This window comes from Xenopus laevis, chromosome 2L (assembly GCF_017654675.1).
Source record: "Xenopus laevis strain J_2021 chromosome 2L, Xenopus_laevis_v10.1, whole genome shotgun sequence".
Classification (NCBI taxonomy): Eukaryota; Metazoa; Chordata; class Amphibia; order Anura; family Pipidae; genus Xenopus; species Xenopus laevis.
The window spans coordinates 62,150,068-62,222,156 of record NC_054373.1 but is presented as its reverse complement, the minus strand read 5'-3'; the positions used below and the strand labels follow the sequence as shown (position 1 = coordinate 62,222,156).

At 38.3% G+C, this 72,089-nt stretch overlaps 2 protein-coding genes across 5 annotated transcripts; both read left to right on the top strand.

The window, feature by feature from the left end:
• The first annotated feature begins 5,786 nt into the window (after positions 1–5,786).
• LOC108707480 (cell wall protein DAN4) lies at positions 5,787–14,013 on the top strand. The gene is made up of 4 exons (XM_018245482.2): positions 5,787–5,896; positions 8,203–8,281; positions 9,034–9,723; positions 11,081–14,013. Exons 2-4 carry the CDS (start codon positions 8,212–8,214, stop codon positions 12,316–12,318), a joined length of 1,998 nt encoding a protein of 665 aa, XP_018100971.1. The 5' UTR covers positions 5,787–5,896; positions 8,203–8,211; the 3' UTR covers positions 12,319–14,013.
• A 27,567-nt stretch (positions 14,014–41,580) lies between these two features.
• dan4l.L (cell wall protein DAN4-like L homeolog) lies at positions 41,581–57,607 on the top strand. Of its 4 annotated transcripts, none has more exons than XM_041581942.1 (6): positions 41,581–41,677; positions 46,375–47,082; positions 48,229–50,968; positions 51,215–53,344; positions 54,597–54,714; positions 56,596–57,607. In XM_041581942.1, exons 1-6 carry the CDS (start codon positions 41,602–41,604, stop codon positions 56,608–56,610), a joined length of 5,787 nt encoding a protein of 1,928 aa, XP_041437876.1. In that variant the 5' UTR covers positions 41,581–41,601; the 3' UTR covers positions 56,611–57,607. The 4 variants fall into 4 exon arrangements, with proteins under 4 accessions (XP_041437876.1, XP_041437878.1, XP_041437877.1 ...); XM_041581944.1 differs by having other exon boundaries at positions 48,229–51,785; positions 52,755–53,344; XM_041581943.1 differs by having other exon boundaries at positions 48,229–52,271; positions 52,755–53,344.
• The last annotated feature ends 14,482 nt before the right edge of the window (positions 57,608–72,089 follow it).

Here is a 72,089-nt window from a genome sequence, read left to right as displayed (position 1 = left end):
TGTTTGCAAAAATTTATGACATGCAAACATTTGTTGGCACCTTTTTTATTGTCTCACAGATGAATTAAGAATAAAAATGTTCCTATGTGTTGCAAAAGATCTCCAGATTGCCACGGTAAAGGACAAAACTACATTCTCATTCTTTGATGATGCTGATTTATCCTCTACTATTGATACTGCTGAACATTCTGTTCATGTGCAAATTTTCTATTCTCGTGGTATCAGTAATCAAGCTGCACCCCAGCTTTCTCCCTATTTCTCATTTCCTGGTTTAACTTAGTGTGGCAAGGCTTCATGGTTTGCTACTCTGCCTGTGCAGTTCTCCCTGTACACATTTTTTTAGGGGGCCTTATCTCTTTAATTGGCCCTGAATATCACTTTTATGCAGATGACATCCAGACTTTCTGACCCAGATCTCAAACTGCCTCCTAGCAATCTCCTCCTGGATGAATCAGCACCTTCTCGAACTGAACATACTGTAGCTCATCACTGATGACTAATGCCATGACTAATAATTGTGTTGATTCACCACACTGTTTGGGGTAATCTTTTTTTTTTCTACTGGAGTCCAGTGTCAGATTGGGGTCTCAGGGCCCACCGGGCTACCGCCTCTTAGCCCCCCCCAGACTCCCCACCCTAGATACAAAGCCCCCTCTGGTCCCCCCGTGTGCTACTTTCTTCCTCTAGCAGCCATGCTGGGGGCCAGGGATGGAGGTCTGAAGCCGGGGCAAAGACTTCTTGCAGGGAACGAGTCTGGGCTGCTGGGGCCCACCGGGTTTTTCCCAGGAGTCCCACCTCTCTTGCCTACAATCAGTTTTAAACTCCACTGCTAGAATTCTTCTGCTCTCTCCCAAGAGGGAGCCTGTTGATCTCCTAGTAATACTGTATATTTATCGTGGTTGTCTGCTAAGCAAAGGATAGCAGACAATAACCTTCTGGTAACATTCAAAGTTCTTAACTTCTCTGATCCTCACTACACCTCCTCATTTGCATTGCTATACATTCTTGGAACCATCGTCTTTAGAATCATTGACTATAGCAGTGATCCCCAACCAGTGGCTGTGAGCAACATGTTGCTCACCAATCTGTTGGATGTTGCTCCTGGTGGCCTAAAAGCAGGTGTTTATTTTTTAATTCCTGGCTTGATGGCAAGTTTTAGTTACATAAAAACCAGGTATACTGCCAAGAAGAGCCTCCTGTAGGCTACCAGTGCACATACTGTAGGGGCTATCAAATAGCCAATAACAGCCCTTATTTGGTTCCTCCACACGATCTTTTTGCATGGTTGTGTTGCTCCCCAACTCTTTTTACATTTGAATGGGGCTCATTTGGAAAGAAGGTTGGGAACCTCCCATCTACAGCATCTACACCCACTGCTATCTCCCTCTTAATCCTTTCTATAGGTATGCACTGAATCCAAGTGCCTGGCCGAACCAAATCCGAATTGAAAAAAAGACGTGACTTTTGTCACACAAACAAGAAAGTCAAAATTTTTTTTAATGGATGCAGTTCTCTTTCCCCCTTGTTTCCCTAATTTACATATGCAAATTAGAGTTTGGATTCGGTTCAGTATTCGACAGAATCTTTCACAAAGGATTCAGGATTCAACCGAATCCTAAAATAGTGGGTTCAGTGCATCCATACCTTTCTATCTTGCTGCTCCTTACTCTCCTCGATTGCGCATCAATAATAGGGAACACTTTCTCAACCTCTTAAAAAAGAAACTCCAATTTTTTGGAGCTCTAGTACTGCCCCAGTCTTACATAAGGATCATGCCAGATTTTGAAATGATGCACCTCTAGGCTTGCCATCTCCTCCAGCCCCATCAAAGTTCATGCATATGCATAATACACTTATTTATTTATACACACACCTGGAGCACTGAGGAATGGGCACAGGAGATTCACAAAAGTGTCAAAATCTCAGGCACATCCAATCCACAGTGTTCCATGAGTTGGTAGGAGCAAAGAAATATAGATGGCACTACTTGGTACTTGCAACCCTAGACCAGGGCTTTTATAGCCTTCTTGCAAATCCTAGCATGCATAAGGGCCAATAGCCACACCTGTGTGCAATAATTTTCTATGATTTCACCTTGCTCATGATCTTATATATATATATATATATATATATATATATATATATATATATATATATATATATATATATATATAAAATTATATATATATAATTATAATTTACTGAACTCGCCTTCTGATTGCTTTTAAAGAGGCAAGAGAATGCAAGTCTGGTCAGTACTGACTGGAAAGAAGATCATGAGCAAGGTGAACTATATATATATATTTAATTAGATCCTGCTAACAAAAAAGTCAAAACATAGAATGAAGAGAAGAGTTTGTATATTGTTAATCTATCATCATTGCAAGGACCAAACCTGGGGCTTGAAGTTCTTTGTTTGCCCTTTTTATCTCAAGAAATAACAAAGGAACTATACTGGCCCTTTAACAATTATGTTTACATTTAGTTACATTTAATTACTTGGCAAGCCCAACTTCTCTCATGTAAGAAAAATACAGCTATTGGAATGATGACTTTTTAAATGGATGTTTATATATTTTGTTTATTATCTAAAAATACATAGCATTTTTCTTGAGTAAACAGGGCCACTTCTGCCATGAGGCAAGGCGAGAAGTTAGCAGTCAGTCACCAAAGGTGGCAAAAAGCTGCCTATGGTACTTTAGGGGCTATATTTCAGTTTTTTTTAAACAGAAAATTGACTCTTCTAGTATAGATAGTGCAAAAGTAGTGATGGGTGAATAAATTCGCCAGGTGCGAATTTCCGGTGCGCGTCAGAATAGTCATGCACATAAACATTGTCGCGCATCAAAATTATTCAGACGCCCATTGACTTTAACGCATTTGCCATATATAGGTGCGCGCCTCTCAGAGGCATCAAAATTGACACGTGTCAAAATTATTTGGACTCCCATCAAAATTTGCGAATTTTCGGCCAATCGAAATGGGACAAATTTGCCCATCACTATGCAAAAGCAATGCAGACCTCCTTGATCCACTCCAATGCTAAAGTTGTAATTGAAAGAGTGTGCGTGAGAGGGAGTGGTATTAAATTTGCTGCCTCAGGGGGCAGTAGCTTCAGAAATGGTCCTGTGTGTAAATACCTTGGAAACTACACCTAAGAGATCTTATATTTTTTCCTATGTGTGATGGGTAGTAAAATAAAGATGTTGTTTGTGGAAGGAACTCAAAAAGAACTTTGCTGAGACTGGGGAAATCAAATGTGTCAGACACATTTGTTTTTATTTTGTAGCTAAATAAACTTTTTAATCTTAGACATGATGCACATTTCTTTATCTTGTGAATAAACCCACAAGGCTGTGGCTTTGTAAAACTCTAAGTTATACCTGTGAGCATTTGAATGTCAGAAGAGTCAACAATTTCACCAATCTAGCCCAGCAAGGGTGGAATGCTGATTGTATAATTAATAAATAACTTGTGAGGCATGACACCTTTATTTGCTCCAGGGAGGCTGTTGATATGAAAGAAAAATGCAAAGGCGTCAGAGATCCAGTACATGTCTAGTAGTGATGACCCAAAAGCTTAGCAGCACAAAAAACTTAAACTATAAATTTAACAAAACATGCAGCTATCCCAGTCTTGAAAGATCTTTAAAAACCCTGTGGATACACACAGTGAATTTTAAAAGTCTTTGTTTCTAACACCTGTGACTTAACTGGGTCACATCTAAATTGTTATGTGTCTCCTACATATTAGTTCTTATTAAGGCAAAGCAATATGTAGTTCAGGCAAAAGACATACTGGAGAGTATTGTGGGAATGTAATCATTCATTGATATGTATGAAAATAATTGGCATGGTCTTCTTAAAAATAATTGTAAGGAGCATTTGTTTTACAGGTGGAAAATTTTGGCCTTGCAAGTCACCTATCAGAGCTTTATGCTTGAGCTAGCCTACAGGCGCTAACAGTGGACCTACCTGTAACTTCAGTTGTAACCTCACAGCTCATGATCATAGGGAGAAGGTTTGATTCAAACAAATGGCACACATACACAGCTACAACTGTTTTAACTAAAATTGTATGTGCTTATAATAAGGTCTGCTTCATCAATATATATATATATATATATATATATATATATTTATATATATATATATATATATATATACACACATACTGTATGTGCCTCCTTCCCACTTAGGCACACATAAGTTAACTATGCAAGGGCTGATCTACTAATAGCATAAAGAAGCAGATCAGACTGTACATGAGAAAGAGTTGCAATGAGAAGCAGCATTGACATTTTTATTTTGGACAAATCAGCTTTGATCTGATAGGATTGCACAATGGTCTATTCAAACTGCTCCCCAGAGGACAAAACGTGCACAGACTTTAGTAAATCAGGCTCTGAATATAATAAAAGCACTATGATGGAATTTTATCAAAGTTTAATCTAAATTGATCGTACCTTTATGATAGGTAATAAATCCTTCTCTACATGTTTAATCATCCAGGTGTTAATATACCGTTCATGTACAAGATCAAATTTGGAAATCATCTGAGCCACTTAGTAGGATTAACTGTGTTCTGTTGTCTTTCTAAAACTGAAAGTCTAAAGACACTGTGGGGCCCATTTACTTAGCTCGAGTAAAGGAATAGAAGAAAAAATACTTCGAAATTCGAATGGTCGAATATGGCTACTTCGACCATCGAATTGGCTACTTCGACCTTCGACTGCTACTACGACTTTGAATCGAACGATTCAAACTAAAAATCGTTCGACTATTCGACCATTCGATAGTCAAAGTACTGTCTCTTTAAAAAATTCTTCGACCCCCTAGTTCGCCACCTAAAACCTACCGAGGCCAATGTTAGCCTATGGCTAACCATAGGCTTCCTAACAATTTTCTGATCAAAGGAATATCCTCGTTAGATTCAAGTGATTTAATTGTTTGATCGAACGATTATTCCTTCGATCGTTTGATCGTAGGAATAGCGCTAAATCCTTCGACTTCAAAGTCGAAGGATTTCAATTCGGCAGTCGAATATCGAGGGTTAATTAATTAACCCTCGATATTCGACCCTAGGTAAATCTGCCCCTGTATGTAGGATTTCAGCTACAGTTCTAATAATTTGTTTGGAATAGGTCATCAGGTCATAGTCACTTGGTTAAGAAAGGCGAGTGGCTGGCCTAAAGTGAGATGGTGACATACAGTTGAGGCAAAACTTAATAACTTGCAACAAACATGGAGCACAGTCAGGAAATTGGCCAAAGACATAGAGTAGAAATCCTTTGTTGCTGCCTTACACACCAGTGGGCATAATAAGCAATGATTTGGGTTTCCATATGGTAACCTGTTCACCAAAATTATCCAATCGCAATTTATATAGAAGTATATGGACACTTCATTGAGCAAGGTCAAAACAAATCAGAGATCCACTAAAATGTCCTCCTTCCCACAGCTGCAGTCTGTCAAATTTAAGATTAGATTTTGTCAGCCTTCTATAAGTAATCCGTTTTTCAGAAAATGTTTTTTCTGTACATGCTTTCAGTGATTTCACATTACAATTAATCTGCTTAGTTTTATTTATGTACGTCAGAAAATACAGAGAAATGTAGTACTTGTACTTGTAGTTGCTGTGCTGCTGATGTGCCTGATGTGATATGACTGAGATGCTGCTCTAAATTCATAGCATGCATTTCACATCCCTGGAGGCATTCAATCCACAGACTACCAGTTACGCTGGTTCAGAAATCTTAGGTGTGGCCACCAACTTTTGACTTTACACTCTTATTATTAAAGTTCAGTTGTGTACAGTGTGGTCCAGCAGCTGCAGTTGTCTCTCAAGCACTTCAACAGATGTGAGGAGTATACTTAATATACGCATCAAAACGAAGGTAAGCTACAGGGGTTGATAGTGTCCCAAACAAAAATTATTTTTGTGATAAGAAATTTTGAAACCTATATACAAATATAAAGTTAACTGAATTATTATCTACAATAACTAATATTATCTAAAATAATATCTAATAATAATAATACAGCTTAATATCTATATTGATATCTATATTGAGGTATCATGATAATGTTCAGGGGTGTTTTTAAAAACATTTGCAACTTTGTGTTCTACAGAATAGTTCATTCATATAAGAGGAAATTGTTTTTGTATTTTTTTTGGAAAATGTTTTCTAGGACAAAGATGCATAAATAATTATTGCGGTCGAATGAGAATATTTCAGATTGAAATATAATCTATTATTTAAAGCAATGCTTTGCCAAATTTCATCTCCATGGTAAAAATACTGAGAAATATACATAAATACATTTTAACAGCCCTTTCAGATAACAGGCATTAGTATCATTTCATTATTAATTTGCATCAAATATTACATCCATTTTAGCAGAAATAGGAAAGCATTTATATATGTTAGTTGCAGTATCGAAATAAGATGAAAAAAAATGTTCCGCTCAGAAAAATCAGAAACCATTTCTCTTATTACACTGTCCCAGTGTCACGCTACATTTCAGAGAAAGTGCTGTCTCTCTGCAAATGATTTGTCTAGAAAAATGTTGTGGTGACAGTTTCTGATGATTTGTTGCTATGACTTGTCACAGTCACAAAATTGAGCCAGCCCATCAAATACCAGTTCAATACACTCAGTGGAGAAGAACAGTTTGCCACTTGGAGAAGAATATCAACCAGGCAACCATTGACTGGTTTAACTAAATAATAATGAATAATAAATATTAGGGGAAATGAAAAAATGATTGGAGAAAAGAAAAAAAGATTCTATCATTAGGGAGACGTTGTTGAGTAATGTAAAAAGTGGAAAATATTTCTGCAGCAAAGGGAGAAAGCTCTATACTACCCTATATACAGTTAACTGTAGATTTTAATGAATGATTTACCCCCTGCTAAAATTTATAATGATATTAAAAGACACTTGAGAGTTGTGACCATTTAAAAGAACGGGCTGCAGGCCTGTAATTCATAATATCTTTATAAATATATTATAAATTACAGGCTAGAATAATACAGGCTATGATAAATTACAGGCCTGCGGCCTCTTGCTTTTATATGGTCATGTATATTAAGAGTTGATCCCTAAACTCTAAACTTACAGCGGTACAGAGCATGTGCTATAAATCAGCAGAAAAGAGGATGGAGAGCTACTTAATAGCTTTTCAATAGCACAAATTTTCAGGACTAAAGGCTGTGATGGCCTTAGGTTTATACAGAATCTATCTTGCTCCCAGGGAATGGCACTCACAGGAACAACATTTTGTGCAAACAGTTGCATCTATTTATGTATTTATTGCTGGCAGTACCTTCAATACTGTATGGATGCGGTAGATGTCAGCATGCTTCTGTCTTCAGCATCATGAATGATGCCAGGGAGACAACAGACACAAAGAAAGTATTAAATAGCTCTTTATACCCTGTGCCCCTGTATCCATGGTAAATGGGACCTAATCTAATGTGTTTGGATTCTAGATAATATCAGACAAACCACTCTGAAGACTTAACAATACAATATGTGTCATTCACCAGATTTATTTTTGCAACTTTTTACCCAAAACACAACATACACTGCACCCATACCAAACATACATAAAATGTATGCCACATACCAAATAGAAGCAAATGGATACATCTGCAAGTGATAGGCAGCATGCAGGCAGGACATGCAGATGCTTATATACACTTGCATTGCTTGCAACACACTAACTGAGCCCTGAACTTACTTTCTCGTCAAGGCTAGTGTTAGTTTTATGTGGCAGGCTGCAGTGCTTGCAGCACCTCGTACCTTATGCAAAAACTAGATGCAACTATGAAATTGCCACACAGCGCTAGTAAAGAAGACAAGCAAGGAGTCCATAGTGTATGGCTTTTCGATAGACACCTTTCTGCTGCAATTTTAGCATATTGTAGGTAAATGAGGCCTCTGATTTTTCCTAGATAATTTTTTTCCTCATTTGAACACATCTCAGTGCTTACTGCTAAAGATGTTTTTAAGATGTCATATGTATCATAGTATTTTTTTTATACATATTTGTTTTTAGAAATAACCTCATTCTGGAAGATACACACTCACCTTTAGGGAAAGCCCTTATGACAATATCCAAATGTTCTACAAGAGCTGTTCTGGTTTTACCAACAATATTTCATAACAAAACACCCTATGGCTTTATTTTTTTACAGGCTATTGAAATGGATAACATAAAGTTTATGCTTGGAGTCTTTTTTCTGGTCAATTGTTGGAATCAGGGCCTAACACAAAGTGAGTATACAGTATGGCGGTACATCACAGGTCTTGTATATAGCAGAAAGAGCATATGCTATTTTTCTCACTGACATTTTTTTCCAATTCCTTGGTTCTTCAGAGTAGGAGATGGCACAGTCACAGAGAACCCCCTGTAATATAAATTCCACCTAAATCTGAGACACCAGCACCAGAGAAGTCATTATCTTTATGTAATGTAACCCTTGTGATTACAGATATTTGGGATAAAGTTAGGGTAAAAGCAAAACAACACTCTAGTGGTGTAACTACAAAGTTAACAGACCCCACTGCCAAGGTGAGACCCAGGTCTGCTTCTCTGTAGGGAATCCACAGATGACCTACGCATGAAATTGCAGGTCACCCGTGATGTTTTTCGTGTTGCAGGTTTTAGGCCTATAGCAACCAAGGTTGCAGGCCAATAGCAACCAATCAGCATAAACTGGTTTAAAAGGTGACATTTTATGGGTTGCTATAGGATACTGCACACGGGCAAATGTTGTGCCTTTATTACACAGGGGGGCTTGTATCTGATCTACTTTATTTTATGTTAGGGCAATGGCATACAGGGCAATTTTCAACTTTTTGTTGCCCATGATAATTAGCAGTGTGGATGAAATGCTCATATTTTCCCCTCCTGACTCATTTACTTCTATGGCATTTGTCTACAAATGGTGCAATCCTGTTGTAAAGTTTTTTTCCTGGCTTGAAGTTTGGTGCCTGTTGTAAATAATGGGTTTTCCTTTCCCCAGATGTTAAACTGTGCACTGACTGCCACTCAAATGCCATTTGTGATACTAAAACAAACTACTTCACATGCAGCTGCAAGACTGGCTTCATAGGAAATGGCGTTAACTGCACAGAAAAAGTGTATTGTAGTAGCCTTTCATGTTGCCCTTCTGGATACAGGTGGAACACAGTTTCAACGGGCTGTGATGACATTAACGAATGTCTGGACCCATTTAATATGTGTTATCCAGCTACCTGTACAAACAAGATAGGATGCTATCTATGCGGTAGTACTGTTGGGAAGACTTGTGGTGAAATGTACTGCCCATATGACCAGGACTGTCTTAATATTAATGGAAATCCGACTTGTGTTGATCCATGTAAAAACAGCAAGGAGGTGAATGGAGCAAGCAGGCTATTTACTATCAGTTCCACTGGAAAATTTCCCACTGACCAATTCAACATTGGATGGTTCCGTTTTACACCTGGTTTTAAGATGAGGGAAGGGTGTGTGGGACCTCTTAAATGTGGATCTGCTGAACCCTTCAGTCTATCCAGCCACCCAAAAAAAGAAGATGGGGTGAAGCTGGTGCCTCTTACACTTAACACAGTCACAGGGTGCATAAATGGATCATCTATACCTGTGAAAGCTTGTGATGGGTTCTACGTCTACAAGTATATTGGGACCACAAGGCCAGAAGTCTATTGTTCAGGTGTGTATAAGACATGACAGCAGTTTGTTTATCATTCTTTAGTCTTTTATAGGGCTTTTGTCTTATATTTAAAAAGAGGGTTATGCGTTTGTCTCTTAAGGCACCTAAGTGCTGCAACAAAAATGTACATGTCCCCTTAATGCTATATGAAATTGATAGATTATTATCTGCTTAGGGGAAAGAAAGATAATTACTATGTAATTACAGTATGTAAAGTTCTAGTGTAACTGAGGGATTATAACTATAAACCTGCTGAACATCGTCAGGGGTGAGGCCAGGAGTATCCATGCATCTGTCTAGGCACTAGATAGAAGATATGGGACAGTATTGGTATGGCACGACTCTGTTGCCTTAAAGGGGCAATCCTCTATTTCTAGAAACTTTGCAATTAGTCTTTAATTTTTATTCTTTATCATTTTTGAGTTATTTGCATTCTTCTTCTGCCTCTTTCCAGCTTTCAAATCAATGTCACTGACCCCAGCAGGCAAAAAAAAAAAAAGATTGCTGAATGAGGCTACAGTTTTATTGTTTGTTGTTACTTTTTATTGTTTAACTTTCTATTCAGTCCCTCTGCTATACTTATTCCAGTTTCTTGTAGAAACCATTGCCTGGTTGCTAGGGAAATAAGACTCTAGCAGCCAGGTAGCTGCTGAAATACCGAACTCGAGAGCTGCTGAACCGAAAGCTAAATAACTGAAAAACCATAAAAAAAATTCAAATGAAGACCAAGTGCAAAGTGTCTCGGAATAGTTAATTTAAATGTGTACAACCCCTTTCAGTATCATTTGGCCTGTATCACTCCTGTATTACAATATAAACATCCCCTGCTATAGAGCTAGGCAAGAGGGTGGCTGTGCAGCTGCACCCTTCTATACCTAAAGGTATATCCACTTCATGTGCTCCATAAGGTCTGCTTTACGGAAGGCTGGTATCTCTTACTGGCAGAAATTACCTTGGAAACACCAGGAATTAAATGGCTGTGAAATTGCTGATGTGGTAAATAACCTAAAAATAGATTCACAATAGAAGCATGAGGTTACTGGTTGTATTTCATTTCTTAAAAAAATGTTAAATGATAACAGATATAATAGACCCGTGTTCCATCAAATATATACAACAGTGAGTTTATTATTCTCTATAGATTTGAGATAAAAAAAAAACTTATGATGTCCATCTTTACTGTTTCTCTTGGAAATTGACTTTATATGCGTTTTATTAGTAGCCAGAAGGTTTTTGTTTGATTTTTATTGATATTCTGTTAATAAATTATAATTAGTGATATATGTGTGTTTTGGGTTTAGGGGGACTAGCAGATATGAAACAAATGATTCAATTGTAGAGTTTTATCTGTTTGCAGACATATCTCCAGCAACAACAACTTCAACGACTACGACAACCACAACAACAACGCCAACTACAACCACAACTACTACACCCACAACATCAACCACTACACCCACAACCACTACAGCAACCACTACAACCACTACAACAACAACTACACCCACAACAACTACACCCACAACAACAACTACACCCACAGCCACTACAACAACAACTACACCCACAACAACTACACCCACAACCGTTACAACAACCACTACACCCACAACAACTACACCCACAACAACTACACCCACAACCACTACAACAACCACTATACCCACAACAACTACACCCACAACAAACACTACACCCACAACAACTATACCCACAACCACTACAACAACCACTATACCCACAACAACTACACCCACAACAACAACTACACCCACAACCACTACAACAACCACTACACCCACAACATCTACACCCACAACCACTACAACAACAAGTAACCCCATGACCACTACAATAACCACTATGCCCATAACCACTACAACTACACCCACAGCCACTGCAACAACCACTATGCCCACTACCACTACACCCACTACAACAACTGCACCCACAACCACTACAACATTCCCTTCACCCACAACAACCACTTTACCCAGTAGCCCAGCCTTACAATCTACAATCACACCAACCACATCAAATACATCAACACCATCACCCACTACTTCATGTGCTAACATATCTTCTCAGCCTATTACCATACCAAAATCATATCCATATCCTGAAGAGAATATAACTGTTACTCATGTCAGCAGCAGAAGTATACTGACCGTCAGAATTGTAACCCAAAAAATTGGAGACATAGATACCAAAAGTCTAGAGATAAACGAAACAACCATTGTGAATATAGAAGTAAAGACCATTACCTCAAATAACATCTACACAAAAGCCACAACTTCTGTCTCTCCTACATCCATTCTTATTAATGTGGCAGGCAGTGCCCCAGAGTCATCAACCAATCGGCCAGACACTATAGTGACCAGCAGTGAAACCACAACACCTAACACAGAGATATTTCAGCCTGATTCTTACTGCAGTCAGCCTGCCCAAACAAAAACAACCACAGAGACTTCCTCAGCTGCTGGAAACCGTTGTTCAAGCATTGTCTCAACAACCACCACTACCACCATAACTACAACGGAGGAAATTATTGTTCTAGGTCCTCGTGGATTCTCTGCAAGTTGTGCTCATTATTAATTCTTGCAACCCTTATTGTCTTTAAAACAGTATGTATTTCTTAATAATACTATTGACCTTTATATACTGTCTTTTATATGTTATTGTATTTCTTTATGACCCTGAACAATCTTATTTTATGCCAGCTGATGTTACCAGAGCAATACGCAATAGAGTATAATGTCCATTAGGGAAAGCATTTCTATAATCATTCAGCACTTTCAGCATTAACATTTGGACTTTTGGAAGTTTGCTTTAATGAGAGATGTTAAAGGTTCATTTACTAAAGTTAAGATTTTCCTTTCATAGTGTATCTATTTCGGCCTATCAGTGTTTGTAATAAATTGGAAGAATGACTGAATTAACTGTACAATGGTAGCATTAGCAATAATTCCCCATCTATCTCCCCTGTAGCATATATGGTTATGTTAATATTCAGCAACAGCAGCATAACTACCTCACTATGGATGCCAGTCCCCCCACTGTGGTGTGTTTTACCTCCATAGCAGAGGAGCTTTCTCTAGGCTGTTCCATTTGCCTGAGCTGAGCTTGTTTAATGTCAGATGCTGTACAAATTTGAATGGCATGGTCTAAAGTGAGATCTGTCTTTGTGAGAAATTTCACTTTCATGTTATATACACCCATAACTAGCTGATCTTTCAGTCAGTGCACCAAAATCACAGGACTGACTCTTTAACTTAAGGTCTGTCGCATATTTATTTATTGTTTCATGTTCTTTCTGCAATCTAGAACTGAACACATCTCTCATACGTGATGTTTTTTCTTGGAACACAGTAGTTCACAAATTTTTTAAGCACTGCATTAAAATTATCCTTCTCTGCCTCTGCAAACTGAAAAGTATTGTATACATCTAAGGCTTCCTGCCCAGCTACTATAAGAAACTGGGATTTTGTGTACATCCTCTTCCTCATGTGCCTTAATTGCTATCTCATATAGCAGAAATCTTTGTTTAAATCTGGCCCAGTTCTGCCCAAATTACCTAGCATGCTCAGTTGGCTCGGGAGACTGCTTCAGGAGTAGTTATGAGCAAATCTGTCCCGTTTAGCTTCACCAATATATTTGCGAAACAGAGAAAACATTTGTGAAATAGCATAAAATTTGCCATTAGTGGTCGGAGGTAAAACATACCTCACCCACCTGTTTTTGGACATACTTGCACACTGACCCCCTGTGCCACTCACAACCCCTGCCCCTTAGTAGTTATGCCTCTGTTCTAGTGATGGGTGAATTTGGGGCAAAACTGCGGCGAAAATGCGCCGGCGTCAAAAAAACGGACGTCGGCGCACAATAGAAATTACTATAAACAATGACATCCAACCATCGGTAAATCATAACCAAGGTTTTTTTCTACATAGTAAAAACACTGTCAGATTCTATGGAAATTGCTATCCTTTTTATGTGCTATAGTTTTCTATCCTTAGTCAGGTGCTATTATTTTATCAATGCTGTAGCATATATTTGTTTTGCAATAAACCTTCTAAACATATCTTGCACAAAATGCATCATATGCTTGCATCTGTCTTGACTGTTACATATTTGACAGATGGGGCAACTGATATTTGATTTTTTATGTTTATTTGTATCTCAAATATGTCTTTGAGCTGGGGCCATTTTAAATTTTATTTTGTCTTGAGGCTGTTCCTGTTTTGTGTTATCATTTTATTGGTTAAATAAAGGATCTCTTTATGCAATGGTCATATTCATTTGTCTATTTACTGTAAGTCTAGAAAGGCTACTGACTTTGGCGGAGGGTGATTTTTTTGTTTGGGGTGGCTACAGGCCACATATGACCTGACTTATAGTGGGCCTAACCCCCCCCCCAAATAAATGAATATAAACCTACTTAAAGTTGTCCTCTGAGCACCTTTGCAATTTACTTCCATTTTTATTTTTTTATTGGCTACTGAAATTGTAGAAGTTTTATACAGTTTAACCTCTTATAGCTGTCTTCATCTCAACAGTGTTCTGTGAAGCTCTCTTTTAGTTTCCATGACTCTAATTGCCAATGCACCTTCTATTTGCATACTTTATTCAGTTAAACCTAGGGCTGCGGACTGTGTTAAGCCAACTGACTGTTATTAGAAGCCACTAAAAATAGCAAAATAATTTCAGATACAAATGCTAAAAGAAGCACTGTGAATTAAATTTTTGGGTCCTTAACAACTACTAACTGAATGGTTAATTGCAGTGTCATTTAGCCATTCACATCACATTTAAAATTCAACTTCCCCTTTAAATCAAAGTTCCAGAAAGCTTATTGTAAGCATCTTAGTTGGATCTTTATTTTGTATTGGGCTTTAAATATGGTCCTTCCTATTCTGCCTTTTTCTAGCCTGCAGGTAAAAATGATGTATGCAATAGGTCACAGACTCCCACAGCCAACCAAGGCAGACTTTGTTTTTTACTTTCTATCTTTCTAGCTTGACTTGTTCATCTTACATTCTGGCAAATGTTTTTTTAGAATACTGCCTTCTGTCCATCAGACCATGCCACCAAAATATTCCAGTGAATTGTTTTGCACTGAGGTTTGCAAAGCAATGTCTTATTTGTGCCCCAAATCAGTGATGGTAAAACCATTAGCTCTAAAGTAACTGGTGACCATATTTACTCTGGCACTGCTTATAAGAATTAAAACTGTTAGGACATACAGTATGACATTTGACACAAACTATAACCCACCCAATTTCTGGCTGCTAGGTCAATACTTCTCCTTTAAATGTAATTGATTATAATTATATATGTAGATATAAAGTTTATGTCTAAAAAATAAGAGGGAAAAGCTTGATCCCTTCCACCAACAGCTAATATGTCACTGCTACCCTTCTTGCACCTTATCCTGGTCCAGCAGTGTGTACAACATAAAATGTTAGACTTGCAAATAATGAAACATATCAGGCAAGAGAATATATCCATCGACAGCACTCCAATTTTCATTAAAGCCGCCTTTATTGTTTGCAAAGTATTGTATAGCAGTATAGCAGTTCTGTTAGTCTATCTCTTACGAGTAAAACGTATAGTAAAAAATCATCAGCAGCAGCAGGATACAAGGATATCTGAAATGAAAGAAAAATTTAAATTGAGAGGGTATCCGGATAGGGTATTAGACAGGATGGAGAGTGAGAATGGACAGTTGAGACAGAATAGTGACAGGAATGTACACCAAAAGACACAGAGAATTCCGTTTGTTAATCAGTTCAACCTCTTAAGTGGTGAAATTTCGAAAATAATAAAAAAAGATTGGAGTCTATCAGCAAATAACCTCCCAGATAAGGATATCTTTAAATCTTTACCAGTCATGTCATACACAAGGGCAGATACAATTGGGGCTAAATTGGTGAAGGCTGATTTGGGGCCCTCTGCAGGATATAAACAAACCTTTTTAAAAACACAAAAAAACTTTCCCATGCTGTGGATGTAACCATTGCAGTAGTGTGTTAAAGGGTGAATGGATATATCATCCATTAAAGGGGACCCCCAATTAAAGGCTTCTATACGTGTGCTTCTACTTATGTAGTGTATAGCTTAAAATGCCCCTGTGGGAAAATCTATGTGGGAAAAACTATACGCTGCATAAGAGATAGACTAACAGAACATAAGTCAGCTATTAGAAATAAACTTAACCAGCCAGTAGCTAAACATTTTAATGAAAATGGCCACACAATTAGTCAATTGCGTTTTCAGATTTTGGACTCAGTATCAAGGAGGAGACGTGGGGGAGATTGTGAGGAATTGTTACGTAAGGAGGCCCACTGGATAAAGAGATCGGGTACTATGTCCCCACATGGTTTAAACCATGAGTATGATCTGAGTCCATTTTTATTTAAATAATATTTTTAAAGATAATATTTTATGTTTTACAGGTTTCATTCAAATCGGTTGCTCTGTCTGCCCCGGAGTGGGCTATTACCTTGAAGGGACAATCCCGTAAGACAGATAAGTCAATCGTTTACACTATATAGACCATGTATGTAAGAAATATAAAGAAAAGGTCTATGATTGATACATTTGTATTGAAACAGGATGTGTTGAATGAAACACTGTTATATGTTTTAATGATACTATGTAATAATATGGGTTGACACTGGGTGGCGGTGTACTTCAGGCTATTTAAGGCCATGTGGTTATTGGATTTTTTATGCTTGATAAAGAGTGGAGTGCCACTCGAAACGTTGCACTATGTTGCTATACTGCTATGCAATGCTTTGCAAACAATAAAGGCGGCTTTAATGAAAATTGGAGTGCTGTCGATGGATATATTCTCATGTGATGTGAAGAAGCCCTTGTGAACAGGCTTAAGGACTTGCACCCATTAAGAAAATTGGGCCTAGTAAGTAAGTGTTTTGATTGGAAGTGTCTGTACATATCAGGCAATGGCAGACAATTTGCAGAAAAGACACGATGGATCAGCTCTGCAGCTATTAGGACGTCAGGAAACTACTTAGCCATAACTACTCTGTCATACAAATATCAGGGTCTTATGTGCAGTGCTTAGGAAAGCATCTTCCTTCACATGACCCGAGATCTGTGATGTCACCCTTCAATGGCTTCTGACCCTTACGTTTCTGACCCTTACGTACCTTCTGGCTCCCACAGTCTGCCCATAGTTTAAGAAAACTGTTATTTATGTGGGAGGGTGGGAGGCAGACAGGCAGAGCCGGATCTACATAGTAGGCACTCCAAGCGAGGCCACAAAAGCCTGGGCCTAGGGTGGTGATATTTTAGGGGCGGCATGCCGCCCAGCCACATCCTTAGTAGCACTAGGGACTTAATGCTCCCCATTGCTCAGAGCCGGGCCAACCCAGCCAGGCGCCCTTGGGTGCGCATGTGCGAAATCGTTCTCTGGTGCGCATAAGCTAAAGTGAGTTAGAGCGCGCATGCGCCAAAGTGCGTGCGCACATGCGCAGAAGCGAATTATTACAAAAAAAATATTTGTGGCAGTCGGGGAGAGACAGGACCGGACAATGGGGTAGGCGTCAGAGCAGGTACGTGCCTGCCCCCCCAGCTTTGCGCCCTAGGCATGTGCCTACTCTGCCTACCCCTAGTTCCGGCCCTGCCAGTGCTTCTGTGCTGGAGAGTGCTGTGGCCTGCGCTACATAGTTACATAGTTAAATTGGGTTGAAAAAAGTCCATCAAGTTCAACCCCTCCAAATGAAAACCCCATTTTTCATTTATACACACACCCCTCCCTACTTTCACATAAATTCTATATACCCATACCTATACTTACTATAGAGCTTAGTATCACAATAGCCTTTGATATTATGTCTGTCCAAAAAATCATCCAAGCCATTCTTAAAGGCATTAACAGAATCAGCCATCACAACATCACCCGGTAGTGCATTCCACAACCTCACTGTCCTGACTGTGAAGAACCCCCTATGTTGCTTCAAATGAAAGTTCTTTTCTTCTAGTCTAAAGGGGTGGCCGCTGGTACGGTGATCCACTTTATGGGTAAAAAGGTCCCCTGCTATTTGTCTATAATGTCCTCTAATGTACTTGTAAAGTGTAGTCATGTCCCCTTGCAAGCGCCTTTTTTCCAGAGAAAACAACCCCAACCTTGACATTCTACCCTCATAATTTAAGTCTTCCATCCCTGTAACCGATTTAGTTGCACGTCTCTGCACTCTCTCCAGCTCATTTATATCCCTCTTAAGGACTGGAGTCCAACATTTCACTGCATACTCCAGATGAGGCCTCACCAGGGACCTATAAAGAGGCATAATTGTGTTTTCATCCCGTGAGTTTATTTGCTTTAGTAGCCACAGAATGACACTGCCCAGAATTAGACAACTTATTATCTACAAAAACCCCTAGATCCTTCTCATTTAAGGAAAATCCCAACACACTGCCATTTAGTATTTAAGTTGCATTTATATTATTTTTGCCAAAGTGCATAACCTTGCATTTATCAACAATGAACCTCATTTTCCAGTTTGCTGCCCAGTTTTCCAACTTAGACAAATCCTGCATGGAACCTATAGTTCTGCACAGTTTAGTATCATCTGCAAAAATGCCCACCTACTTTCAATGCCCACCTCCAGGTCATTAATAAATAAGTTGAAAAGCAAGGGACCTAGTACAGAGCCCTGCGGTACTCCACTAACAACACTGGTCCAATTAGAAAATGTTCCATTTATCACCACTCTTTGTAGTCTTTCTTTTAGCCAGTTCTCTATCCAGGTACAAATACTATGTTCCAGGCCAACATTCCTTAATTTAACCAGTAACTTTTTGTGTGGCACTGTATCAAATGCTTTAGCAAAGTCTAAGTAAATCATATCCACTGCCATCCCAGAATCGAGGTCTTTACCTTTACTTACCTTCTCATAAAAAGAAATTGAGTTAGTCTGGCAAGATCTATTATGCATAAAAACATGCTGGCACAAACTCATAGTATTATGATTTGCTATGAAGTCCAGTATCTTATCCTTTATTAACCCTTTGAAAAGCTTTCCTACCACTGATGTCAGACTAACTGGCCTATAGTTTTGAGGCTGAGAACGGGATCCTTTTTTGAATAGAGGCATCATATTAGCAATTCGCCAGTCTCTTGGCACTATGCCAGATCTCAACGAATCCTGAAAAATTAAGTAAAGAGGTTAGGCAATCACAGAGCTAAGCTCGCTAAGTACCCAGGGATGAATACCATCTGGCCCCGGACCTTTGTTAATCTTAACATAAAGAAAAAAAGGAACACCAAGAGCCCCAATAGTGTAATATGTTTTTACAAGGAGTAATGGTAGAGTAAACAAATTAATACTCACAAACCAGGGTTACCGATAGGCAACCACTGTATAGGCAGGTGGGGAGATTATCCTGACCCCACTCAGAAATAAGACGTTGCTCTCTGTAGAAGAAGAAAAAGGGGATGATACCCCTCCACTCGGGGTGGACTCGATATAATAGTAAGACAAAACAGAGGCGCCAAAAGGATAAAATTAGCTAAAAACACTTAAAAACCCAATGGGTAATTCAGAGGAGGTAGTAGTGGACTTACCTCCTCCAAGCAGACACCAACGAAAGTGGTAATTTTCAGTAATAGTTTATTCACAAAACAGTATTGCAACAGTATTACTGACAGAGGCGCCTGGCGTGTTTATACAAAGACACTGTTGTTTTTGCTCCCGTTCCACATTGCCTGATGAAGCAGGAAATGCCTGCGAAACGCGTTGCAATACTGTTTTGTGAATAAACTATTACTGAAAATTACCACTTTCGTTGGTGTCTGCTTGGAGGAGGTAAGTCCACTACTACCTCCTTTGAATTACCCATTGGGTTTTTAAGTGTTTTTAGCTAATTTTATCCTTTTGGCGCCTCTGTTTTGTCTTACTACTTAATCTTAACATGTTCTAGTGTCTTTTGAATTTCATCATGTGTGAACCATGCATCAGTAGTTGTATTACTAGAATTGGGACTATTAAGAAGGAAACCTTCACTTACGGATTCCTCATTTGTGTAGACAGATGAAAATTTTGAGTTCAGAATATGCGCTTTTATTTTGTTTTCATCAACCAGCTGACCGCCCTCTGATAGTAAGGGTCCCACCCCTTCCTGCTTCATTTTTTTAATATTAACATATTTAAAAAAATAATTTAAAATATTTAAAAAAGATTTTTTTTTACTGCTTGCTGCAATATCCTTTTCTATATCAATTTTAGCATGCCTTATAGCTTCTTTGCATGATTTATTGGCCTCCTTGTACCTTATAAATGATTCGGCTGTCCCAGCTAACTTGAAAGCAAAAGCACGTCTTTTCTTACCCACCTCAACACCAACACTTCTATTGAACCATAAAGGTTTTGCTTTGCAACGACGTTCCTTGCTTACAAGTGAAATATACTGACAAGTATATTTATTATGCAGCATTTTAAAGACTTCCCATTTTTGTTCTGTGTTTAACCCTGTGAAAAGCATTTCCCAGGTAATATGTTGCAGAGATGCCCTTATACAGTCAAAGTTTGCACGTCTGAAATTTTGTGTTTTAGTTACTCCCTTATAGAATTGCTTCTGCAACAGAATCTCAAAGGAGACCATGTTATGGTCACTATTCCCTAAATGCTCACCCACACAAATGTTAGAGAGGAGTTCAGTATTATTAGTTATTACAAGGTCCAAAAGAGAGTTATTCCTAGTAGGTTCTTGAACGAGCTGGAATAAAAAGTTGTCATTTAACATATTTACAAACCTACTATCTTTTTCCAGTCAATGTCTGGATAATTGTAGTCACCCATAGCAACAACTTGACCCAGCTGTGAAGCTGCTTGTATCTGCAGAGCAGCTGAGCTTCATACTCGACACTTATCCGAGGTGGTTTATAGCATACACCAATGATAATTCTTTTTGTAACCTTTTGCCCAGACAAAATATCTACCCAGAGGGATTCTACACCCTCACTAGTGCCAGATATGGTTATTTCTTTAGCGCATGGCTTTAATACAGGCTTAACATACAAACATACTCCTCCACCCTTTTTAATCCCTCTGTCCCTCCTAAAAAAGGTGTAACCATTTAAATTCACAATCCAGTCACATGTTTTATCCCACCAGGTCTCAGTGATACCAATTATATCATAATTTTTAGAGCATGCAATTAATTCTAGGTCTCCCATTTTACCTGACAAACTCCGTGCATCGGAGGTTACTACTTTTACTTTTGAAGTTTGCATTACTTAGTGGAGAATTATATTATAAATAAAATAAATTATATGGAACTCCCTAGCTGGTAAACTGTATGCCCCCCTCATTCCTCCCCCATGACACCTTACTAATCTCACTGCCCCATCTACCCTAGCTTCCCCATAATTCTTTATCTCACCCACCCCCCCTTGCCTAGTTTAAACACTCCTCCAACCTCTTAGCCATTCTTTCTCCTAGCACCGTGGACCCCCTTCCATTGGGGTGCAAACCGTCACGACTGTATAGGTTGTACCCCAACGAAAAATCAACCCAGTGCTCTAGGAACCCAAACCCTTCCTTCCTACACCAAGACTTGAGCCACACATTTAGCTCCCTAAACTCCCGCTGTTTTCCTAAACTTGCACATGGCACAGCAAAATTTCAGAAAAGATTACATTGGAAGACCTTTCCTTGATCTTAGAGCCTAGATCCCTGAAATCACTCTTTAAGGTCTTCCATCTACCATTTATTTTGTCATTAGTACTGATATGCACTAAGACAGCTGGGTCATGCCCAGCCCCACCCAATAATTTGTCTATCCGATAGATAGACCCTGCGGCCACGAGATGACGGGGGCGGAGCAAGAGGAAGCGGTGGTGCAGGGACCATGTGGCCTTGGGGCTCCGCTTTATCAAATCCGGCCCTGGATAAATATAGATACAAGATTCTAGATATTCAGACAGAGGGGTTGTAGATTATTATTAGATAGTTAGATAAATAGATAATAATAGATAGATATTGATAGATAGATGCAACATGCGGATACCATAAAATATAGATGATTGTTAGACAGATAAATAAATAGATAGACCTGTAAAGATAATTATAAACAGATATGAGAATATGCAGATACTGCATACTAGATTAAAATACTTAATATATATATATATATATATATATACATATATATATATATATATATATATATATTTCTTATATGAGAAAAAAATTATATTAAATATATCAGTAGACTTAGAAAAGATATACCCCCATATGTAATATAAGGCACTAATTTACCCAGGAGCAGCAACCCATGGCAACCAATAAGATGCTTGCATTTAAACAGGTGACTGGTAAATTCCACCTGCTGACTGTTTGCTATGGGTTACTGCCCCGGGCAAACTTGGTGCCTTATATTACATATGAGGGTATATCTTTTCTATGTTCACTGATATATTTAATATCAATTTTCTCTCTATATAACAAATATATATATACAACCTCAATAGTGATAGATAAAAAAATACTAGATATATAAGAAATATATGATGGATAGATATATAAATACAAATAGTACTTACATGACATTCATGTAAAAATGTGGCATCTGATAATTAGATTGTGGGAGTCAAAAGTAGGAGGTAATGTGGCACATGCAGTGAGCTACTGCAGATATTGACTATGCCCATGTTTGAATGTCATACCTATCTTTTAAAGTCATTCCAGTAAAGTTTTAGTACATTTTACTAAAGTATTTATTTTTTCTCTGTGCAGAATACCATTAGCTTATGGGAAATTGTACAGTAAAGTCAGTGGCTACTGAATCTAATGAACATTATACACCAATAACTGTTACAAGTACATTATATTCCAAGCACTCTATATACAGTGAGAGACAGTGGCATCCAAAGCACATTAGTAATAGTGAGAGGTAATAGGTATTGGCACCACTGGCAAATTATATACAGTGAGATGAAGAGGTTTCATCAAGGAAATATGCAGTTCTTTTGTAGGCTTAGGAAAAGCCTTATAAATGGATCCTTGGAGTGGATGGAGGAGAGCAGAGCGGGCTCTCCATTAAGTACTCCATTGAGTGTTTGCAGCTGCCCAGCTGTACGCAAGGTCAGACTGGGGGGCCCGGGGCCCACTAGGGCTCTGCCTCAGGGCCCCCCTGCCACGTGTATGTGTGAAAGCGTGCGCATGCACAGTTTGCCGTGACCGGCAGACAGGAAGAGGCACGTGCGCATGCATGAAATCGCGCTTACACGCACTGTTTGTGCTACAAACGGCAAAATGAGGAAGACGCAGGGAAGAGAGGAAGAGGCACATGGTGCGGATCCGGGCCAGCAACGCCCACAAGAACCGCGGGCCCACTGGGTTTTTACCTGGCCCAGTCTGATCCTGGCTATAAGTAGCTGCTTGTGAGCAGCAGTTAAAAGAGATCTTGGATTACACCTCGGTGCTCTCCGGACACCTCCTAGTGTGCGAGGGGGTATATAAAGTTTTTTACTTTGTTGTGAAGTCCCTTGAGTGCAACAGCCTCTTTTTGTAATTTTTGCATATAAGCACCAAGGTTGGTATCCCCTCTGAGGTGTGTGCAGCAGCTACACAGTGCATCCCTAATATATGTGTATAGCACAGCTGTGAAAAGTAGCGTATTAAAACACTGGCCCATTTTAAAGACTGATGACGCACTAACTAAGAAGTTACCTGAGAAGCCCAGATTTATTTTTAGAAGGGGTAGCAATCTGAAGGAAATATTAAGTCCCTCTGACCCTGTGAACAAATACCAAAGATCCAATACCCAACATTTTCTTACACAGCGTCCGGGTGTATATAAATGCATGGGTTGCGTACTGTGTAGTTCCTTAATACAGGGCACATATTTTACCCATCCACACACAGGGAAGCGGTATAAAATCAGGCAACGAATGACCTGCGATACCGCTATGGTGGTCTACATTGTAAAGTGTCCCTGTGGGCTCATTTACTGCGGTAAAACGATCAGACCATTCAAGGAGAGAATGTCGATGCACAGGTCCAGCATTAGAGCAGCACTGGATCCTGAGAAAAGCAAGAGAGAAAAGGGCAATAAACAGGACATTTCACATCAGCCAGTAGCCAAACACTGGGCGGAGGCCAGACACAGTCCAGCAGCATTTAGGTGCATGCCCATAGAGCAGATCCCCAAGAGAGCAAGAGGTGGGGACTATGACAATATGCTCTTAAAAAGGGAGGCATACTGGATTTATGAATTGGGCTGTGTAGCGCCAAGGGGATTAAATGGGCAGCAGTCATTGGGTTGCTTTTTAACGTAGCAGTATATAAATTCCCCCTCTTATCAGTGCCTAGAGATCAGGTTTGAATGAGAGGCCAGAATAAATGAACAAAGGCTTGTTTCTGTTGGAAAGATACATAGTAATTGTTTCCTTCATATAGACATATGTTTCAACTGGCCGAGATAACACTTATCTTAATTTGCAGGTGCTGTATCTGTGTGTTTGCCGTTTCTGGAGTTAAGGAAATAACTTGTAACAATTTTAATTCACTTCAGTGGATCAAAGCACATATTCATTTTTCAGCATTTTGGTGACACCTACTGGCAGTAATGTAAAGGTACACTTAATATTTTATATTCACTTTCTCACTAAGAGGTTTATTGCAAATAATGAGGACGCATTGCAATCAGAAATGAAAGATTTTATTTTTGAGAAATGGTGGCACTTATTAAATATACAACAGTTAGGTGGTAACTACAAGCACATTATGATTTGAAAAGATGTTTTTTGTGTGGCATTTTAATACATGTATAATTGGAGTGTAAATTGAGCAGTTTGATGAGGTCATCATGACATGACTAACGAGGGGGATTATGGGTATAAAAAGCTGATCACTATCACTGTCACTTTATCCTTGATAAAGGCCCGGATGCGGGCCGAAACGTTGGATGCACAGTGTGTATTGAATAAACACGTTTGATTGAAGAAAACGGAGTGCTGGTCCATTCTATGCATGTATAAAGACTTTGACCGAGCACCCGGCCTGGAGAAAAAAGTGGACAGAGTGCAGGTGTTTGTACTATAATATATATATATATATATATATATATATATATATATATATATATATATATATATATATATATATATATATATATATACTTGACTTAGGGGGTATGTAATAAAAGGCACTAAATTTGCCCAGGCTTGTAAAGGAACTGAGAAAGGAACTGAGAACTTTATCCATCCAGCCTTCCACGTATCATGCATTTGGGCATTTAACCATAGGCTTTACACGCCTGTCTGTGGGGTCTGTTAGTTCCTGCCATTTTCTGTTTAAAGGGATTGTTTACCCTTAAATTAAATTTAGTATGATGTAGAGAGTGATAATTGTTTTTCATTGTTTGTGGTTTTAGTTATTTAGCTATTTATTAACCAGCTTTCCAGTTTGCAAACTGGTTGCTAGGGTCCAAATTACCCTATCAACCATGTTATTGATTTGCATAAGAGACTGGAACATGAATATAAAAGGACCTGAATAGAAAGAATATTAATAAAAAGTAGCAATAATAATAATACATTTGTAGACTTACAAAGCATTTGTTTTGTAGTATGTCTTTTGGCAATATAGTGTATGCAAATTAATTAAGTTACATGCTATTAAGCAGTTTGTAATTGCTGTTCAAAGTAATATTTGGCTGTCCCTTCAAATTCTCTTCACAGCTTATCCTGATGGTATGATCACATACCATTGAAACAATTTTACAGTTACCATTAATCCAACGACAATGCCATTTATTTCTGATTATCATTTACAGATCTGTTAATAAAAATGTACAAGGCATTGTGTGATTGAGTCTTGGCTGGAAGAGAGCTTAATTCTATATACAATGGTATATTTAGGACGAGCAGTGCAGAGAATTTTAAAAAAAAGGATGGGCAAATACATTTCTACTGCACAGTTGTTTAGAATTAAATTGTATTTCTTTATGTAAAATTGTATTATTTAATAACCTGTATCTTTAATAACCTGTTTCTGCTCCATCACATAATTAAAGACAGTTAAGGAAGTTGAATGAACTATTCTCCACTGGAATTCATTTAGACTTCATTAACTCTAAGAATAAAAAATGCTTAAAACTACAGTGAATCAGTAAAACTGTTATTTTAATATTAATAAAAATTTGATTGGCCAACTCTTCACTCCATGTGGACTTCCAATAACAAACAGAACTATCATATGAAAAAATGGATAAACTATATACATACTATATGTAGACCTTATACTCCTTTAAATGTTTCTGTATCAGCATACCCTCTAGTTTCCTTAGGAATTAGGATACCACCTACGAATTTGTCTCTAGCTGTCTCTAGCATTGTTTCAGTTTATGTCACACAGCAGTGCTGTCCAACTTCTGTGGTACCGAGGGCCATAATTTTTCTGGCCTACATGGTGGAGAGCTGAGAATGGAAGCCAGTGTTAACCACTACCTGTTTTAAACCAAACCCACTATAAACCACACCCATGTTACTACAAGACCATGTACACATTAATGGTGGTAGCACACTAAAAAACCAAATGGTTGGTGCTCACTGCAGGAATATCACTTGTCACTCATATGTGATAAAAATCATTTATAAGTCATATTAAGACATATACATAAATCCATATGCCTCCTCCTTCCATGTGGATAGCACAGCACTCTCAGTACATGATTAAACACCTTAGGGGCCCCTAAAAACAATTTTCAAATGCTAACAAACCCCCAGAACAAACTCCTACCAGGCTTATGTTCCGCAGGCAGAGTATGGCACACACGTGGAGCATATGGCAGGCAGAGTATGGCACACACAGGGTGCATAGGGCAGGCAGAGTATGGCACATACAGGGAGCATAGAGCAGGAAGAGTATGACACTCACAGGGAGCATAGGACGGGAAGAATATGGCACACACAGAGTGCATAGAGTAGGCAAAGTATGGCACACACAGTGAGCATAGGGAAGGCCAGAACAGAGCAGGAGACAGGGAAACCTAACAGGATCACTCTAAGATCACAACAGTTGATACTGTGCTACATAAAGTGACACATTACTGGTGTCCCTTCACATGAGGTGTCAACAGGGGAACAATGCAGGGTCTGGATCTGAGGTGTGAACAGAACAGGGCTTTAGGGGGGTGAACAATAGAGGTGTTACATGTGTGAACAATGCAGGGGATTGCATATGTGAATAATGCAGGACCTGATGGTCTGAATTTAAGGTGTAAACAATGTTAATCTCAGTACATTTTAAACCTTACACATGGTAAACCGACACAGCAGACAGACTTTCATGTGGGGGCCACACAAGGGGAGGGGGTTGCGGGCCACATGTGGCCAGTTGGACAGCACATACCACACTATGACTTTCGTTTTTTAAATGTCTTTTCTGGTGCTATTTGTGAAGGGCCATTATAGTTTACTAACCCACATTCACCATTAAGCCTTTTATAGGTATGGTCAGTGTTAAATTCTGTTTCTATGAAGTAGATAAATACAAACAGTTAGAATAATGTCAAGCTTGCATGCTAATCTCTTTTTCCATTTATTCTGACATCAAGAAAAGGAATGTACTGAGTTTCATTACTTTAGCAAAATCTGAGACACGTGGTTATGTACAAACATGTCCTGAAAATGTCATCTGTTCAGCCTTTCCCTTTAGCTATACTAAAGAGGCAAGTTTCTATGTCACAGGTAACTGAAAGAAAGAAATAGGTCACACAACACTCCCTGCTTCTGAGATAGTACTGTGTTTATAAAGGCCAAAGGATGTGACTTTGGATGTGGGAATTTTAGAGACCAAGATTTTCATTGTTTGCATCCTTTTTGACTAATTTCAGACCTCAATGACTCCCTTGCAAAGTTTGTGACCAAATGGCTTTTGTGAACATGCACAGTGTATGAAATAAGCTGTTGCAACTGCAAAGCTTTTCTTTGCTACACAATATTTAATGAAACTCCAGAGCAGTTGCTAACGCTAACCTTTGCTTAGCGATAATGATCAACGTAATATTCACCGTGGAATGATTTTGCATTGCAAGCAGCGCTAAACATTTGCAAAAATGCAATTTTAAACATCGCTAGCAAAATGTAATTACATTCCCCCTTGAATGTCACTGTACAATATTATTTAAACGATGTGCAGGTTATAAGCATGGCAAAAATCGCATCCGTTTCCATAGGTGGCACCATCGTCCCATATTAATTTGAAAACTTCATATAAAATACATTTAAGTGTCTTTCCTCCATTCACTCCAGTACTTAGAAGCTCAGTTCTAACAATTTCACATCAGTAGTTAAATATTCAGTTTACAGAGTAAAAACAGAATCAGCAGAACATGCATATTTTGTAAGTGAGGCCCACAACCCATCAACATATTATCCTAAAATGCTTGGGATTGACATAAAGGGGACAGTTTACTAAAATGCGGCTTTTTTTTAGGTCAGGCTTTTTGTTGCCAAAAAACAGAAAATATTTTCAGAAAAAAAACATGACTTTTCCAGGATTTATAATGCAACAAAACTGCAACAATTTTGAATCCAAAAATACTCCAGCTAAAACCTGTCAAAATCATGTAGAAGTCAGTGGCTGATGTCCCCTTTACAACTGCTTCATAGCTTTTGAGGTATTCACATGTTTTTGACTCTAGTTTTTGTGCAACCCTGTGAAAAAATCATAGTTATTGTAGTTAATGACTTTTCTGTGACTAATAACACTAAAATTCAACCTTTGATAAATGGGCCGCCACTGCTCAAGTTCAGAATTACAGGTATGGGAATAGATATCGAGAATGCTCGGGACCTGGGGCATTCTGGATATTGGATCTTTCTGTCTGAATGAATGAAGACTTTGAGAATCTGAACGTAACGGGATACCTATTTAAATCAATTAATGAAGCGTGCCCGGCCTTTACTGTATGCCCCTGATGAAGCCAATGCTTTCGGTGAAACATGTAGGGATGGACAGTGGTGGATTAGTTCCCACTCAGTCCCCACTGATGCAGTTTTTAAAAGTTGTATTTTTAAGGACACGGTCCTGCACTGCTAGCAAGAGGGTTGAGCAATGAGTTTCTCTCGAGTGGTGCACTTTTTATTGTAAATATCAGTAAAAGTTACATTTTATTTAGTGGTTGTATGCCACAGTCTTCAAAGTAGAGATTGGATGGTAAGTAAGAGAAGCATCCAATCATTTGCTACCTTGGTATAAATCACAGAATATGCAAGGCATGATGGGAACTGGAGTCTTGGATTAGGAGAACTGACTTTTAGTACATTGTTCAGAATATATATTTATCAGACAAAAAGTGTGGAGAACAGCAAAAAGAATAATTGTTATAATCAAAATTTTTAAATGTGAGACTATTTCGATTCTTCAAACCTAAATGTATACTTTATTGAACAGTTCTGAAGTCACATTAAATTTCACCCCATACCTGTTCAGAATAACTCTTTTGTTATGTGTAAATACATTTAGAATCATTAACAGCAAATAATGTATACTGGAAACATATTTTTAATTAAATTGTCATTATGGAAAATGTCATTTTATTAGCATATTGTTGTTAATACATGACTTTTGTATAGTGCTGATGCATTTTTACATCACTTTGCAGACAATATACATCATTCACATCAGTCCCTGTCCCAGTGGAGCTTTCAATTCAAGGTCCCTATCGCATTCACAAACACAGTAGGGCTAATTTTATCAGGAGTCAATTGACCTGCTTTTATGTGTTTGTTTGTGTGTGTGTGAGAAGAAGGCAAAGTACTTGGAGGAAACCCATGCCCAAATGGGAAGAAAAATGACTTCACAAAGAGATGTGTTTAATATAACTTTCTGCCCACAAAGATGGGAAAAAGTGCTCAGGAGAACATCTGGAGCCAATTAAAGAAATGTATAATAAAGATTGTAAGATCTACCTTCTTTAAACAAATTTTTCATTACAGTAATATTTTTTGAACAAATGCTATTGTGCAAAATGTATTTGAGTTCATACAGTGTGGGACTGAGGAAGACAGAAAACCTGAGCAAAGGGCTTGCTACCCCAGGGGCCTATTTATAATGCTGTGTAAAATGAACTTATCCAAAAAAAAGTGTAAAAATCAGTGTCAAATGAATGACAAATTTATCAAGGTGTGTTTTATTTTACACAGTGCAAATGCCAGATTTGCCACCATTAGTTTACACCAGTTCAGACCTTTGTAAGTAAGTTTCGTCAGAAGTTGCTCTAAAAAAAGAGGCAGGCTGAAATCAACGTAGTCGGGGACAGGCAGAGATCGCTAGGCAAGCTGTGGTCAGACGTAGTTGGGGGCAGGCAGAGGTCGGTAGGCAGGCCAAAGACAAGAGAAGAATCCGTATGCAAGCCGAAAACAGGAAACAATTTACACAGTTCAGGATCTTCAACAGCAAGGGAAATAACCAAGCACCGTTCACTTCCTTTGGCATAAGGGGATGGGTTTGGCGCCAAACGTCAGGACGCAACGTGATGACGCTGCTTGTCAAATGTAGCGCAACCACGGATGACATGACGTGCAGGTGCACAAACAAACACACGCACGTACACGAAAAAATGCACGCACTGGCAACAAGCGCAGAGGATGTGCATTAGCCTGCACACCCCTGCACCTACGCACAGGCAGAGATGCTACTATGTCAGATGGTGCCTTAAATTGCCCCCCCCTGAGGGACAGCCTCAGGACATCTTTAGCAGGTCTTCCCGGATGATCTTTATGAAAAGCTTTAGTTAACCTCGGTGCATGAATGTTTTCTTCTGGTTCCCATGAATTCTCTTCATTAGGAAACCCCTTCCATTTAACCAGATATTGTAATTTCCTGCTCTGAACTCTGGAATCCAGGATCTTTTCCACTTCAAATTCCATCTCATCCTGATGAGAGAGGGTAGGAGGAGGAAGAGGAATGATCCCGGAAAGGTATTTGGAATGATTCTTGAGTAACGCAGCATGAAACACAGGATGTACCTTCAGATAATCAGGTAGATTCAATTCAAAGGAAACTGGGTTGATTACTCTCTTGATAACAAATGGTACCAAAAATTTCCCAAGCAAATTTCTTGAATGGATGGATTAGAAAGACGTAGATTCGTAGTGGAAAGCCAGACCTTGTCTCCTATTTTAAACTCCGGAACCTTCCCTTTTTTCCGATCTGCAAAATGTTTAAAATTTTGTTGAGCTTTTAAGATGTGTTTTTTCAGATGCCTAGTGTTATTTTTTAGGAATCCAAGGCGCTCTTGAACCAACGGAAGAGCCACCACGGGTAAAAATATCCAGAAACATGATAGGGTGAAATCCAAGGTTGAAAAGAAAGGAGTTTGACCAGTGGAAGAATGTATAGAGTTATTATAGCAAAACTCAGCATATGGAAGAAGTGTAACCCAATTGTCTTGAAGGTATGAAAAGAAGGTACAAATATATTGCTCGAGGGTCTGATTCGTCCTTTCAGTTTGCCCATTAGTCTGTAGATGGTATGCAGAAGACCGGGACAAAGAAATACCAAGGGCTTTGCACAGAACAGTCCAAAATCTTGAGATGAACTAAGTGCCACGATCAGAAATAATTTCTTTAGGCAGTCCATGCAGCCTAACAATTTCTTTAATGAAAATATCTGTGGTAACCGAGACAGATGGTAACCGAGGAAGTGGACTGAAATGCACCATTTTTGTAAGACGTTCTACCACCACAAAAATAGTGTTACAATTGCTGGAAGGAGGAAGTTCCACAATAAAATCCATATAAATGGAGCTCCAAGGTCGCTCAGGCGGAGGCAGGGGGCAGAACAATCCTACTGGTTTATTGCAAGAGACCTTAGATCTTGCACAGGACTCACAGGAGCGAACATAAGAGACACAGATACCATAGATGGTCACCAAAAAAACGTCTTGCCAGCTCTAAAGTCTTACAAATTCCAGTATGTCCCGTTAACTGATGATTGTGAATCAATCTAAAAGCTTCTAATCAGAACTCAGGTGAAACAACCTATCTGTTATTACGAAACATAATATTGTCTGCAAAAAGTTCTTAGAGCAAGGATATTCTTTAATGGATTGAGGATTCCTCTTCAAACTTTCTATAAAGAAGACTAAAGTAAAAGGAAATGCCCGGGCTTAAGAATAGTATCAGTGACCATAGTGACTTTTTCTGCTGGGAACACTCTGGAAAGGGCATCTGCCGTAGTATTCTTGGAACCTGGTTTGTAGGTGATTTGGAACTGAAAACGAGAAAAGAAAAGTGCCCACCTTGCTTGACAAGGATTAAGGCGCTTCGCTGTGCGTAAATACTCCATGTTCTTATGATCCATGAAAATAATAATAGGATGAATTGCTCCTTCCATTACGCCATTCTTTAAAGTCTCCCTTAATGGCTAAAAGTCCACAATCGCCGACATCATAATTCCTTTTTGTAGAACTTAATTTCTTGGAAAAGAATGCTACTGGATGCAACAGATCCTTGGGACCAGCATTTTGAGAAAGAATTGCTCCAATGGCCACTTCTGACAACCTCAAGGATAAAGGGTTTGGCAGAATCTGAGTGCACCAGAATAGGAGCTGATGTAAAAAGTTTCTTTAAATGTTCGATGTTGTGCAACTGAGGACCAAAAAATTTTAATTTTATTACTAGTCAGTAAGAGGCTTAATAATAGCAGAGAAATCCTTGATAAACCTTCTGTAAAAGTTAGCGAATCCCACAAAACATTGTACGTTGTACCTTACTTTCTGCACCCCCAAGTGTAAAGGATTTTCCTAGAAAGCATTAAACATAAAGAGCATCACCTTTCATCTTATTTTTATGATCAAAATCATGCTAAACAAATTATCATAGTTTTAACCAAATTAACCAGAATTTTTAAATTGATCATCTAAATTGATCAATATGCATCGTATGAGAATGTGTATCCTGATTAATCATTGTACACACAGGTCATGCAAAAATGACAAAAAATTACAATATCTATGCGTGTATAAACAGCTTTATACACAAAACTGCAGTATCCCAGTGATAATACAGAACTGTACATATTACAAAAATATGATTACCATCTCTGTGACCCCAGGCTGTATGACACAGTTGGCATGGCTGCACATAACAGGGAGTGGAAAGTAGGAATTTTGACACATATGCAATGCAACATTTAAGATACATTCAAAAAATCCTTTGGTGTGTGGGAAGAAAAACTTGATAAAGTAAGATAAAGTAGTTTCTGGTCATATATCAAGAAGTTTTTAAATGATAAATATAGCTATTGCACCTATTATCCAGAATTTTTGGGATTCTGGGGTTTTCTTGATAAGGGGTCTTTCTGTAATTTTGATCTCCATGCCTTAAGTCTTAAGTACTGTTAAAAAATATTTTAACAATAATTAAACCCAGTAGCATTGTTTTGCCTTCAGTTAGGATTCATTAAATCTTATTTGAGATCAAGTACAAGGGACTGTTTTGTTATTACATAGAGAAGAAAATCATTCCCATAATTCAGAGCCTTTAAGATAAGGTTTCCAGATAACAGGTCCCATACCTGTATTTTTAAAAAATGTCCCATGGACCCTAGGTAACAAAAGATAGCATGTGAATCATTTTCCATCTCAACTTGATATGAAAATTTAGTAAATAACCCCCTTATATTGGGCTCATAGGAGGCTCCACCTCCAGACATCTGCACTCGGGCAAACAATATTGCATTAACTGCAAATTAACCTGCACTTTGGAATATGTTATTTTTTTAGTATGGTGACCTTATAGGCTAGCTTACATTGGAAAAACAATCACCACATTACGTGAAGGAATCTACAAACCTTAAGTCTACTATCTGCAAGGCCCTTGACACAGTAAGCTCTAATTTACCCATTCCTAAACACTTTTTGTCTGAAAGACACAGCCTGCCACAATTTAGGTATATGGCCGTTGACCATGTATCTCCCTCCACGAGGGAGGAATGTTACATTTTATAATCGCACTGTAAAAAATAATACAGCTCAGTGATACCATAGGAATCCTGTGTATTTTTATAGCAGACTTCGGTTACCAACTTGCCATGCCTATGTTCCCACATTACTGGTCTAGATAGTCTTCTGCTCATTGATACCACAACTAGTGATGATATGGTTTAAATCACCATACTGCTTATGTCATTTCCTGGTTAACTTTTTAAGAAGTGAATACCATAAAATCTCCTTGCATTCTAGCACAATGTATTCACCAACTGTAGGCCCTTAAACTACTGGTAAGCCTGAAAGCAGCTTGAAATTTGGGGTGACAATTTATTTGCTTTTCTAGATGTAAGTGTAACAGCAGTAAACTGTGACTGTTTCACTGATATTGGAAGTTTTCATTACTATAGCATAATACTATATTTTTTTCTCGTGAGCGAGGTTGATGCAATTTATAATAATCCTCCACAAAATTAGGCTGAATAGAGAACTAATCAGAATCTTGAGCCTGATTTGCATATTCACATGCAGCACAAACAATAAACGGTACAATCATTGAACAAAACAACTGACACCTTCACACAAGCAGGGTTAGAGTTATTTTGACTGATTTTGATTGATATTATTGATACATCTGAGGACTGCAAATAAAACCTGGATTCTGAGCATCGCTAGATTAAAATACAATTATCCTTTAACAACCACAGGAGACAAGGGCCCCACTTTATACAGCTTTTTTTAATTTAGCCATGCTTGATCTGAGACAAATCTCTTTAAAGCTGGCCATAGACGCAAAGATCTGATTGTACGAGAGTCCCGACATTTTTCGTGCGGCGGCGATCGGTCGTTTGTTCGATCGGACAGGTTAAAAGATTTCTGTCGGCTGCGGGTAATATCTCTGCACGTATTGCCGATCGTAAGATTTTCAGAGGGAGACTGTCACTAGCTTTGGTCGGACATAACTTTCGTACAATTGCTGTCAGGGGCAGAACATCGGCTTATCTGTTCTTTTGTACTTTATTTGATCGGAATGGTTAGTGGTAGGTCGGGAGATGGGGAAGTCCGATCATATGTTGATTCATACGATCTGATCTTTGCGTCTGTGGACAGCTTAAGTAAAGTGCAACACTGCAAGGTTTAAAAACCAAACAGCATCAGAGGGTAGTAAATGGGGCACTTGGTGAAGGATAGTGAAAGATAATTTTTCTATCACGTTATTTCTGCAATAATTATCCCTTTTGTCATTTTTTTTTTTTTTATAATCTGCAGGTGTGGAACAGAGTAAGCTTTTATAGGAGAATTTGCTGTTTGCCATTCTATAGGTTATTATGATCTTTCATAGAGAAAAACATTTCAGATAATTTTATAATTCATATTTGTTTTAAAGTCTAATCCTAAATACGAGCTCTTTTTAAATTCTGTATAGTGACAGGTTCTGTAACTACACACTGGTTAGTTACAACTAGGGCAACCTCTGAAAGTTATGTCAAAATACAACAGTGCCATCTGGTGATTCAATTTAACTTACTACGCACAGAAAGCTAAAACAGAGTCCTTTATTTTTGATTTCTAACAGGATTGTTTATCCCTTTTATTCATAGTTTTACAGATTTCTCAAAAATGTTTTTGCAATGTATACAGTGTAATAAAGTGAATAAAGTACCCCCCATTGTAAAATATAAGGATATTATAAGTCACCGAGGAGTTCCATGACCATGTAAAAGCACAAGGCCTAAAGGTGGCCATACACAGGCAGATAAAGCTGCCGATATCGGTCGTTTGGACCGATTTGACAGCTTATCTACTCGTGTATGGGGGCTTCCGACGGGTCTTCCCGATCGATATCTGGCCACGATATCGATCGGCCGAATGTTCGAATTACCCCCGATATAGTCATGCCGTTAGTGGCATATCGGGTAAAGATCCGCTCGTTTGGCAATGTCGCCAAACGAGCGGATCTTTGAGTCAATGGCCACCTTAAGGATGAGTATAATTATGAAGTCATCCATAGAGGCCAATGGAGATCTTGAGAAGTCTGAGGGATATAAGGCCCACAGGCCTCCACATGGGCAGCCCTTGTCTAAAAGATAGAAGGGATACATTTTTCTGTTTGTAAATAGTCTCTTAGGAAACCCTAGAGCAGAATAGTAGATTACTAAAAATTACGGTTCCTTTTATGCAGTCAGCGTATAGCTCTCCTCAAAAGTTGTTTTACATTTTCCATATACATTCCATATACATTTTCCTACCTTGTTAGAGAAGCTCCTATCAACTATGCTACAGCTATTCTTCATTTATTCTCAGTGAAAGAAAATACATTGCAAAATTCTAGCGTCGCTTCACAAACATTTTCGGCACTGGTGAAATCACAAATTTCATCCCTAGTCTACTCTCATTAAAAGCTCAAATAGTCATCTTTGCAATATTTGGCAGAATCAGCAGTGCTGCTCAGTGGTTACTGACCTGCAGGCTATTCTGACTTTGCATTGAGTTTGGTTCTCCCTTTTTTTGTTGGTTACCAATAATACTTTAAAAAAAGTTACAGAGAGAGAAGAGAAAGGGGATATTTGCTACAGAGAGAGAAGAGAAAGGGAATATTTGCTACAGAGAGAGAAGAGAAAGGAGATATTTGCAAAAACAGACAAATTGTCATCTTGGTTACAGTGTCAGATAACTATAATGTTTTTTATGTCACCGTGATATGGATAATTTGCACATGGGGTGCAGTCTGATGAACGGAAGTTCAGGATCAAACTGTGGGCAGGCAAACCTTCTCATAGTGCTTTGACATGCACAATGGTTGCTTTGACATTCTGGATTCCCCACCCCTCACCCCCACAGGCAATGCAATAACACAAATTCAGGTTTTTCCATGTGACACATCATTATGACACATATATAATATATTGTTGCACCTGATGCATTTTTTGAACTTATAGACAAATACAAGCGTCCTCTGCACTCAACCCATTATCAATATATTTAAGACAGAAACATTTTGTGCATACTGCTACTGAAAAATGCCTTACCCTTTAAACAAAACAGGGATTGTTTGTCCATGTATTGCAATATATTTAAGCTGGCCAACTACGTCAAAGTCATCCCATATCTGGCCAGTCCTATGCTCAATTTTCATCTGATTCATTAAGAATTCTATTGCTTCATTATAGTATAATGTGCCATACAATATTTTTGGATTACAGGTACAGATATGGAACCTGTTATCCAGAATGCTTGGGACCTGGGGTTTTTCGGATAACGAATCTTTTCTGATTAATTATATCTTAATTTGGATCAAGTACAAGGTGCTGTTTTATTACTACAGAGAAAAAGGAAAAAATTTTAAACATTTGGATTATTTGATTATAATGGAGTCTATTGGGTCTATTTATTGAGTTGAAAATGCTCACTTGAAATGCCAGGACCTATTTTGAATCCCAGGCTATTTAGAATATAATATCCTTTCAAGCCACATAACTATGAATCACTTGAAAATACAAATAAAATGGAAAGGTTTCTGAAAATCAGTCATATTAGTCATATCTAACATACACAGTCTTACCTGTCTTTGTTGATGTTGTAGCTGAACCTTTTTGGCTATAACTATTTGAACTAATAGCCCCAGAATTGCCCCCATCCAGAATATCATTAGGCAGGTACCCGAACATCTTAACCTTGTCTGGCCCTAGGAAAGTCAAAACTGTGACAGGTCTTTTATTTGCTGGTCATTCTGGTGTTTCATGCTCCAGGATATTATAACTGAGTTAAAGGAACAGTTCAGTGTGAAAATAAAAACTGTGTAAATAGATAGGCTGTGCAAAATAAAAAATGTTTCTAATATAGTTAGTTAGGCAAAAATGTAATATATAAAGGCTGGAGTGAACAGATGTCTAATAAAACAGCCAGAATCCAACTTCCTGCTTTTCAGCTCTATAACTCTGAGTTAGTCAGCGACTTGAAGGGGGGCCACATGGTACATTTCTGTTCAGTGAGTTTGTAATTGATCCTCAGCATTCAGCTCAGATTCAAAAGCAACAGAAATGACCCATGTGGCCCCCCCTCGAGTCTCTGATTGGTTACTGCCTGGTAGCCAGGGTAACCAGTCAGTGTAAACCAAGAGAGCTGAAAAGCAGGAAGTTGGGTTCAGACTGACTTGTTATACATCAAATCACTCCAGCCTTTATACATTACATTTTTGCCTAACTAACTATATTAGAAACACTTTTTATTTTGTACAGCCTATCTATTTACCCAGTTTTTATTTTCACACTGAACAATTCCTTTAACACTGAAGAAAAGAAGCTGGGTGCTGTCCTTTATCTGTTAAAGCCCAATGTGATAATAAGTTAAAGGCATCTTAATTAAAAGTGTGTATAAGTTAAATTACAAATAAGTTCAAAGGAGTTTAAGCTTGATTCAAGTGAGCCATGATGCAGGCCTAGCTTAATTATGTTACATAAAAGAGCTGGTTTACAGTGTACTTGATGAATACTTTAAGTAATCTTGGGCAGTAGAATCTCCCAAATATTCCAGACAAAATTATCATCTGAGAGCCGACAACCAGGAAGGTTCGAGAGGATGCATCATGGAAACATGAACTATATAAACAAGAACACTGGTCATGGATTGGTTGGCACAGAGACTCTTGGGGGCCCAGGGGGAGGGATTGGAAATCCCCTTCTACGGGGATACAAAAACAGGTCTGATGGGGAGGGTGTTTAAAGTACTTATGTACAACTTGTATCACACATTAGTGGTTCCCACTGGCGAATAAACCTTATCTGATTTCTTTATCTTGCATGTCTAGGTGACATTATTCGAAGAGAAGATTTTCTTATTAGAATGCCTGACACCATTAATTTTGGAAAGTACATTAGGTTAGAAGTAAATTTAACTAAATACACCCCAGTGTGTGAGTAAACCTGCATATAACACACGCCCTCAAGTTCAGGAGACAAAGAGGCTAAACAGACCAGCTATTCTGGCTACTGTGCAGCAGCCTAACAACAGTTGTGGTGCATCCTGCAAAAATGTACTGCAAACTACCCAATCCTAGCCTCCATGCTTGCTTGAGTGTGCACATTTTTATATATAGTTTATTTAGGTGAAAGTCCTATTGCAAAAAAACCTCTTTCTGTTGAGAAATTAGTGGCATAGATATACACAATGTGTCAAGTAGCAGCACTATGTTACATAATGAATAAATCTTAATTCTGAACTGGGCATCTAATGTTTGGGCCCTGTTGGAACTGTTATCAAGGATATATAACAAGTGAATAGTGTGTACTTAAATACATCAGTCCCAAGTGATTTAAGTATTTAAGTATTTCAGATCCACTCTGTGTTCAAATCCAACATCCAGAGGGCTAAGTCATTATGTCTTGTATACAAGTTTAAGAGCACTTGCCTGTACAGAACACTTGCATCTAGGCCAAGGGCTGCAATCTGCACTGACACAAGTTGAAAGAGTACAGCACTGTTGGACAAAAGGCATTCCTGAACTTAACACCTGTCATTGTCAGGCAACAACCGGGCCCTTTGACTTATATCCCTCCTTAGCCTCCGGAGCCTATTCGTCTGAATGTAGCACAAGCTTGTGGAAGGAAATTTCAGTGGATGCCTGCATGCGCATCTTGACCCACTCCCGTTGGATCTACCACAACTGAGGGAGTGTTGCAATTAGAGAGATTTTTGTTTTTTTGCACATTGCCCCAAGCTTATTTATTGAACCTTCACGTGCTTTTTATTGATACTAATTTTATGCTGTACAGGTATGAGATCCATTATCAGGAAACCTGTTATCCAGAAAGCTCCAAATTACAAGAAGGCTGCCAAATTTTTAAAAATGATTTCTCTTTAAAAAATAATTTCCTTTTTTCCCTGTCATAATAAAACAGTACCTTGTACTTGATCCAAACTACAATATAATGAATCCTTATTTGAGGCAAAACAAGACTTTTGGCTTATTTAATGTCTACCTGATGTTTTAGTAGACTTAAAGTATGAAGATCCAAATTGCAGAAAGAGCCCTTATCCAGAAAACCCAAGGCAAGAATGCATTGTGTTTTAATAATTTTTGATTTTGAGCTCCTCTTGGGAAATTTCAGCAGGTGATCACAGATTCCCAAGCAGGCATTGACAACAGAAAGTATATTTTATTTTAAACAAATGTAGGGTACACCATACACCACACATTTTATGTACATACAACTTAATCATAAGCTAAATAAAAATAACTAACATAAACAAACACAACGAATAAAACCCCCCACATGTTTCAATTATGGGGCAGATTTATCAAAGGTCGAGGTGAATTTTCAAATGGAAAAAATTTGAATTTCGAGCTACTTTTTGTGTACTTCGACTAGGGAATAGTTTGAATTCGGCCGAATACAGACCTATTCGTTTGAAAACTGACCTATTCGACCTAAAAAAAACTTTGACTTAATTTCGGTTGCTTTTTTTGAATTTGAATTACAAAAATTTCTCAATTTGAAATTCGACCCTTGATAAAAATGCCCCTTAGTGTAGTGCATTAATTCATTAGTTAGTCTAAAAAAAGCTAACTTTCAGATTTGCTTGTAAGCTTGGTTTGTTTGCAATGGTATGGATATATTGTAGATCAAAATATCTTTTAACTTGTACTCGTGTATCGTCAGTAAAAAAACCTTATCGTGACAAGAATTAATAACTAAATAAGGGCAGTCATTAAAGTGTTATACTAAGAATGTTATGTATTTATTAATATGTACTACCGGTATGTGTGGTAAACAGTATGTAGGTCAGATTGGTCAGAAGTGCTATGTGCACTAAACACGTATGGCTAAGGTGTGCCCTACATTTGTTTGAAATAAAAGTTAATAATTCTCCTGTGGAATCTGTGGGTGAATGCTGAAATTTATTTGGGGTATATAATGTTTATTACTTTATAATTTTTGTGCTCAGTTTAGAACTAATACTTTTGTTATGCATGCTTCTGTATTGCCTGATGATCTAACTTGTATAACTGAACCTAAACTTTTACATCATAATGCCAGATTCAGTTCCATGAAAAAAAAGAATTTTATGGTTTATCACAAAACATCTTATGGTTGCGATAGAATTTGAGGAGAAAAAACTTTTCTCCTAATTTAGTTCCAGTTTTGCCCATATACTTCAATAGAGTTTTTCCTTTGATAAACAGTGAGATAAGTATTTCTTACTGAATTACATCTGGTTCTATGATAAAATCTGATATGCTTTTCTCATCAAATTGAATCTGGACACTTATATTACAAACATAGTTTTTGGGCACACTTTTTAATTAGGCCATGCATACAAGATATGGCAATAAAGTTGCATTAAAGCACAGTGGTTTAAAGGAAAGGAGAGAAGTATGTCAAAGTAAAAAGATTTTCTATGTAATAGTGCTACAGGGTGTTCTCTGAGGAATGCCATATCACTCACAAAAGGATGTCACTTTACTTAAAAGTCAAGCCTAAGGCATTTCAGTGTGTGACTCGATATACTGATAGGCATAAATGAAAATAACTTTGTTTTAGATTCCAGCTTTTCTTTTCTGATTGGCTGTGAAAAATTTCTGCTTCCATATATAGAAGGCCTGACCTACTGAGCATATTGTTCTTGTTACAAATTGTACCTACGTTAAAGGTAAGGATATGCTAATGTGAAGATATTGAATGGAAAATTGGCCTCGGAATATGGAAGTGATTTATAAATGTATGGCATTGCTGAGACCAAAACTGCATATTTTATATGGAAAAATTGGCACCTTGGCCTGTATGCTTGAGAGATGCCATGTAGATCCACAGTACATGTATACATCTAGATTTGGGAATTTACATATATTTTGTTTTACCAATCTGACTTTTAATTCCACCTCTTTACAGATCAGTGAGTATTAACGTTATGGAGAGTATTACAGTTCTGCTGGGAGCTGTTTTGCTGACCTTGTGTTTTACTGGATGTCATTCACAATCACAGAGTAAGCATGAAAAAGTATAGTTCTCTTGTTTTACTGGAAGTATTGTTTATTACCAATGTATATATTATTTTACAGTCTGTGTACCTTGTCTTTCCAACTGTACTATAATATGAATGTACAGGTATGGTACAATAAGTTATCCAGAAAGCTCAGAATTATGGAAAGGCCATCATCCATAGACTTAATTCTATCCAAATAATCCACATTTTTAAAAATGATTACCTTTTTCTCTGTAATAATAAAACAGTATAATGTACATGACCCAAACTAAGATATAATGAATCCTTATTGGAAGCAAAACCAGCCCATTGGGTTTATTTAATGTTTAAATGATTTTCTAGTAGACTTAATGTATGAAGATCCAAATTAGGAAAATCCATTATCTGGAATACCCCAGGTCCTGAGCATTCTGGATAACAAGTCCCATACCTATACCATAATATGAATATTTTCTCAATGTGACATCAGAGTGAGAAGGGTTTATAACAAAATAGTATGAATATCGAATAAACAAGGCAGGTTCTAGCCTAGTTCCCCTTAGCCTAAAATGTATACTGGATAACAGTACAAAGAACATTTTATTAATTTAGATAGTGACTGGCAATAATAACTGACTTTGTACACAACATTTGCTATACAACTCATTATCCACGTATGGATGTCAGGTTGAATTACACTGATTTCATGAATGATTTAGTGAAATATACAATTTCTGATTATTTAAAAATGTACGTTCTCTATCTGTCTGCATTCTTAATAATGAGAATATGCTTAGTCTGTTTGACTGGGGAACTTTGAAGTTGAATATTTGATCTTTGCAACATACTGCATTGCTTTTTAAAAAATCAAAAAAAGAGTGCTTTTGTGAGAAACCCCTAAACCTGAGACAAACTTAGGGGCAGATAATTGCAATGAAAAAAATTGAAAATGCTATAGACAATGGTGTATTTAAAGTCAACTTAAAGGAGTTTTTTGTCAATTAAAGGAGAACTAATTAGCTTTAAATATGTGCAACTCTCTGTATATTATTGCCATACAATTTCATGTAGTGATAGACCCATGTAGTGTAATGCTATCCAACTTTGTTGCCAGGGAAACATTGTTATGTATCATGACAATTGCTTTAATAAAACCACATTGTTAAAAAAAAAATGTATTTGTCAGTGGTAGTGTAACTCGCAATTTACAGTGTAACTGAGTGTTTATGGAGGCACAGTTATAACGGTAGTGTTCCTTTATTACTGTTTGCTCTGATGAACAGAATGTACAGTGCAGCTATGGGTGTACAGTACATTCCATGAATTTCACTCATGAATTACAGCATTCTTCTATACACTCTGTTTTAAACTTGCGCTATGTGTTACTTTTGGGCTCTGTGTGCCACCTAAGGGTGAAAAGGAAAATAGGGAAGCCGCCGTTTGCAGAGGAGAGAGTATAACATCCGATAGCCGGTAAATCCCACTGGGCCGTTCTGGTCACAGCATTAGACACTCATTATAGGCACTTCATACAGGGGATAGCAGCCAGATTACCATCAGCGGTGAAACCAAGAGTAAAGTAAAAATAAGCTTTATTAATCAATGCTAAAATAGTATGTACAAGTGGGCAGGGAGATTAATGTTAATCCAGCTGCAATCCCCTGTACGAAGTGGCTATGATGATTGTCTAAGGGTGAAAACACAGAGCTACTTGTTGTGGCTACAAAATGCCAAAAATTGTGTGAATTGCCTTGGCTGAAACACATGTGGTGTGTCTATTTTGTAGCCCTGACAAGTAGCTGCTACTAGTAGCTTTGTGTATCTTCACCCATAAAGATTTTCTTTGTTCCAAAAGTACATTCGAGTAAAATTACCAAAATTACTGAGGTTTTTCAGCCCAAAACTCAGCGGAAGTTAAAGTTTTCTTTAAAGATTGCTTGTGCATTAGCAATCTTAAACCTTCCCAAGTAGCTGTCCTGTCTCATTTTAGAGACCTTCTGTCCAATAACATATGATTCTCATTTCACCAAACCTGGACCTCCATCACATAGTAAAGGAACATATTTGGCAATTTAAAAATGGTGTAAAGTTTGCTACCGGTCCAGTAACCCACAGCAACCAACCGGCAGCTAGCCCTTGCTAATTAGCAGTTAGAAAGCAGACATATCATTGGTTGTTATTCATAACTAGAGCTGGGAAAACTTCATAAACATCTGGCCAGCTTTAGGTTCGTTTAGACTTTGCGAGCAGGAAACAATTACAGCTGAAGATGTTTTGTTTTTGCATGTTTTTATTGTATTTATGATTAAATAATTCCAACTATTTAATGTATGCTTATTCATATTCTAATTTTTCTTATCAAGTAAGTATTCTCCCTTGATTAATCTTTCCTATTTTATCTTTTTTTCATATACTGTAGTGCCATGTTATGAATATGTCTCTTATCTGCCAGAAAAGCAATGCTATTCATATTTTTTGGTAAATAGATGAAAACAAACTTTTACAGAGGAAAAATATTTCTTTTGAAGAATTGCTAAAATAATTCTTAATCCTTGATGTAGCTATAGCAGGCAACAAGAAGAAATTGATGCAAAAATTACTGATTAATTCAACTATTACCCCTTAGGGGCAGACGTATCAAAATGTGTCATTAGAGCTCACCACAGAAAAATTTACTCACTTTCTATATATTGCTATAGGTTTTGCAGAAGTGTATTTAGCAAGTGGTGAGCTCTACCTTTCACCTATTGATAAATACAAAGTGTGTGAGATTTTTTGCTGTGATCTCTAATCTCACGTTTGATGAATCTGCCCCAATTGTTCTATAGGTTTAAAAAAAATCACAGTTTAGGTACATTGTGATCATTTATTATCACCAGTCAAGTGTTATTAATTACATTACCCTGTTGAAATGTATAATCATTTAAATGTATGCGTAACTAAATGGAGGTGAACAGAGGGGTAAATCAAATCCCTAGGGCTGGTAGCAACCAATTTTCTGTGAATTATTTCTTTAGATCCAGTCTATTTTAATAGGTTGCACTTTGAAAGGCTGTACCACTTTGGTAGGACTTTGGAAAAAGTTAGACAATCGCTTTTAATCTGAATAGTCTACAATTGTAGGTAGAATCATGCAAATAAGGGAATAAGTGCAGCTCACCAAAAATCCTTGTTGGTTTAATTCCACAGGTTATCCTGTGTTAGATATCCCAAAATTAATGTATCAGTAATGCGAATTGTTGTGGAACAAATCCAGGGCAGCAAACTCGACTGCAATATTCTTTATTGGGAAGCAGAGTTACACAACGGGGCCGATTCATCAAGGGTCGAATATCGAGGGTTAATTCGACTGGGTATTAAAATCCTTTGACTTCGAATATCGAAGTCGAAGGATTTAGCGCAAATACTGCGATCGTACGATCGAAGGATTATTCCTTCGATCGAACGATTAAATCCTTCGAATCGAACGATTCGAAGGATTTTAATCCAACGATCCAAGGAATATCCTTCGATCAAAAAAAGTTAGGAAAGCCTATGGGGACCTTCCCCATAGGCTAACATTGACTTCGGTAGCTTTTAGATGCCGAACTAGGGGGTCGAAGTTTTTTTAAAGAGACAGTACTTCGACTATCGAATGGTCGAATAGTCAAACGATTTTTACTTCGAATCCTTCGATTCGAAGTCGTAATCGAAGGTCGAAGTAGCCCATTCGATGGTCGAAGTAGCCCAAAAAAAACTTCGAAATTCGACGTTTTTTACCTTCGAATCCTTCACTCGAAGTTAGTGAATCGGCCCCAACATATTTCGGGCTATACCCAAAGGATTCTAACAACTACTTGTTGTATATCCACATCACCCAACTGTGTCCCATCATTTATGCAAGCTGTCCCCATCTCCTCTTACATAGCCTCTTACCTCCCTTTAATAAGGAAGACTACAATTATTCACCATATACAGTAGGCTTTCCTGTGCTTATACTGATAATGCAAGATGCAGACTAAACAAAGAATCTGGTTAAATACTATGGTAACAGCCACAATGGAATGATCTAAAATGGAAAATGGATTGCAAAAGGTTCTCAGATTCTCAACACCCAACAAGAGCAATGTTACAGAACATTAATACCAACAGTGAGAAAAATGCTTATGCAAATCTTGTTCTTTATTGGAAACAAATGTAGTAAACAAAGTATTATTAAGATTCTATAGATACCTATACCTGTTTTTCTAGTAGACTTAAGCTTTAGAGATCCAAATTATGGAAAGATCTGTTATCCGTAAAACCACAGGTCCCGAGCATTCTGGATAATAAGTCCCATACCTGTACCTGTTTAGGCATGGCAGTTCCACTTCCCAAGAGACAATTGGGGTTCATTTGTTAACACAGGGCAAATTTGCACCTGAGCAGTAACCCATACCAACCAATCAGTAGTTTTTTTTCTTTTAGCTGCTGGTTGAACGCTAAAAGCAATCATCAAATTTTCCCAGTGTTTATAAATGACCACCAATGTGTGTGTGGTATTTTTGGAAGGAGCAGGGAATGATCATAAAAAAATTGTGTGTAGTCTGGCCTAACACATACTGAATGGAAAAAAAGATATTTTCTTTTCATTTTGTAGATTATTGGTATAAATTTCTTCTGTGTGTCTTTAAGGAAACTGCCTTTTAATTACTGCTTAGAAAATAAGCTTGCTTATTTTAAATATATATTTTGTTTTAGATGCCAAAACCTGCAATGACTGCAATGGAACAGTTAGCTCAGTCTGTACCCAGCAGACAGACTATGTGAAGTGCAGCTGTAAGCAAGGCTACGTCGGAGATGGTTTTTCCTGTACGCCAATTGTATTCTGTAACACTATAAACTGCTGTCCACAAGGCTATTCATGGAACAGTGCACTAACGACATGTTCAGATGTAAATGAATGTTCATCCAGCACACTAAATAAGTGCCCGACCCCATCAGCATGTAGTAATAAGAATGGCATCTATCTCTGTAGTACCAGCAGAACCATCCAATGTCCGAATACCCCTTGTGATCAAGATAAAGACTGTATGAAAAAAAATGAAGGGCCTGTTTGTGATGATCCCTGTACAAACTATGAGTGGTTAGATGGAGCAAGTAGACTGTTCACCATTAACTCCACTGGAAGATTCTCTACTGACCGTTACAACTTTGGCTGGTTTCGGTACACAAATAATTTCAAGATGAAGGAGGGTTGTGTTGGCCCTTTGAAATGTGGCTCCGTTGAGCCATTTACTCTAGGTGGCAGCCATCCAACTAATACAAGTGCAGTCGTTATGATGCCCCTTCTGATTAATTATCAAACAGGTTGCTCAACTGGAACACAAATCCCTGTGAAAGCCTGTCCTGGAGGATTCTATGTCTACAAATTTTCAGGAACCACAAGGACAGATGTGTACTGTACAGGTAAACATGTCCAAATTGCAGTGAAACCATGTTTTTAATATCCAGGAAAATATATTTTCGTAAACCATATTGGCACTTTAAACAGGGTAATGCAATAAATAGTCTTAAGTCTGCTACTTATCTATCAACCCATAGCCATCAATCCGGAGATGGCATTTACTGGTCACCTGCTTGAAAACAAAAATGTGGTTGTTATTGGGTACTAGATGTGGGCAAATTTTAGACATTTTATCATATTAGCCTGATAATGTTCATTTCTATGATAATTGTCTTTCAATGTATACTATAAAACAGGCCTTGTCATCTTATGTATCATTCTATCTTGATGTGTCACATAATATACCAAATGCCATACCAAAATAAATGAAAGGCAATACACACCTACAGTTTATATACGTAACACTTCACCAGAACTACTCCTTTATGAAGTAGGTATAGCAAGCTCAACTCATGGGGAACAAGGCAGACATTTTATGGAGATGAAAAGGCATTATCACTTGAGGCAGGTAAAATGTTAGACACACCCATATGATTAGAATCACTTACCTGACACCCAGGGCTGGTGCTCCCATTCTCTGAAAATTGAACCAACCTGGGGGTACACTGTAGAAGTCCTTTTTCACGGGCCCCAGGACATTTAAAATGTATTTTGTGCAGCATGCAGTTATAGTTTATGACAACTGCGGCATTCACCAGTAACTGGTAATCACGGGTCCTCTGCATTGACCACAGGTTCTTAGAACCGGTTTCACAAAGCTCTCATACTGAGTGCAGGTACCCAAAAGGAATGCAGCTGGGAGTAGAGGAAAGTCCAAACTGTGGAATCAGTATAGTTGCATTTGTTTGTGTGCTGTAAGTATACTCATACTTCAGCACATATTTTACATCTTGCCCACTATTATGGGCCAGGTTTCCCAAGAAAAACATATTAATATTTTCTGACACAGAAAAACACATTTTTACCACTGCTGTATTTTTAGTATGGCAAAGTGGGATAGTTTGCTTTTATTCCTAATTCCCCTTCTATAAAAATTTTTTCCCAAAAACACAACAGGAACAAAAAGCAATACTAGTGATAATTACATCATGCTTTGTTAATGTGTATGTGCTTTGTTATGTAATATGCTTTTTTAATCTCTTTTCTAGAACAAATACCAGTTACATCTACTTCAACTACAACCACCACGTCTATCCCTACAACCAGAACTACTACATCATTACCTACAACTACCACCACTGTTACAACAACCACCTCTATGCCAACAACTACTACTTCTGTTCCAACAACCACCACTTCTATTCCTACAACCAGAACTACTACTTCAATACCTACAACTACCACCATTGATACAACAACCACCTCCGTGCCAACAACTACTACTTCTGTTCCAACAACCACCACTTCTATTCCTACAACCAGAACTACTACTTCAGTACCTACAACTACCACCATTGATACAACAACCACCTCTGTGCCAACAACTACTACTTCTGTTCCAACAACTATAGCTATTACTTCTGAACCAATAACATCAATAACTACAACAACCACTGAGGCCACAACAGAACATACCCTGTTCACATCCCAAACTTCAACCCCTAAGCCCATCACACTTGAAGAAACTACACCTGACACTTCCATTACACCACTGATTGTAACAACTGAGACATCCACATCTACATTAACGACAGAGCTAATCCCTACCACAGTCACATCTGAGTCCAAAATTACTCCATATAAGCCAACAACACCTGAGTTGTCTACCCTTGACATTACAGAAATTCATTCAACCACAATAAAAATAACTACTTTATATGTACCTGACACCACAACTACTGAGACGACAACAGATCTCCCTATCCTGCCCACAACCAAAACTTCATCCCCTGAGCCCATCACCTTTGAGGAAATTACCCTTGACACTTCCGCTACACCCCTGATAAAAACCACTGAAGAAACCACCTCAATATTGACAGCAGAGTCAATCTCCATTACATCAGCACCTGAGTCCAAATCTACACCATATGCAGCAACAACGCCTGAGTTGTCTACTCTTGGCATTACAGAAATTCAGTCAAACACACTAAAAACGATGACCTTATATGTGCCTGACACTACAACCACTGAGGTTGCAACAAAGCTCCCTATCCTACCTACAACCCAAATGTCATCACTTGACCTCATCACCCTGGAGGAAACTACACTTGACACCTACACTACCCCACTTATCAAAACCACTGAAGAGCCCACCTCCATATTGACAGCAAAGTCAATCTCCACCACAGCAGCACCTGAGTTGATAACTTCTAAATATGAGCCCATAACTCCAGAGGTTTTTACTCCTGACATTTCAGAAATATATTCAACCACACTAAAAACAACAACCTTATATGTACCTGACACAACAACCACTGAGGTCACAGCAGAGCTCCCTATCCTGCCCACAACCAAAAATTCATCCCCTGAGCCCATCACCTTTGAGGAAATTACCCTTGACACTTCCGCTACACCCCTGATAAAAACCACTGAAGAAACCACCTCAATATTGACAGCAGAGTCAATCTCCATCACATCAGCACCTGAGTCCAAATCTACACCATATGCAGCAACAACGCCTGAGTTGTCTACTCTTGGCATTACAGAAATTCAGTCAAACACACTAAAAATGACAACCTTATATGTGCCTGACACTACAACCACTGAGGTTGCAACAAAGCTCCCTATCCTACCTACAACCCAAACGTCATCACTTAACCTCATCACCCTGGAGGAAACTACACTTGACACCTTCACTACCCCACTGATCAAAACCACTGAAGAACCCACCTCCATATTGACAGCAAAGTCAATCTCCACCACAGCAGCACCTGAGTTGATAACTACTAAATATGAGCCCATAACTCCAGAGGTATTTACTCCTGACATTACAGAAATATATTCAACCACACTAAAAACAACAACCTTATATGTACCTGACACAACAACCACAGAGGTCACAACAGAGCTCCCTATCCTGCCCACAACCAAAAATTCATCCCCTGAGCCCACCACCCTTGAGGGAATTACACTTGACACTTTCACTACACCACTGACTGAAACAACTGAGGAATCCAGTGGGTCAGATACTACTACTACTACATATGAGCCAAAAACGCCAACGTTTTCTACTCTTGACATCACAGGAATTCATTCAACTACACTAAAAACAACAACCCTATATGTGCCTGACACCACAACCAGTGAGGTCACAACAGAGCTCCCTACCCTAACCACAACCAAAGCTTCATCCCCTGAGCTCACCACCCTTGAGGAAATTACAGTTGACACATTCACTACACCACTGACAGAAACCACTGAGGAATCCAGTGGGGCAGATACTACTACTACATATGAGCAAAGCACTCCAATGTTTTCTACTGTCGCTATTACAGAAATTCATTCAACCACACTAAAAACATCAACCTTATATGTACCTGACACCACAACCAGTGAGGTCACAACAGAGCTCCCTACCCTGCCCACAACCAAAGCTTCATCCCCCGAGCTCACCACCCTTGAGGAAATTACAGTTGACACATTCACTACACCACTGACAGAAACCACTGAGGAATCCAGTGGGGCAGATACTACTACTACATATGAGCAAAGCACTCCAATGTTTTCTACTGTCGCTATTACAGAAATTCATTCAACCACACTAAAAACATCAACCTTATATGTACCTGACACCACAACCAGTGAGGTCACAACAGAGCTCCCTACCCTGCCCACAACCAAAGCTTCATCCCCCGAGCTCACCACCCTTGAGGAAATTACAGTTGACACATTCACTACACCACTGACAGAAACCACTGAGGAATCCAGTGGGGCAGATACTACTACTACATATGAGCAAAGCACTCCAATGTTTTCTACTGTCGCTATTACAGAAATTCATTCAACCAGACTAAAAACATCAACCTTATATGTACCTGACACCACAACCAGTGAGGTCACAACAGAGCTCCCTACCCTGCCCACAACCAAAGCTTCATCCCCTGAGCTCACCACCCTTGAGGAAATTACAGTTGACACATTCACTACACCACTGACAGAAACCACTGAGGAATCCAGTGGGGCAGATACTACTACTACATATGAACCAAGCACTCCAAAGTTTTCTACTCTCGACATTACACTAAAAACATCAACCTTATATGTGCCTGACACCACAACCAGTGAGGTCACAACAGAGCTCCCTATCCTGTCCACGTCCAAAACTTCATCTCCTGAGCCCATCACCCTTAAGGAAACTACACTTGACACTTTCACTACACCACTGTCGGAAACCACTGAGGAATCCAGTGGGGCAGATACTACTACTACATATGAACCAAACACTCCAAAGTTTTCTACTCTCGACATTACACTAAAAACATCAACCTTATATGTGCCTGGCACCACAACCCCTGAGGCCACAACAGAGCTCCCTATCCCGTCCACGTCCAAAACATCATCTCCTGAGCCAGTCACCCTTAAGGAAACTACACCTGACACTTTCACTACACCACTGACAGAAACCACTGAGGAATCCAGTGGGGCTGATACTACTACTACATATGAACCAAGCACACCAACGTTTTCTACTGTCGCTATTACAGAAATTCATTCAACCACACTAAAAACATCAACCTTATATGTAACTGACACCACAACCAGTGAGGTCACAACAGAGCTCCCTATCCTGTCCATGTCCAAAACTTCATCTCCTGAGCCCGTCACCCTTAAGGAAACTACACTTGACACTTTCACTACACCACTGACAGAAACCACTGAGGAATCCAGTGGGGCAGATACTACTACTACTACATATGAACCAAGCACTCCAAAGTTTTCTACTTTCGACATTACACTAAAAACATCAACCTTATATGTGCCTGGCACCACAACCACTGAGGCTACAACAGAGCTCCCTATCCTGTCCACGTCCAAAACTTCATCTCCTGAGCCAGTCACCCTTAAGAAAACTACACTTGATACTTTCACTACACCACTGACAGAAACCACTGAGGAATCCAGTGGGGCTGATACTACTACTACTACATATGAACCAAGCACACCAAAGTTTTCTACTATCGCTATTACAGAAATTCATTCAACCACACTAAAAACATCAACCTTATATGTACCTGACACCACAACCAGTGAGGTCACAACAGAGCTCCCTATCCTGTCCACATCCAACACTTTATCTCCTGAGCCCGTCACCCTTAAGGAAACTACACTTGACACTTTTACTACACAACTGACAGAAACCACTGAGGAATCCAGTGGGGCTGATACTACTACTACTACATATGAACCAAGCACACCAAAGTTTTCTACTGTCGCTATTACAGAAATTCATTCAACCACACTAAAAACATCAACCTTATATGTACCTGACACCACAACCAGTGAGGTCACAACAGAGCTCCCTATCCTGTCCACATCCAAAACTTTATCTCCTGAGCCCGTCACCCTTAAGGAAACTACACTTGACACTTTTACTACACCACTGACAGAAACCACTGAGGAATCCAGTGGGGCAGATACTACTACTACATATAAACCAAGCACTCCAAAGTTTTCTACTCTCGACATTACACTAAAAACATCAACCTTATATGTGCCTGACACCACAACCACTGAGGTCACAACAGAGCTCCCTATCCTGTCCACGTCCAAAACTTCATCTCCTGAGCCCGTCACCCTTAAGCAAACTACATTTGACACTTTCACTTCACCACTGACAGAAACCACTGAGGAATCCAGTGGGGCAGATACTACTACTACATATGAACCAAGCACTCCAAAGTTTTCTACTGTCGCTATTACAGAAATTCATTCAACCACACTAAAAACAACAAGCTTATATGTGCCTGACACCACAACCTCTGAGGCTACTACTACTACCATTTTTGAACTACAAACATCACCTGAGCAGACCACCATCACATCACCTTCTCTTGAGCCTGCACCTCATACCACAATGCCTGAAACTTTTACAACTAAGCAGACTACAGATGTTAAACAAATGAAATTAAAGATATCCATCTTTAAAGACATGGAGCTTACAAATCTTCTGTATAGCAGAGAAAATCTTTCTAATGAGACACTGTACGTTGTTCTGGAAATTCAAAACACTGATGGACAAGAGCATGTCTTGCTAGTCAATTCCTTTTCAGACAGTAATAATAATATTTCAGCCACAGATTTCTTGGAGAACATGGCTGCAAAGGGGTAAGTGTAACTAAACAATATCAAAGCTTACATGAGGTTGCTACTGGCCTTCTAATCCCTGGCAGTTTTCTTTAATCAATAAGATTAATTTAATTTTTACCTACCAATTAATGTGATAATGACACCTTTAGTTTTGTGCTTTTTGTGATATTTCCTTTGATACCAAATTAGTAAAATATATTGCTGTCCACTTCACTCCCTCATATAATGAGGGAAACTCCTCTCCTGCAATGCTCTGTGCGGCTCAATTTTTAATGGTGCTTTTAAGTCATTCCCCCTTATTTAACTCATTCCACTTATTCAATTCCTATTTAACTCATTCCCCTTAATTGATTATACAGTATATGCGTGCCCCTTGACAACTTACCTGTTTGCCTTCCCTGCACTAAAAATCTACTCAAGTGCTGGGGGTTGAAATTTTAATCTTGCAAGCAGACCTAGCATGAATCTTCATCACATTAGTGCAGGAAAAGCAAGCAAGTAGGCAGGCAAAAGCAATGCATACATAATCCAAGTAAGGGGGAATGAGTTAAAAGCACCATTATAAAAACAGCAGCACAGAGCATTGCAGGAAAGTTTTGTAGTGTGGTGGATGATTGTTATTGTATAGTCACATACCTGAACAATAAAAGGAAGCATCAACACTGTCATAAGTAAGCTGCTAACTGACCCTGTGGTCATGTGGTACAAAGAAATGCAACTTCTGTCCAATTTAAATAGAAAGAGCTCCAATATATGAAAATAGTTTAAAGGACATTTGGGCACATTTTGATGAAGAATACAATTTTGGTAAAAAGTGTCGCTATCCCTTTAAATGGCAACAAAATGTTATAGACAAATGCCACTTATTTTTCTTCTAGTATTGAGTAAGGCTACCGTGGTATTTCCTAAAAAGTACATTTTCAGTTTAAGTTTCAGCCTTTTTTACCCTCATTTTACTATTTTCCCCTAATTTCTCCTCTTTGCCTTTGGTGAAAGGCATGCACCATGTGCAAACTAAAAACACCAAAAGAGACTTGAAGGTTTAAAAAAAGGATGACATTTGAGCTACAGTACATAGGGCTGTATATAGGTTTAGGTCATTTAGTTAGTTTATGTATTAAAGAAGCAATATATGTAATAAGTGAGTTCTGTTTATATATTATTGAATTCTCATTGTTTATTTTTCTAACCCTTGTTTTGTGTCTATTTGTTTTTGTCAGAGAGAAGCTCTATACTAATCAACCCTTATTCGTTTTTATTCTATTTTCAGGCACGTGCCAAGTAGTATAGAAAAAAGTTCAAAGAAGGAGTTACAAGGACAAGGTTTTTCATGTGAAGCCTACAAGTTTATAGCAACAGACAAGTCAAATAGCACTTGTCAGTCTAATGTAAGTAACATACGCCGTGTTTGATCTCTTATCATACAAAAGCTATAATGAAACCTACCTAAGTTAAAACCAACTGCATTTAATTTTACTTGGATTTTCACAGCATGGTTAAGCCACTTCATTATTTTCGAATCCACACACTTTTGTTGCCCACCATCATTATGTATCTCAGACGCTTCCTTCAAGAATTACAATCTTTCATGCATACTTGTATAATTAGTGTGGAAATGGGCTTCCTAGAGAACCTGACACTAAGGGGGTTATTTACTAAACTCCGATTAAATCGGACTTTTAAAAAATCACTAATTTTTAGGAATTTATTAAACCCCGATGATGAAAAAGTCTGAATCTGAAAATCCGGCATCTCAGACCTGTCGAGGTTGCATATAAGTCAATGGTAGAAGTCCCAATGATTTTTTGATGTGCGCTGGGGTTTGTGCAATACCCAGAAGATTTTGGAGTTTTCGGGTGAAAAATCAAAGAAAAACTTGAAAATCGGATGAAAAATCAGGAAAAAACTTGAAAATAGAATTTTCGGGAAAATGTTATAATAAATATGCTCATAAAAACCAGAGCGGATTTGATCGGAGTTGATCAAGTTGAAGGATTTACCGCAAATACTTTGATCGATCGATCGAAGGAAAAATCGTTCGATCAAACATTAAATCCTTCGATTCGAACAATTCGAAGGATTTTAATCCATCGATCGGACGATTTTCCTTCTATCAGAAATAGCTTAGAAAACTTATGGGGAAGGTCCCCATAGGCTAACATTGGAGCTCGGTAGGTTTAAAGTGGCGAAGTAGGTAGTCAAAGTACTTCGACTATCGAATGGTCGAATAGCCGAACGATTTTTAGTTCGAAACGTTCGATTCGAAGTCGTAGTCGAAGGTCGAAGTAGCCTATTCGATGGTCGAAGTACCCAAAAAAAACCTTAGAAATTCAAACTGTTTTTCATTTGAATCCTTCACTCGAGCTTAGTAAATGTGCCCCCTAATGTCTCATATGTTGCAACAGAGGGTACTTTATTATAATACACAAGTTTCAGTGAGTCATATGACAAATCATATCACTAAGCTCCTATTATAACCAATGACATCACTAAGCAACTTTTATAAGGATATCATTTACAGGATACTTATGGCTTTTGTGTATTATATACTGTTAAATAGAGGATAATATACCACTAATATAATTTATAAAGCTATTAGAAGTCACTGAGGAGTCCCAAGACCATATAAAAGCAAGCCTGCCGCTTGAGTTCTTCTAAAAGCCTTTTAAATGTTAATAGGGGTACATTATCCTCTATAATCTACAGGTTTTAATCACCTTTAATTATATGGTTAAATACATAGTAACACAGTAGAGTATAGTATAGTAGAGAGTGCACAAATGTTAGAGTTACTGTCCTCTGCTTCTATGCATGTTTTGTTACCTGAGCTCAGGCATTTTCAAATGTTGACATCTGACCTACTTATTTTCAGACTGGTAATTTTTTTTCAGTTTTCTGCACACCTCCAACTCAATTTCATGCACAACAACTGAGCTCAACAATGTTGGAAAAAATACTGCTATTAAAATTCAGGGGCTATTTGTACACCTGGTAAAGTGCAACCTGTGGCAAATACAATTTGGAGGCTGTTTAAAAATAATCCTTTATTGCTAGCTGTTAGTTACGTGACCTGAGCAAACTCTCAGCTTTTATTACATTACCTACAGTGTCTGTACTGAAGTAAAACACTGAAGTAATCACTCTTTGCTGTTATTCTAATGTCTTTAGAAATAAATATCCTGAATGCAGTGAAAATGTGATACTAAAATCAATGTTACTTTCATTCTACTGTCTTTAATTTACTCAGTGTAATCTCTTTTTTCTCCCAGGATTTATTTTCATAGAAGCACAGACATCCCATCCAAATGGAACACTCCTGCAATTATACTACTAGATCATTATGGAAATTATTCTGATCTGGGACTCATTATGCACTGACTGTTCTTTAGGCTCCTTCTAACTAAATTAATATACATATTTAATATTAGATGTATTGTAAATGTGCTAATTCTATAGTTTGCCATCAAACTGCTTTTTGTCTGGGACAAGAACTCAAATTTCTTTAAAGTTTTTAAATATGTGGAAAAAACATTGAGTAATCTGAATAAGCTTCTTAGATATAATTTATACTCTACAATTATAAAATCAGTTATCTGGAATAACTGGGGCCAGGAGTTTTCCAGATAATGGGGCATAGTCAAATCAAAGGGAAATCATTATTTTATGGTTTGTCATGGGAAAACTTATGGAAGAGATTCAGTTTGAGGAGTTGAATTAGGAAATAAGCTTTTGTCATCTAATTGATTCTGACATAGTGTGTCTCCCCATTATTAGGAGCACCGTGATGCAAAGTATATATTGGTGCAACTATTTGTGCTTCCAGAGTGACATGCATAAAGTAAGGCCTTACTCTGTATGCTTTGCTGTCTTTGTTTGGCAGTGCAAAAAGGTGGGATGAATCATGGGTAACACATGGGTCAACTCCTGTCATGTACCCCAGCAGAGTGCTGACGGAACCAAGGTGCTAGGAAGCCATATACTTCTTGTTTATGTCAGGGCTTAAGTAAAGGTCTCCCATGAGCAGCTGTATATGCGCAACCTAGTTCTTGATCATTTAAGACAATTTTCTTTGTTTAAAAAATATCTTATGTACATTAAATTCATTTTAATATATGGATTCTTTAAAATTATATGCATAATATTTTAACAATAATTATACATAATATTAAACACTGGATGTTATATTTTTGTAAGGATTATGTATTTTGTTGGTTTGCAGTTATTTCACATTATTACATTTTAATATTTAATTTGCCTTAAAATAAATGATTTCTTGCAAGATATTTTGGATATCTTTTTATGAGTATAAAAATGAAACAATTAAAAATCAAATAACCATAGGGATTAGGACACTTTATTAAAGTGCATCAAAAGGGTTTCAATGTTTTCTGTTGTGCTGGCTGTAGAACATGGGGGGGCATAGGTTATTGGGTACACAGAATATTTTTACTCTGTGTATTTACATTAAGGGGCAGATTTATCAAAGGTCGAGGTGAATTTTCGAATGAAAAAAATTTGCATTTCAAGCTATTTTTTGTGTTCTTCGACTAGGGAATAGTCCAAATTCGATTCAAATTTGAAAAAAATGCAAAAATTCGAATATATAAATTTATCATGTACTGTCTCTTTAAACATTCGACATCCGCATCTAAAACCTACCGAATTGATATTTTAGCCTATGGGGGACCTAGAGCCTATTTGGAGTAAATTGGTGGACTTTGAAAAATCAAATTTTTTTTTGGAAAATCGAATTCGATTGAATGCGCTATTCCTTCGATTTGATAGATTAATACTGCCTTCAGCTTCATTCCCCATATCCAGTCATTTCTAAAATACAACCCTCGTCACTCATGATGCTACGAAAATCTATTCTCTATCATATCATGTCACATATTGACTACTGTAACTTTTTGTTGATTGGCCTACCCCTTTAAAGACTGTCACCAATGGTAGGGCCAAACCTTCAAGTACAAATGAATTGTCAGCTGCAGAAAGACAATTGCATGCAAGAGAACAGATCCAGATACCAGAGTATCTCTTTGTTCTGTTCTACCATACAGATGAACAGATCCTTTATTTATGGACCAAAAAACTTACAGAATTAGTTAATGATTACACTTTAAGGTGGATTAGGGTGGTTTCCCACAAGAACCAATTAGAAGAGAATATTCAGTTTCAATAACATTAGGCATGGATTGACCGTTCACCTAGAGCAGAGGCTCTAATTAAACAATGTTATTTGCTGAACAGTAGTGACATCTCTGCTGTCCTTCAGGCCATGTTGACCTTTCATGCAGTGTTGTAACCTATGGTTGTCATTAGTTTCTCTGTGTAAGGGACTATAACAGATTGTATATGAGACATTTAATTAGTATACATATATAGTTATGCTATACAACCTTATCACCAATCCAGCCATAATAAATGCAGCTGCTAGGATTATACACTTCACCATCTGCTCTTTCTATGCTATGCCACATACAGCCATTAAAAACTTTATTAGAGCTGCACTCCCTTCTCTAGAATTTCCTCCCATGATCCAAAAGACTTTCTGTCAATCTTTCAGTTTTGAAATATTTGGCCCAGTGTCAGCTCACGTAAAGGTTTATCACCTGAAAAATCATGGGTGAGAAATAATTTGAGATGCAATTCATTTCAGAAAAACTTATCCCACTGTTTATCACATGAAGACTATATTGAAATCTATGGGAAAAAACTGGAACTGAATTTGGAGAAAAGTTTATTTTCTTCATAACACCTTTAAGGGTTTATCTAATAAAAAACACTGAGCTTGCCCAGGTGCAGTAACCCATCAACAGGTAGCATTTACTGCTAGCCTGTTTCAAAGCAAACACCTTATTGGTTGCTATAGGTTGCTGCTACTGGGCAAACTTAGTGCATTGTATTACATATGGGGGTTAACCTCTAGTACACATGAGATTAGCATGGATTTTCTCACAATTTATTTTCCGGCCACAAGCCTGAATTTCAAGTACATGATCACAACTAACATTTACAGAAAAGAGTAAATACTAACATGTTTTACACAATACTACACAGCATGCAAGCAATTTGAGGTTCGACATTTACAGTACTTCATAGTAGGGGACATAAAGCCTATAATATTTGTCCCTGCATCATACCTGCTGGCCTATATCTTGTTAAATTTCCTACTACAGCCTAGCTTTTGCACCTTCTTACACAACACAATTTACATAAGTGGAATAAGAGCAAACCATTGTACTTTTAGAGTCTATCCAACAGAACCAATTTATGGGAAGTCAGTTACGCTCTTAGTATACATTTATGCTGGATTACTATATTTTAGGTGATACCATGTATTGATAAACCATATTCAATTCTTTTTCCCATTGATCAACCATGGATGGAGGAAAGTTTCTCTTCCACTTCTGCATGGCAACTCTATGGTCCCAGATACCACTCTACAGATCATACAGGGGTGGTCACTAAATTTGCAATACGGGTCATGTTTGAGGGCTTATATTCACACCACAAACCATGCCTGCTGTATAGACTTAGAATAGAATTATTACGTATTTGTAGTTGAGCAGGCACTCAAGGACCGATCCTTCACACAGACATGTTGATAAAATTTAATTCGGTATTCATGGCATTGCCTTACACGTTTCATAACTTTATAGACACTTAGGGGGCTATTTATCAAGGTCCGAATTTATCTCAATATCAGCTGCTACAAACTCCGATCTAAGCCGCTTGGGTTTTTAATGCCTATTTATTATTACATTTTCAGAAAATTAGCTTTGCGGGAAAAGCTCAGATTTTCAAGATTTTTTCGTGGATTTTCCCCGAAAACTCGGAAAGCTCTGAAAACATAGTGAAATTGCCCGAAACCCCCGACACAATCAAAAATCAATGGGACTGTTCCCATTGACTTTTATGCAACCTCGACAGGTTTGAGATATTGTGTTTTTATATTCGGGCTTTTTAGCCCTCGGGTTTAATAAATTCCAAAAAATTCGTGATTTTTTTAAAAGCCTATTATAACACAAAAAAATCAAAAATTTTATGAATTACTAAGGGTAAGCAGAAGAGGCACATATCTCTGTCCCTACCCATGTTCTGGGCTTTGTCCCTGTACCTCTTGCTAGATATTCTATGCACTCATGCTGGGTAGTCAGTGTGTACTCAATTGTGCGTGCGTATGTGCAGCGGGCTGGCTGTCAGCACTCATGCGATCAACCACACACTTGTGTGTGCAGCAGGCAGGGTCTGAGTGCTGGCCAGCCAGGCCACCTAGAGAACCTGGCCAGCTTGGCCCGCCTTTGTGTGAAAACATATTTGCATTTAATCTTTTTTTCCTGTTACCAGCTATGCATCCAAATACACACACAGGTTTACTGGTACCACTAGTTTATAGCCCAAATAAAGGCTTCAAATGCAGATCCACATTTTCAGACTTGTATGCATGTCTGTTGTCAAATGTATGTGTTCCGCATGAGGTATGTGAATACCTTCATTTGTAAGGGGTTTTAGGATTTTTAGCTTATTTTAGTCCATGCCACCTTAATAACGCTTCCATTTAATTTTTCTCCAACTCCTGCAACTCCAACAAGACTCCCATTGATTGCTATTTCTGTCTAACTTACAATTCCAGAATGTCTATGACAGAACGAATTCTATTGCTGTCTAAGCACATCATTCACTGGGTCCCTGTTCCTCTGATTTCTATTTGTTGTCCCTTAAAGTGATGCTGACACTAAAAATTTTCTTTTCAAAATATGAATACATTAAAAGTTACCTATAGGTCATGTTGATTCTTTTTCACTGATAGTTCTGTAAGTAATTGTCACATGAAGTTCGAAAACCTGACTGCTTTACCAACCTGACTGTCGCTTCTTAGCCTGTCAGTTAGCGTTTCTAATGCTAATGGACTCTTGCTGCACAAATATGGCAGCCCCCTCATAGAGGAACAGGGTAGTAAGAAAAGGTAATGTAAAAGCATCAGGCAAATACTTGTATGGCAATATTATAAATAGCATTCAATGTTGATATATAGATAGATACAGTAGATGATAGATAGATAGATAGATAGATAGATAGATAAAAAAGGTTATTTTCTGATGTCAGTATCTCTTTAAGGAAACATGTTTTTACTTAGGCCTGATTGTCCCAGGCTTACCAGCAGACATCAAACCTGTAAGGCAGGTGAAGATCAAAGAGGATGAGACCTGGGCTTTCAGTAAGTATATTAAAGGGCAAGTCATCCCCAAAATAAAAATTTGCCAGTCCCTGGATCAACTTGTACTATAAGCTATCTTCCATAACCCTGTATTCCCTCACTTGCTAAAAAGCCATCCAACCCCTTCTTAAAGCTATCTAATATATCAGCCTGTACAACTGATTCAGGGAGACAATTCCACATCTTTACTGCTTTTAAATCCTGCCTAACAAATAGACATACCCCTCCTCCTTTTTTTTACCTCTGTCCCTCCGACACAAAGCAAAGCCACTGATGTTAACTGCCCAGTCATGTGACTCATTCAGCCATGTTTTGCCCACACCAATCACATCATAGTGTCCCTCCAGCTTCAGCACCTCCAGCTCTCCCATTTTACCAGACAGACTCTTTGCATTTGCAAACATACATTTAATACTGGTACCATATTGAACATATGACATGTGGTCCTCCCTGTCCTTAATAGTAGTGTTGGGCGAATAAATTCACCAGACACAAATTTGTGATGAATTTCCAAGCAAATGAATTTGTGAAACTGCACGGACAATTCGCCATAGAAAAATCCGCTGCAGCTAAAAATTGTTGCATGGACAAAAATTTACGCGCGTTAAAATTATTTTGACACCCATTGATGCGTTTTGCTAATTTTTCGCTGTTTTGCGAATTTCATGAAAAGTGCACAGATTCGCCCATCACTACTTAACATTACCCCAACTAAATCTCTTCCCCCATTTCCTCTTCCACAGAATGCTTTACTGAACCCTCCCCCCCACGCCTCATTTAAAATCTCCTCCAACCCTCTAACCATCTTCTTCCCCAAAGCAGCTGTCTCGTACTTCCCCTCCTGACTGTAACAAACCTGTCTCCCTCATTAGTCTCCACTGCCCCTTCTCCACATGACAGGTTTGCCTGTCATAGAATCTAATGATAAAGAGCTGATTATTAAATTCTGATACAAACTGAACTGGTTTCTGAATTGCCATAAAATGAGAATCAAAATAAATTACTAATGAAATATACTGTATACCGTGACTTCTATATTCTATATATGTAGGTACCTGACAGCTGAACAGAGCATGTACTGCAATCAGCAGAAAAGATGGAACAACTGGGGACATATTTGGAGGCAAAAATCTTCAAATTGATTGGTTGTGGTTGCCTTGTACTGGTACAGAACCCCAAATGTGCAGGATTTCTAGCCTACTTTGTTAAGCTCTGGTTCTCCTTTAAGATTCAGGGCAGATTAGTAATTATTCCATTTTTATTAGACTGTGCAGTATAACTAGCTAGCAGTTAGTTGTCACTTTGGTGGGTTCCAGTTCAGCAATATACAATATTGACTCTTTTAATTTAAATAATAAAACAAATTCTTATCTGATTAGATGTTACTTAGACAAATGATAGTGTGATTTCTGCTCAGTGTATTATGATGCGTTGCACTAAAGATTAAACCCTCCACTGCTCTGACTATATATAGACTAACATATTGGACTTGCGCTGATATTTCTGATTTCCACAGTTTTATTGATATGTGGTAAGTATGGATATAATTTCTTAGTTATTGTTTCCTTGGAACTTGACAGCAATTTCCTTTGTAATTTCTTAATGTTTAACAATTCATGTAGCACCATTTAATGATTAAATAGAAAAGATTTATATTGAAATCAAGTTAATGAAATCTCCATATATTGAAAATATTATTTGTTAAATTAATAGTCAGTGTCAGACTGGGATGCCAGTGGGCCCACTTTCCAAACTATTATTGCTCCTTTCCTCACTCAACCTCTTTATTCTCCTCATCTTTTCTATCTACTTATTATTTTCTTCTATTATTAAGCATTTTTCCCCATAAAGAAATAGGGAATGACCATGAAATAGGCTAAATATTTAGAGGCAAAAGGCCCACTGATGCCTGGGTTTTCCTGGTATCCTGGTGTGCCAGTCTGACACTGGTAATAGTAACACCAGAGCTTGAAATTATTATTTTGACTTGAGATGCTAATTATTCCCACCATGTGCATAGGGTTACCCCCTTTACCGATGGCTAAACCCGAACAAAGGGGTCAGGCATGATGACATAATTGGAAGGCTAAATGATGTCAGCGGCAGGGTTATGAGATCAGGAAAGGGTCACTTGGCTCGATTTCTGTGTCACTTTCTGTGTCACTTGGCTCGACTTCTGTCCGGTTTTCTGGGCAAAGAGCCTTCACAAACAATTACATATATTTTCAAATATCACGCTTCCTAGAAACAGCATAAAAATGCAGAATAATATACTATTGAGAAGCTGATTTGACAATTTTTGAGTTGGAGGAAAAACAAAATGTGACAAAAGCTTATTTTTAATTATCACTGTGCCCTGGGACAGTGTGGCAAATTGAAAGAAATCTCTTCTTTACGCATTGAACCATATATGGCTATATACCCAGGGGTGTTTTATTTTTTTTACAATAAATCACATTGTATTTCATTCCACTGAATTTGACAAATGTAACAAATACTTAACACATAAAAATAGATGAGCATTAGTCTTCTCTCTTGTAGAATGAATGAGGTACATTGATATATGCAATACCATGAATTGGAAAGCATAAAAACTTACTCATCGTCTTGCCAAATTTAAAGATCTTCGAATTCCAGAATGTCCAGCCAATGGATGGTCATGAATAAGTTTAAGAGCCTCTAGACGAAGATTAGGAGGGACGACCAGCTTGTTTTTTCGTAGGAGAAGATTATCTTGAAGAGACAAATCATTAACTCCAGGATAATCTGTTAGAGACTGAGGAATATTTCTTAAACTTTCAATAAAAGAGGATTGTAAAAGTAAAAAATGCCCAGGCTGAAGAATCGTGTCTGGCACCAAATCATTCTTTTCAACAGGAAAAATTCTGGAAAGAGCATCCGCCTTCAAATTTTTAGAACCTGGCTTATATGTGATATGAAATTGAAAACGGGAGAAGAAAAGTGCCCATCTTGCCTGACGAGGATTTAATCTTTTTGCTGTGCGTAAATATTCCAGGTTCTGATGGTCAGTAAAAATGATCATTGGATGCACAGCCCCCTCCAAAAGATGTCGCCATTCTTCCAAGGCCCCTTTAATGGCTAACAGTTCACGGTCCCCTACGTCATAATTCCTTTCAGTAGGAGACAATTTTTTAGAAAAGAAGGCTACTGGGTGTAAAATATCCTTAAGACCTGTGCGTTGAGAAAGAATAGCTCCAATGGCCACCTCCGAGGCATCGACTTCAAGAATAAAAGGTTTGGATACATCAGCATGAACGAGAATAGGAGCAGAGACAAACAACTTTTTTAAGCATTCAAAGGCTTGTTGGGCAGCAGGAGACCAAAAAAATTTAATCTTATTGCTTGTAAGATCGGTGAGAGGCTTGATAATAGCAGAAAAACCTTTAATAAATCTTCTGTAAAAATTGGCAAATCCTACAAAGCGTTGAACACCCTTACGATCCACAGGAGGGGGCCAGTTAACAACTGCCTCTACTTTCTTGGAATCCATCTTGAAACCTTGATCGGATACTAAAAAGCCCAAAAATTCAATGCTGGTTTTTTCGAATTCACATTTGGAGGCCTTGGCATACAGTTGATGTTGTCTGAGGCGCAATAACACTTCCTTTACATGAAGACGGTGTTCCTCCAAAGAATTAGAAAAAATTAAAATATCATCTAGATAAACAATGACGAATTGGTCCAATAAATCATGAAAGATGTCGTTGACAAAGTGTTGAAAAGTGGCAGGAGCGTTGCAGAGACCAAACGGCATAACGGTATATTCAAAGTGACCATAACGAGAACGAAAAGCGGTCTTCCACTCATCTCCCTCACGAATACGAACCAAATTATAGGCTCCTCTGAGATCAAACTTTGAAAAGATCTTAGCACGACAAAGTCTTTGAAAAAGATCAGGAATGAGGGGTAAAGGGTAACGATTCTTGACAGTCACTTTATTGAGTTCTCGGAAGTCGATGCACGGTCTTAAAGAATGATCTTTTTTCTCAACGAAGAAGATGCCTGCTCCAGCTGGGGAAGTGGAATGTCGAATAAAACCCTTAGCAAGGTTTTCATCGATGTAATCCTTTAAAGTAGCTTGCTCAGGTTCGGATAAAGGATAAATTCTTCCGAAAGGAATGGCTGCACCGGGGAGTAAATCAATAGGACAATCGTAACTCCTGTGAGGAGGAAGAGAATTTTCTGCTTTCTTGCTGAAGACGTCTGAAAAATCGTGATAAACACGAGGGACCAACTGAAGAATTTCATTATCAACAGTGGTAAGGCCTAAAACTTGCGAGGACGGAAGACAATTTTCACGGCAGTAATTAGAATTGAAAATAAGTGTCCCAGACTGCCAATCAATACAGGGATTGTGACTTCTTAACCAAGGAATTCCAAGAATGACAGGGAAGAGAAGATTTTCCATCACATCAAATTTTAATAACTCAAAATGCCCCTGAACAGAAAAAGTCAAAATATGAGGGGTCTCCAAGGACACAGGTCCAGAAGAAACAAAATTTCCATCCGCCATCTTGACAGGAACTGGCTGGACCTTTGGAATGAGCGGAATTAGATGAAGACTTGCGAAGACCTGATTGATAAAGCAACCACAGGCTCCCGAGTCCACCACGGCATCCACTTCAACTCTTCTTTGGTTCCACTGAAACGAAAGGTGAAGTAGAATATAAGATTGCAGTGATGGAATGCAAGGCAACTTGTACGTTTGGGACGAAGGAACTTTACCATCAGGTCGTGTGGGACAATTCTTAAGCAAATGCCCCGCCAGGCCACAGTATAAGCATAGATTTAGACGTCTGCACCGAAGTCTCTCTTCCACCGAAAGTGCCTTACGAACCACACCGAGTTGCATGGGTTCTGGGTCAGAAGAAGAAGAGACTGGGAAGACTGGAGGAGGAGCAGTAGGAAGCACCCATTCCGGAGTAGAAGAGCTGACACCTCTTTCTTGGCGCCTCGCCCTGAGCCTTTGGTCAATCTGAACAGCGATGGAAATTACTCCTTCCAGCGAAGAAGGCAGACCAACCCTTGCCAACTCATCCCTCAGGGTGTCGGATAGTCCCAAACGAAATTGATGTCGAAGGGCCCTATCATTCCAGAGGGTATCTGGGGCCCAACAACGAAACTCGGCCACATACTCCTCTACTGGACGACGGAGCTGACGAAGGTTTCGTAGGGTTGCCTCGGCTGTTTCTACCTGGTGAGGGTCCTCATAAATATTAGACAGAGCCTGAATGAAGGAATCCGTCGTTGCTAAGAGAGGACTGTTTTGCTCCAATAGGCGATGAGCCCATGCTTGAGGCTGCCCCTGAAGCAGAGAAATCATCACTCCAACCCGGACTTGATCAGTAGCATGAGACTGTGGTTTCAACGTGAACAAAAGACGGCAACTATTAATGAAGGTTCTAAAAGTCTTTCGGTCTCCAGAAAACTTGTCAGGCATAGCTACTTTGGGTTCATGGGAAGAAGAGGAAGAAGCCGCTTCTCCGGCGGCAGCTACCGACTGCCCAGAAGTGGAAGCGACTGGAGGAATCGCAGACATCTGTAAACCTTGCAACTGCTGCTGCACATGCAGATAATCTGCCCGGAGTTCTCTCACCACCTGAGTGAGCAAAGCAATTTGTTGGGACAAGTCGACCAGGGTAGGCAGCTCTTCCGAAGGCTCCATCTTGGCTTGGTTATTCTGTCAGGCTCTTTTGGAGACTTAAGTAGGAAGAGCAGTTAAAACTGCTGTTAGTGTACAGCTCGCAGGATTAGACCCGATGAGACGAATGCGAGTTACAAAAGCGTGGTCGAATATCAGGCAAATGGTCAGTAGGCAGGCAGCAAGTAATACGTAGTCAGGGACAGGCCGAGGTCAGAGGCAGGCAGAAGATAGTCGTATCGATAATCAGGCAGAGGGTCAGTAGGCAGGCAGAAGAGAATCGAAGTCCAAAGTCAGGCTGAGGTCGGTAACAAGAGACACAAATCCAAAAGTAGTCAGGAGACACAAAAACGAGTACAAGCAAGAGAAATCACCAAGCACTGTTTGCTCTTGCTGACGTCTATTTACAGGGACAAGTTTGGCGCCAAAACGTAACGACGCAGCGTTAACGCGCCCGCGTCCATCGCGACGCGCGCGTCCGTTCATCTTTGCCCGTGCAAAGACTCATGCGTGGACGGCAGACGCCGAAAACACGCTGCAGTTACAGGTACCTTACATAAACATGAACAAACCTTTCCTAAAAGAGCTGCTGTTAAACACTACAGGTTCATAAATGGAAGTTCTTACAAATGGCTGAGAAATATAATGCTGCACTCATAATGATTGTAGAAAAAGAAAAGTATGCAAAACATAAATATGATCATTTAAGGTGATATGGCTATTCTTATTGTAGTAACCTGCTTGTGTGGCCATTTTGGTTAAGGGCATTCCTGCTGTTTAGCCATTATCTTATGACTTACTCCTATTCCTCTTCCTGTCTGAGGCGACAGCCTCAACTCGCCTCATTGGCGAAGCACCCCTGAGGTCGCCCTCTATAGCAGGTCAGATACTTTGCCTTAGCCATGTGGAGCAGAGCTGGTAACTTCTCATCTTGTTTGTATATGGCAATAAGCTTTGTTCTTATTGGTTCAGGAATGTGACTGACAGTGTTGCTTCACAGAATTAGGTTATTTTATCTGTTTTGTGAAACAAAACTGTCATTATGTGGAAAGAATGAATCCTGTACTATAAAATCTTGCTTTCTGTCACAGATATCTATTTTGTCAGTCAAATCTAGCTTGACAAGCACTAGTTAGTTACACTATTCTATATTATGTCCAACTTTGTTTTTGCATAATTCATTCTGTAAGTAACTCTGCACATAAGTGTGTCCGTTACATGGAGGTTATACATTTGTGAGACAGATTGCTTGTTAAACTGTACAGAATGGAGTTTGTGATATAATGACATCCTTTTGTGCACTAACCAGATTTTGTTTTCATTCTTTAATAGAAATAAGTCTTTTGTATATTTTTTTATCTGTGTTTGGTCACAAATACTTATATAACATGAGAGACATTCATTCTGTGTATTAGGGATAGTTTTGTATACAGAATGTATTTGGGACAAACGGCACCCCATATTATTTAGGTTAAAATTAAATAAATAAATTCTGAGACTTTATTCATTATTTTGCAACCACGGGAAACTTTATTAAAGGGATCCTGTCATCAGAAAACATGTTTTTTTTCAAAATGAATCAGTTAATAGTGCTACTCCAGCAGAATTATGCACTGAAATCCATTTCTCAAAAGATCAAACAGATTTTTTTATATTCAATTTTGAAATCTGACATGGGGCTAGACATTTTGTCAATTTCCCAGCTGCCCCCAGTCACCATTGAGTACCTTCTTTTTTTGTCGAGAGATGTCACAGAGATGTCTAAAAACAAATTTGATGTTGTCCAATAGTGGATCCATTTTAAGCATATCTAATAGTTTTTTGATTATTTTCTTAATCGGTGTTGCCTGTCGACTATAAGGAGTAATAAAGAAAGTGGACTTGGTATCATGCTGTTTTTTGTCCCAGTTGTCTCTTTTGTTACTTCTTCCACTTGTCTGGAGGTGGCCACTGCTCTCTCATAGGCTTCTTTTATCACAATTGTATCATATTTTCTATCTAGAAGTCAGAGTGCCATGGCTTGGTCCTGGAAGGCTTCTAACATGGTCCAAATACAGCAAAGACACAAGAACTGTCCCATGGGGATGCCCCCCAGAACGGATTTGGGATAACAACTGTCTGCCCACAGCAAAGTATTCCTAGTAAAGTGTTTCACATATACATCACACCCAATTCCACCTTGAGTTGTACCCTTAAATGAAATATCCAAAAAGTTAATATCATTTTTTTGGAAATGATATGTAAAATGTAGATTACATTGATTAGTATTGCAATATTCTACAAACCTTGTAGCTGCTTGTTCTGTGCTTCTGTGCCCTCTGTGCTCCAGAGCCTACGCTTCCCTGCCTACCATAGCTGATTCCCCTGAAATCTGCATGTACAGGCAGACAGACAGCTTGTCACAAGGAGCCTTGAAATACAGTATCTCTCTGTACTGAGTCTCTGTGTGAGAGTTTAAAAACAGTCCCTGATGTGAAGACTGCTATTGACTACCCCATTTGGTTGACTCAACCCCAACAATACTGTTACAATACTATACCAGACCTCTTCTCCCACCTGGCTCTATGTATTAGTAACATAGTTACATAGTAAGTTCGGGATTTAAAAGTAAAATATTTTTAAAAGTTTAAAAGTTAAATATTTTTATGGAGAGGTAGAAGTTAGGGAGGCCCAATCCCCCCTAAAATGGCCTCCCTAACTGCTACCTCTCCATAAAAATATTTATTCCATCAAAATGAAAGCCCTTGTCAACCAAGAGGTTAAACTTGGTCTGTCTATCCCATGAAAAACCCGCACAAAATTACTGACCCAGCAGTTATTCAAACACATAGCTGAAACTGGGTCAAAATTATGAGAATTCCATAGAAACCATTCATTTGACAGCTTCTAAAATGTTCCACATACCAAAATCATGAACACTTGTTCAAAGCAGGGCATGGTGGCTTAATTACAGAGCTGTAAACCCGTTGACATAGTTACATAGTTACATAGTTAAATCGGGTTGAAAAAAGACAAAGTCCATCAAGTCCAACCCCATCAAATGAAAACCCAGCATTTATACACACACCCCTCCCTACTTTCACACAAATTATATATACCCATACCTATACTAACTACAGAGTTTAGTATCACAATAGCATAAAGGGGCCATGTGTTTTTTTTTGCTGTATCAGAAGTGATGGCGAATCTGTGCTGAAAAATTTGCGAAATGCATTGAAGTCAATGGACGTCAAAATAATTTTAATACTTGCAACTGTGTTTAATGCATTAAAGTCAATGTGTGTCCGAATAATTTTGACGAGCAAAATTTTTATTCGGCGCCAATTTTGAACTGCGCCAATGTTTTTTGGTGCAGCGGATTTTTTGCTGGCAAATTGTCGCCACAGTTTCACAAATTAATTAATTTGTGGCGAAACGCAGAGATTTGATGCAAATTCGTGTCTGGCTAATTTATTCGCTCATAACTATGGGGTAGATTCATCAAGGGTCGAATTTCAAGTTTATGGGAGTCTCTAAAAACTCCCATAAACTCAAAACTAAAAACAAAACCACCAATCAAAATTTATTCAAAAAAACTAAATTATGAAAAATTTGTGACTATGATTGAGCTTCAAACTCGAATCAATTTTTTTTAAAAATTTTTTTCAAAAGTCCACCAACCTACACCACCATAGGAGGTTCAAAACAAAACCACCAATCAAAATTTATTCAAAAAAACTAAATTTTGAAAAATTTGTGACTATGATTGAGCTTCAAACTCGAATCAATTTTTTTTTTTAATTTTTTTCAAAAGTCCACCAACCTACACCACCATAGGAGGTTCACCATAGGCTAAAACACTCGCCAGGTTTTAGATGGCAAATAGTTGAATTCAATTCTTAAAGGGACAGTACATGATACATTTTGAAATTCAAATTTTGAATTGAATTTGGACTATTCCCTAGTCAAATTACACTAAAATAAACTCGAAAATCGAATTTAAAAATTCAAAGTTTCAATTCGACCCTTGATAAATCTGCTCCTATGTATCAGGTAAATTCAACAACTTTTCTGCTAGCTGAAAAAAACAAGATCCCTTGTTCACCTTTTTACAAAGCATATTTTATGATCCATCATTTTAGGGACAGTTTTTGGAGACACATTGGGGTACTTTATCAAGGGTTGAATTCAAATTTCTAGTTTGAATTCGACTTGTAAACTGACATATTTGAGGAATTCAATTTTTTCCACAATTTTATTCAATTGAGGTTTTTTTAATTTCGGATTTTTTAATAAATAAACAAACATTTGAGTTTTTTCAATTGTGGGTTTAGAAAAAAACTCTAAAACATTACATTCCATTTTTGATAAATAAGTCCATTTATTTTATGCTAAATTTTTAAAATTATCGTTTTACAAGAATATTCTGACTTGTATACATAAAAAAACCATACAGAAGTATGAAAAATTATTTACTTATATTAAACTATAAACCCAAAACCTATCATAGACTCCAATCTGTGACCTATTGTGTAAAGCAGACATCTTAAAGAATTCTGCTGTTAGAATACCTGGTGGTCCAATGGTGCTGCAAGGACTCCCGCCCCCACGCTTGCTCTTCTTCTGGACTTGACACAAGCGATGTGCTTGACTTCATCTCGTTTGGTGCAAAATTCAAATATTCAAACAAACCCTGGGCAATAACTCACTGCCCAACATGGTCTATCTTAATAGCTCCAGGGTCAGAATATGTTGTATATAATATGTCTACACAGTTTTGGTAAGTTACTATGAGAGTTCCAGAAACAGAACAGCTTCTTACATTCCTCTAAGTTTTGGGTACAAACACTATAGGGATCATTTGCTAAATTAGTTACATTCAGCTTCACAAAACCTTCCAT

Coding starts and splice junctions, on each gene's coding strand:
- LOC108707480 (XM_018245482.2), top strand. CDS start 8,212: ATGGATAACATAAAGTTTATGCTTGGAGTCTTTTTTCTGGTCAATTGT. Junction 8,282..9,033: donor GAATCAGGGCCTAACACAAA/GTGAGTATACAG, acceptor TCCTTTCCCCAG/ATGTTAAACTGTGCACTGAC. Junction 9,724..11,080: donor GCCAGAAGTCTATTGTTCAG/GTGTGTATAAGA, acceptor ATCTGTTTGCAG/ACATATCTCCAGCAACAACA.
- dan4l.L (XM_041581941.1), top strand. CDS start 41,602: ATGGAGAGTATTACAGTTCTGCTGGGAGCTGTTTTGCTGACCTTGTGT. Junction 41,678..46,374: donor ATGTCATTCACAATCACAGA/GTAAGCATGAAA, acceptor ATTTTGTTTTAG/ATGCCAAAACCTGCAATGAC. Junction 53,345..54,596: donor GAGAACATGGCTGCAAAGGG/GTAAGTGTAACT, acceptor TTCTATTTTCAG/GCACGTGCCAAGTAGTATAG.